We start from the raw sequence: 72,089 nt of genomic DNA on the forward strand, positions 1-72,089 counted from the left end.
ATCATTGGTTATTAATAATCATTTCTCTCACAGTCTTCTTTACTTATAAATACACACATAAATACACAGATACATGTATGTATATATGTATATATTTACATATATACATGCTAGACAGTTTAGGGAATAGAAGAAAAGACCCTAAAATGAGGAAAATCTAAGTGCAAATCTGGTCTCAGAACTTGTTAGTTATGTAACCCTGAGAAAGTCCCTTAAAAACTGTTTGCCTCAGGTTACCTATCTATAAAGTAGGGTTAGAAATAATACTTTCCTTTTAACGTTGTTCTGAGGATCAAATGAAAAAATAATGGCAAATTACTTAGCACAGTGCCTGGCTCATAGTAAACATTATGTAAATGTTAATTATTACTCTTTTCTCCTGAAATATGTGCAATTATTTCCTCTGTCACAGCACAAGCTCCTTGAGGAAAGAGACTTTTATTTGTGTCTCTATATTCCTTGTGCCTAGTACAGTATCTGGCAAATAATGCCACTTAATAAATGCTGATTAATTGATTAAGGAAATAAAATGGGAAAAGTAGGTAATGCTAGATTGTGACTGAGACCGAAGATTGTTTTCCAGTAATTTTCTGAAATTTTTCTGTGGGAAATACCAGTTTAAATTGATGGATTGTCTGTAATCAAATCATGGAACTGATAACTATCATGAAGATGGGTTATATCTCCCAAATGACTCTGTGCAATAATTTCAATGTCTTTTTGAATTTGATGGAAAAAATACAGATGAATGTACAAAACTTGTCATTTTCTGACTTAATCCTAGATTTGATGTCTTACAAAAGCAAACTTCTTGTTAGCTAAATATCATATCAATATGATCTTCATTATTTACATATATAGAAGAAATCTCTGCTGGGAAGAACATTTCATTTGTGATTAGCATTGCTGATTCTCTTTGGCTGTGAATTCAGTAAGACAAAAAGGTAATATATATTATTGGTCTCTGAGTAAGAATTTTGTCACTAAACATTAACAAACTGCATGGTTTCAACTTATAGTGGGGCAAATCTTTATTTACATTCCAGTTTTTATGAGATTTCCACACTGCTTCTCCTATGGCAAGCTGAGTGTAGGTCAATGTAAAGTGAGCACAGTCAGTACCAGGGAGCTTTCTGTGTTTCATTTATATGTTTGAGCTCGATGGATCACTATAACATTTAAACTGGTGTCACACATTTATATTGCCTAGTTAGGGATTTAATTTCATGGCATCACAAGCTACCAAAACAGTTATGTCATTTCAATTTAGCATGTATTTTGCTGATGTACAGTATATCTCAATAAAGTCTCATCTTTGTTACCTAATGTAACCTAGTTTTGAGTAAATCTCAAGCATAATGAACAAAAGTAAAATCACTGATGTGCAAATTCAAAGAAGTAGGTGATACTGACATGTACATGAACATGTCTATTGTTCTATAACTCACAAAGCAGCCAAAGATGCTATATTTTAGTGATATCTCATATAATATAACTAAATTAGTTTCAATTGTATTCAATGAACATTTATTTATTTATTTTAATTATGACTTTTTATATACAAAACATGCATGGGTAATTTTTCAACATTGACCCTTGTAAAACCTGTTCCAACTTTTCCCCTCCTTCCCCCTACCACCTTTCCTACATGGCAGGTAGTCCCATACATGTTAAATATGTTAAAGTATATGTTAAATACAATATATGTATATATATTTATAAAGTTATCTTGTTGCACAGGAAAGATTAGATTTAGAAAGAAGGTAAAAATAACCTGAGAAGAAAAAAACAAAAATGCAAGCAAACATTAATAGAAAGAGAGGAAATGTTATGTTGTGGTCCATACACATTTCTTAGTGTTCTTTCTCAGGGCGAAGCTGGTTCTTTTCATTACAGATCAATTGGGACTGATTTGGATCTTCTCATTGTTGAAAAGAGCCATGTCCATCAGAATTGATCATTACGTAGTATTGTTCTTGAAGTGTATAATGATCTCCTGGTTCTGCTCATTTCACTTAGTATCAGTTCATGTATGTCTTTCCAAGTCTCTCTGAATTCATCTTGCTGGTCATTTTTTATAGTACAATAATATTCCATAACATTCATATACCACAATTTATTCAGCCATTCTCCAATTGATGGGCATCCCTTCAATTTTCAGTTTCTAGCCACTACAAAAAGGCTGCCACAAACATTTTGGCACATACAGGTCCCTTTCCTTTCTTTAAGATCTCTTTGGGATATAAGCCCAGTAGTAACACTGCTGGATCAAAGAGTATGCACAATTTGATAACTTTTTGAGTATAGTTCCAAATTACTCTCCCAAATGGTTGGATCCCTTCACAACTCCAGCTGACTATCTGAATAGACTAAAAGATAACATGAGGAAATACTTTGTGTTTGACCCTGCTGAAGCAGGAGTAGAAGATACCTTGAAATTGCACTTTGTGACCAATGCATAGCCAGATATCAGTAGAATGTTACAGAAAGTAGAAGGATAGAATAAGAGAAGCCTTTTCAATCTATTGGAGGAGGCCACCAATAAATGACCTATTGTTAGGAGGGATGATGAGAAGCAAAAGCACAAAGCCAAAATCTTTTTCCAGAATGGCACAGGAAATAGCAAAGAATGCAGAAAAGCTGACAGAACAAAGTCCCGAGGAAAGAAGACAGAGATATTCAGGAAGGAACAGGAGGCTTGCTATTCCTGACACCAGAAAGCCTTTGAGATGTTGGAAATGTCAAAAAGTAGGGCATATGCAAAAAGACTGTCACCAGCAGAGGATGGAACAGCAGACATGTTCCCTTGTTGAGCTTGATGAAGATTACAGGAGTCAGGGATTCTAGAAAGACTCCCATCCAGAACCCTTGGCAAATTTAAGGATGGGACCTCTCCAGGAGACTCTTGTGTTCTTAGTAGACATCAGGGCATTGAGATCTTCAGTGACCTGTTTGCCTGAGGGGGCTTAAATTATCTAAGGAGACCTTGGTGATTTTTGGGTTAACGGAGAAAGTTTTCTTGTATCTATGACCATGCCCTGTAAAATTTATATGGGAGAAAGGGAAACATTGGGCAGATTTCTGCTCATCTCAGAAGCAGAAGTAAACTTACTAGGGAGAGATAATAACTAAACTAGAAATTGTGTTGATTCCACATGGACCCAGCATATACCCCAGAAGAATGGCACTAATGAATGAAGAAGAGCAGACTAAGATAAACTCTGAGGTTTAGGCAGGACCTGACAATCCAGGCAGAACAGACATAGTCCTGATATAAATCACATTGAAAGACCCTAGAGAGGTGGAAAGAGTCAAACAATACCCTATTTCACTAGAAGGAAGGAGAGATCTCCAGCCCTGATACAAAGCTTATTGAGAAATGGACTAATAGAATGCTGTATTTCACCTTTCTATCACCCATACTTCCCATCAAGAAAAAGGATGGGAAATACAGGTTAATTCAGGATCTAAGGGAGATTAACAAAATCATTTTAACTTCCCCCTGTGGTTCTGGACCCATATACCATTCTGGGCCAGATTCCTAGTTCTGCTAAATGGTTCAGTGTATTGGATCTGAAGGACATTCTGGAGATGTCCTTTAGAGGAGAATAGTAGAAACCTCTTTGCCTTCCAATGGGAAGATCCAGAGACTGGAAGGATGCAGCAAATGAGGTGGTACATCTTGCCCCAACAGTGTACTGAGTCCCCAAATTTGTGTGGTCAAATCCTTGAAAATTTCATGGATTGAAAATTTCCCCTATTTGGGAGGGCTTTTAAATTCAACCAGTAATGGGAACTTGGGTATTATAGTATGTAGATGATGTACTAGTAGTGGGGGATACAAGGGAAGACTCCAGTAAGTGTACCATTGATCTACTAAATTTGGGGTTTAGAGTATCAAAAGAGAAATTGTAGTTTTTGGAGTGGGAGGTAACATATTTAGGGCATTTTATTAGTAAAGGCAGCAAGAGATTAGACACTGCCAGAATTGAGGGAATATTACACATATCCAAGAAAGAGCTAAGCAAATATCTGGGGTTAGTAGGATATTGTCGGGCATAGATTCCTATGCTGCTATCACTAAATCCACATGGACTCAGCATATACCTCAGTAGAATGGCACTAATGAATATAAGGGCATTAAACCCTTGTATAAACACCTGCTGGAGAAAAGTACAAATTTTATCAGGTGGGATCAAGAGAGTGATCAGAAGTTTGAGGACTTAAGGCATTTGTTAATTTTGCCACCTATATTGGCTCTCCCCACTCTGAAAAAACCTTTCCACCTGTTTGTCAATGTTGAGGGAGGGGTGGCTCTGGGAGTTCTTGCTCAAATAAGAGGGGGGCAGAGAAGACCAGTGGTTTTCCTTTCTAAAGTATTAGATCCTATCGCCAAAGGATGGCCAAGCGGTGTATAAGCAATAACTGCTACCGCTCTATTGGTAGAAGAAAGAAGGAAGCTCACCTTCAGTGGTAGTCTTATAGTGAGTGTTCTACAACAAGAAAGGAGGATACGAAATCAGAAGAGGGCCGGGAGATGGCTCACAGATTTCAGAATTTTGAAATATGAGGCAATACTATTAGAAAAGGATGATCTAGTATTAAGATCATAATCTTAATCCTGCCTCCTTTTTGTCCCCTGGAACAGAACCACCCCTTGGAGAAGAACATTGTTGTCTAGAGTTAACTGAGTCTTCAAACAAAAGTAAAAGAGAATTTACAAAAATCTCCAATACCTGGGGGAGTAAATTAGTTTATAGATGACTCTTCTTGAATGATAGATGGGAAAAGGAAAATTGGATTTGCTATTGTAAATGGAGATAAAACTTACACTGTTATCAAGGGCAGTCTACCTGCCCATTGGTCAACTCAAACTTGTGAACTGTATACCTTAAATCAAGTGTTGAAGTTATTGAGGGGCCAATATGGGAATATATACACCAATTCGAAATATGCATTGGTGTGGTGCATATATTTGGAAAAATTTGGGAAGAAAAAGGATTTGTAAATAGTAAGGGTAAAGAACTGGTCATACACTAGTCAGAGAGGTACTGGAAAACATTCTGGCTCCTAAGAATACAGCAGTAATACACATAAAGGGACATCAGATGGAAAATTCTTTTGAGACAAGGGGAAATAGATTAGCAGATAAGGAGGTCAAGGGAGCTGGAGACCAGGACATTACTCATATAATGGCCTTGATACCTATATTTCCCCTAGTCTGCCCTCTCCCAGTTTTACCCAGAAGGAAGAAGAGAAAGCCTTAACTCTCAGAGAGATAAATATAAATTATTTCGATACCGATAATTTGAAGTTGGAACAAGCAGAAGATATTGATAAAGGTGAGGCTGGCAACGTGAAATCAAGCTGATGTTTTTAATTGAAGCATAGGCTTTGAGGAGATATTAAGCTCTGCTAATACTTAAGTATTATATTGGTTTCTCAAAGATGTTTAGAACTTCTCAAAGAAGTTGAAAACATGGTAAGACAATGGCTCTTACCTGATGGCAGAGAGGTACTGACCAAGCAAGTATGAGGCAGGTCCTTTAGCACTTGCACTAGGGCAGTCACTGGGATGTTCCTCCGGCTTATATACTATGGCCCAACGACTGGTGGACAACTACTTCATTTGTCAAGGCATTAAGAAGGCTGCTCAACGCCAGGTCCCGAAAGGGGGATGACCTCCAGGAGTCAAACCATTCCAAAGCATCCAGGTGGACTTCACTGAACTGCCACCAGTGGGTCATCTCAAATATTTGCTGGTCATAGTGAACCATCTGACCTCATAGGTGGAGGCATTCCCCTCAGCCTGAGCAACGGCCTCAACAGTAAGTAAGGTCTTATTAGAACAAATTATTCCCAGTGGAATACAAAACATGGAGTGGAAAAGATAGACTCGGATCAGGGAACACATTCTTCTGTTCCAAGTATTGAAGAATCTGATTAGGGCCTTAGAAATCACTTGGCATCTCCACACCCCTTGGCATCCTCCCTCTTCTGGAAAGTAGAAAGGCTGAATCAAGAAATAAAACAGCAATTGACTAAATTATCTTTAAAGACCTAACTACCTTGGACTAAATGCTTTCCTCTTGCTGAATCTGAACCAACTCATGTTGAGATATTGGGTTTTCACCTTATGAATTATTTTGTATGATCATTCTTTCCAGGCTTATTATATGGGAAACTGGGACCCTATTTTAAAGATAGAGAATTTATTTCTTAAGAGATATGTTAAATCATTGGTACGGCATTTACAAGAACTACAACAAAAAGGATTAATAGCTCAGACTCCTCTTCGAGGTTTTTCTGTTCATAGAATTCAGGTTGGAGACTGGGTGTTGATCCAATCCTAGGAGGATGAGAAGCTGAATCCCTGCTGTGACAGACCCTATCAGTGATACTGACCTCAGACACTGCAATTTGGACCCAGGAATGAGGCTGGATACACCATACCAGAACAAAAGGACCTGTGGCACCATCTTTATTGGAGTAGACAGCTGAAGATAAGGGAGGCCTCAACTTACATTTGAGGAGGGGGCCTCCACTGAATGGGAACACACTATTGAACCCAGTGCATTGTAACTGTCTATGTATGACTTTTCTTTTTTTACATTAATTACTTTGGGCCTCTTTGCCTGTTTGGAAGCTGACATATTTTCCCCTAGGAATTTCACCTTAACCTCACAGTGTAATAATAATTGAACCTCATGGGGCTTTCTCTGGGCTTCGGGTTTACCTATTACCTCATGATAGTCATAGAAACCAGACCTTTACCTTCCAGAGATGAGAACCAGTTCCTCCTGCTCATGCAGAATATGGGGAGAACTTTTAACTTATCAAATTGTTGGATCTGTGGTGGATCCTAACAATTGAGCCAATGGCCATGGGTACCTATCCCCTTAAGCCCAGCCTGGATCCTCAGTAACCGATTCCAAATTCATAATGGGACTTGTTTCTGGAACTTAGAAGATCAGTGGCCATTGACAGAAGATAGGAAAGAGAAATACTGCTTAAATCAGATGGGGCAAGGTTTGAAGCTGGGAAATAGTGTATGTGAATGGATTTCTCCAAGAACAGATATGAAGCCAAAGACAATTGATTGTACGGAAATGTCTAAGTATTAGTGAGACATGGGGAGGAATCCTCAATTGAAATGTGGGGAGGATTGGAAAAGTTGCACATTGGATGCTTTCCCAGAAACAGGAGGAGAACAAGGATATTGCTATTGACAATTTATGACCGCTGAGTGTAATGAAATAGAGTGGGATGTATTAAGTTGTATAAAGGACAATAAGAGGAAAGAGAACATATACAGTGGGAACAGTTATCAATGGGATTGATACAATGCCACCCCGGGGACACCTTGGAAACATAGGACTCTGTTTCCCACGTTTTGGAATACCTCCAACCTAACAGATCATTGGCCAGTTGCCAATTGTAGTTGGAAGAAGGAACAAGGTTTATGGAAATGTCAGCATGTCACCTTTGTGGGGGTACGGGGGGGACTTTCCTTAGGGATGAGAGACCAACAATATTACCCTTTTACAAGGAATAGTTCAGACATATTCTCAAGGGAACAACCTGTTCTAAAGGGCCACTGTTGGATCTGTAGCTTAACTGCCTACACTCACCTACTTCTTAATTGGACAGGCATCTATTATATTGACAAAAATTTGAAGAGATTTCAGTGAACAAATAAGAGGGGAGGATTGAATGAGATGAGGTGAGATCTTTCAAGACAGTTGTGAAATATCGAGTAAGGCTTCAGATACTTCAGAGTTTGAGTAGGCTTGAAGGTCTTTGAGCATTGACTCAAGGGCATACTTAAGTCACCTTCTTGCTATACTCCCATGACATCATTTTCTCCCTATTTCCATCAAATATGGGCAACTATGTATTTATTGATCAAGTTCAATTTCTTGGGTAGTTCCCGTGTTTAGATGTAAGACCCTCAGCCAATGAGGATGAGGGTCAATGGTGGAAGGGGTATTTGTGTTAGGGACTATTTAAAGTATCAGACCTGTCCCAATAGGTGCCCCCTCCTTTCCATTGCTTGCTAGATGGGAGGGACATGCAAGAAGATACAATAAACTTTTGCTTTGCTCCTAGAGATCTCTCCAGCATTTTATTAAATGGTGACCAGTCACCCTTCTGAGCCACACATCTTTGATTTGGGGATTTCAAAATTTGGCAATGATATTACTGTATATTTTCCTCAAAGAAACTCTTTGAGGTGGTGATTAGCAGTTTTTTCTATTTCTACTTTGCCTTTATGATCGATCACTCCAGGATACTTTTCTTGGATTATTTCTTGCCTTATTGTGTCAAGATTCTTTTTGTTTTGGTTGCACCTTTCAGGTAGTCCAATTATTCTGATTTTTCTCTTTTTAATTTGTTCTCTAGATCTGTCATTTTTCTTATAAGAGTTTCATGTTTTCCTCCATTTTTTCATTCTTTATAATCTTTTGTTATTTCTTAATCTCTCAGAGCTTCACTGATTTCTCCTTGCCCAATTCTAATATTCTTGTTCTTTCTTTCTTTCTTTCTTTTTTCTTTCTTTCTTTCTTTCTTTCTTTCTTTCTTTTTTCTTTCTTTCTTTCTTTCTTCTTTTCTTTCTTTCTTTTTTCTTTCTTTCTTTCTTTTTTCTTTCTTTCTTTCTTCTTTTCTTTCTTTCTTTCTTTTTTCTTTCTTTCTTTCTTTCTTTCTTCCTTCCTTCCTTCCTTCCTTCCTTCCTTCCTTCCTTCCTTCCTTTCTTTCTTTCTTTCTTTCTTTCTTTCTTTCTTTTTTCTTTCTTTCTTTCTTTCTTTTTCTTTCTTTCTTTCTTTTTTCTTTCTTTCTTTCTTCCTCTTCGAGACAATTGAAGTTGAGTGACTTGCCCAGGGTATTAAGTGGTAAGTGTCTGAGTCCAGGTTTGAACTTAAGTCCTACTGACTCCAAGGTTGGTGCTCTATTCACTGTACCTTCTAGCTTCCCCTCCAATTCCAATTTTCAAAGAATTATTTTCATCTTTGAGACTTTATGTCTTCTTTTCTTTATATCTTCTTATGGTTAACCTCTTTTTTCATAATCTTGTTTTTTCTTGGATGGTTTTTATTTTTATTTTTTTATTTTTTCCTCAGTGTTTCTCATTTGATTTTCAAATTCTTTTTTGAGTTCTATAAATTCTCTCTGCGCAGGGAGCCATTTCACATTACTCTTTAAGGTAGAAACTTTTTTTTTTTTTTTTTACTTTAGTCTCCTCCTCTGAAGATGAACCCTGGTCTTCCTTAGTTCCATAGTAAATGTCTATGATGGGGTTCTTTCTTCTGGGCCAGTTTATTTAAAAAAAAAAAAAAGATAAGGGCTTGATGTCTCAAGCTTCACTTGAGAGCCTTCAAGCTCTCTCCTCTGACCCGGAACCCCAAACCAATAGCTCCAAACTCCAGCAAATGCCTGCAGCCAGCAGCAATCCTGCCCCCTTGCCTCTGCACTCACCTTGTTTCCAAGCTCCTTTTCACCCAGGTTTGCATATCTGCAGCTCAGCTGAGCCTGGCCGTTCCTAATCAGTTGAAGGTTCCCTTAGTCTTCCCATACTCAGACCCCAAGTCTACAAACAGTCCGGAAAGTGAAAGTAGCCAAACCCAGCTACCCCCAAGACTCCCCACAGGGAGATCTAGAGCGGAGGTATTTGCATTTTTTACTGGTTAATCCCTGGCCTGAGGGGATCTTTTTGGGTTGTTCCAGGAGGATTTGTGTTGTGCCCCATATCTTCTTGATTTTTCACCAGTCTGTATTCGCCTTGAAGCACTTTGTTATATTTGTGAGAAAAATTTGGAGAGCTTAAAATTTATCAACCTACTATGCCATCTTCCCATAATCCTCCCCTTGCCTCACTTATTAACATTGTCTTGGGATAATTTTAAATGTTTACATGATTTTTTTTTTGATTAGTTCATTTTAGAATATATTCTTTTAGTGTCCATTGTGGATTAAATTTTTATCTTTTTCCTTTATTTGGTTTTCATTTTATCTTTGTTAGAGTTTATAAAATATATTTTAAACATTTCTGTTATCCTGTATTCTTAAAAAAAATCTCTAGATAAAATTAAAGGAAGGATTATATGAGCATAAAAAAATAGATATATTTCCTGAGATTCCTATTTAACATGTTCCATAGTTCTATCAAATACAATTTCCTCTCAGATCATATTTGGATCATGTTTCTTTTAGTGGTATGAAAGGGGGAGAGGTTTCTTTCTTCAGACCCACTAATTATCTATACAATTCTGGAACTATTTTGGGGCCATGGAAACATTCAAGATGGAAAATCTCTACTGGTAAGAGATTCATAATGACTGAAAAATGAAAATTATTGCTAAATAGGAACGACTAGAAATCTAAGCAGATCATATTCACTGAGATTTTCAGCCCCAAACTCTGGCTTTTGCCAGAAACTTTGCACAGATTTCCCCAAGACCTTCCCTATTTTCAGTGGACTATGAAACTAGAATTTCTGGAAATGGGGATTGTGGTTGCTTTCTATTGTTTTGTTCTTCTATGAATAAATGTTTTGTTTATTGTTTGTTTCAAGTGTCATTAGAAACTTGTTTGGCTAAAAAATGAGTCAAACAAATACAAGAAAAACTATCACAAGATATATTCCAGATTTTTAAAACCTGGTTGAAAGGCAAATAAACTGAAGCATCTATGAGAAATTCCATAACAATAATAGCTAACACTTTATATAGATTTAAGATTTACACACTACTTTGCATATGTAATCCCACCCAATCCTCATAACAACTCTATGAGTTAGGTGATATTATTATACCTATTTTATAATTCATGAAATCAAAATAAACATAGGCCAAATGATTTGCCAAAGGCTACATGACTAGTAATTGTCTGAGACACTTCAGCTAGATTCAGGTCTTCCTGACTCCCAGTACAAAACTCAATTCAATGAGCCACCTAACTGTCTGCTAATCCTATTTATTTGTCAAAGTTCAGTATTTGTCACCTGTGTTCACAAAAAAAGTGATCTTCACTACATTGCACTTGTTAATGCAAGAAAATATACTAACACACTGCTGTATAATGTTCTAATATATGTAATAATAATTTTAGAAATCTTCAATAATATAAGTTTCATCTAAGTGGTGTAGGTGGACAGTATGCTGGTCCTGGTGTCAGGAAGACTTGAGCTTCAATCTGGCCTTAGACACTTAATAGCTGTCTGACTGCATACTAAGTCACTTAACCCTGTTTGCCACAGTAGTCTCCCCTGTAAAATGAGCTGGAGAAGAAAATGGCAAACAACTTCAGTATCATTGACAAGGAAATCTCACAAGAAAGAGTTGGACACAAATGAAAATGACTGAAAAACAACAAAAAATATAATTAAAGCTTCAGGACGTAACCATAAATTATAAGATTTTACTCCACCTCAGAACAATAAGATAAGTCCTTAATCAATTTGAGAGGGTTTTTAAAGCATCATCTGTTAGATGATGAAAAGTGACATTTTGAGACTTCTGAAAGTATCAATCATGATGTATGCATAAGACATAATACATTCAACAGATGACTCTAGTACCTACCATATTTTCTGGAGGCAGACACTTATGCTAATGATAGAGGTCACAAAGAATGTTGGAAACTTTTTCTCTGCTCTTTTACTTCCCTATACCATAAAACTTGACATCAGAGCTATTGTATCAATAGGAGACAAAGCATCCAGCCAGGAACAGAAGCAAAAAAGCAAGGATAGACATGGAGTCAGAAGGATATGACTTGAGGGAGGAAGAAGCTACAAAGAGAAGATTTCACTCCTTGAAGCAGAAAAGAATGCTATTCTGGGAACACAGTTCTGTTAAAATGAAATATCTAAGGGAAGATTTGTGAAATTCTACAAAGAGAAAAAGAACTTCCAGGTTCTATTGTATGAAGAGTTATGAAATACTTTTTATTATACATAGTGATCTAGTATTGAAATATTTCTGTGTAGTAACTGTGTTGTGATCTCTCTATAGTAGGGCTAGATTTATTACATCTCCTGCTTCTGATCCAGGGTACTCCTCCCCCACCCCAAAGTTTGAAGTATTCTTCACTAATGCTACTATCTTGAATCACAATTCAAATGGGTTTCACCACTCTTAGAAGCTGGTAGGTAGTAAAGTGAATACTGGGCCTAGAGTAAAGAGCACAAAATGACTTAGAAATGTCACAGCCTTGAGCATCACTACCATACTTTGTCCACTATTTGTACAACCTGTAAATGATTTTTTTAGTCATTTTTACTTTTTAGTAAACTACATTTTAGTAGTTTTACTTTGGTAAGGGAATTATTTATATAGGGATGTTAAACATTCAACTAAAAACATGTTTTCTCAACTCTTTTTCATTAAATGGCAGTTTTAAAATCATTTTTATTCATTGTCAATGTTTTTGAACATAAAAGATACTATATGTATTAGTATAGATAGCTATACTAATTAACCCACTCAACAAAGAAACAATAGTTGAAGTAATTAGTAAGTTAATAAATCCATTAATATGTAACTTTAAAAGTATTAATGGGTGCTGATAGAAAACAGCTTTTTTGAAACTGGTCCATCTCTAATTAAATTTAAATTAATTTCTACCAAGCAAAATTACCAGTATCTGATTTTAGACTGTGTGATAAATCTTGCTGCTGAATGGACAATTTAAAGATAAAGATTAAAGATAAACTCATTGGAGAATAAATAATTTGAGGCAATTATTTTGACTTTAGTTGTTTTTCCACTAATGTATGCTTTCAAAATTGTTTTGTATTGTTTTAAAGAACACTGTTGATATTTTTTTAAATGTACTTTAAGTCAAGTCAACAAGCATTTAAGTAGCTATGGTGTGCCAGGAACTGTGCTGTGTTGGCACAATAATTAGAAATACAGCCAGAGTGATAGGATGCGCATAAAGATATCTGTTTTAGTTTTACAGGCATTTTATTAAATATAGTTTGGTTGTTTTGCAAGGCAGTTTTTTTCCCCTTTAAAGTTAGGTAAGTGACTTACACTAAGCTAGTAGCTCATATACTACCTAGGAGGGATTACTGAGAAACAACTAAGACAGATACAGTAGCTTCATACGCTTCTATTATAAAAGTCACAGAGATCCTGTAGAGGATGAAGGCCATAACTAGATGGATGTTAGGGATCATGCCTAGGTGAAAGGGAAGGTCAATTCTCTGAGAGCCTACACAGCTGTGGATCATAATATATGAAGGAGTTGAAAAGCAGCCTATACTGACACAGATGTTGCTTGTGGACTGGGAAGGAAATAAATTGGAGGCAGAAGGAAGAGGAGGGAGGTCAGACAATGCAACTACCTCTCAGGGGAGAGATCGGAGAATACAAGTGCCTCTCAGTCTCCTTGTATTATCCTCCTCCTCCTCCTCCTCTTACATAGACCTCCAGCAGCCATTGCCAGGTGGGTCCCTTATCACAACAGGTGGAGCTCTTTTGAATGACTATGGATTTCATCTCCCCAGTTATAAAGGAAAATAATTATTGATTTGGATTCTGTCTTAAACCTGTTTTACAAAAATGGCAAACATTTTTAGTAAAGAAAAAATTTTCACTGTCTTATGCCTGGCTTGATGTGATTGTAATTTATAGGGTCAAATAGCTTGGAAGAGAGCCTTTAAAATAATATTATCTAATTTTCTAGAATCTTCACTGTAGCAAGGCAATCCTTTATTTCTAAATGATTCTTGCCTCAACAGCTGTTAAAACCTTTTTTTCCCTCAAGTTTCACATAGTAGTTCCTCCTTCAACCCTCTCAACTGAAGACTTTGCCCCATATGTTACTAAGAAATTTGAAGCTAAATCACCAGGATTTCTCTCTTTTTGCTTTTTTATCTTACAATTCTTTGACATAATTTCATATTATCTTCTCTTTTAATATAGTCTTTGATGAAGAGAGTCAGCCCTTATTCTTAACAAGGAAACTCCCTTTACAAATAATTTCATTTCCATCCTCTCATTTCCTACCACAGATTTTATCACTTCTCTTTTATCATCTGTCCCCTCTCTCTAATAATAGTTCCTTTTCTATCTACTGGTTCCTTTCCCCTGCTGCCTATATATCTAGACATTGCCTCAACTGAAAGAAACAGCTTCATTATAGCCTACTGTGATCTCTATCTCTTGATTTTTCAGCCAAACTTTTTTTTCCCCTGAGGAAATTGGGAAGTGTCTTGACCAGGGTCATACCGCTAGGAATTGTTAAGTGTCTGAGGCCAGATTTGAACTCTGGTCATCCTGACTTCAGCACTAGTACTTTCAACCAAACTTCTGGATAAAGCTTCCTACATCATTGTGCCACTTCTTTTCCCTTTATTTAACTATAATTTGGCTTCCAATATCTGCATTCAACTAAAATTTCTCTCTTCAAGGTTAAATTTTAATTTTTTTTCAGTCTGCATATTTCTTGATTTCTTTTCAAAATATGACACTGTTGACCTTTTTCTCTTCCAGGATATTCTCTTCTTTCTTCCTTTTCAAGATTCTACTGTCTTACTTGTCTGAATTATACTTCTCATTCTTTTTTTTCTTTTTTTTGCTATATATTTATCTGAGTCATGCTTCCTAACTTTATGTATGGCAAGGCTCAGAATTGTCTTCTTTTTTCCCACCTCTCTCTATCTTCTCACTTGGTGATGTCAACAGTTCCCATTGATTCAATTATCACATCTAGTTAGATGATTTCCATATCTATACATCTAGACTTAGTTTCTCTCTTGAGCTACTCCCACATCATCAACCATCTGTTGGGAATTTTAAATAGAATGCCCCATAGGTATCTTAAATATAATAAATCTGAAACAGAACTAATTATCCTTCAGCTGGCCCTCAAACTCACTCCTCTTCTGAACTTTCTCCCCTCCCCCCCCCCTTTGGCATTTATTTATTTATTTTTGCTGTTCTTTTTTATTATTAAAGTTTTTTATTTTTCAAAACATGTATGTGGACAATTCTTCATCATTAGCCCTTGAAAAACTTTGTGTTCCAATTTTCCCTTCCTTCCCCCACACCCTCCCTAGATGGCAAGTAGTCAAATATATGTTAAACATGGTAGAAATATATGTTACATCTAATGTATGCATATATATTTATACAATTATTGTGCTGCACAAGAAAATCAAATCAAACCAGTAAAAAAAAGAAGCAGAATAAAATGCAAGCAAGCAACAATAAAAAGAGTGAAAATGCTATGTTGTGAACCACATTCAGTTCCCACAATCCTTTCTCTGGGTGTAGATGGCTCTCTTCATCACTGAACAATTGGAATTGGTCTGAAGTATTTCATTGTTGGAGAGCCACGTCCATCAGAATTGATCATCATATAATCTTGCTGTTGTGTATAATATTCTCCTGGTTCTGCTCATTTCATTTAGTATCAGTTCGCATAAGTCTCTCTAGGCCTCTCTGAAATCACCCTGCTGGTCATTTTTTACAGAACAATAATGTTCCATAACATTCATATACCCTAATTTATTCAGCCTTTATCCAATTAATGGCAATCCATTCAATTTCCAGTTTCTTGCCACTACAAAAAGAGCTGCCACAAACATTTTAGCACATGTGGGTCCCTTTCTCTTCTTTAAGATCTCTTTGGGATATAAGCCCAGTAGAAATATTGCTGGATCAAAGAGTATGCACAGTTTGCTAACTTTTTGAGCAAAAATATCAACTGAATCTGGACTTATATCTAGACTCAAAACAATCAGCAGAAAGGTCCTTTAAGCCTTCGACATTTTTGTTCTTCCCAACAGATTTAGGTAATTCCTAATCCACCCTGATTTGCCACCCTGATTTCTTTTATTAGAAAGTCACACCAACTTGTGTTGGCAATAGTGGCAAGGAGTGGCAAATAGTCATTTAAAGATGGTATACAGAAAGGTAGTAATTTCATCTCCTTTTTCCACAAACATCTATAACACCCAAGTTAATATTAGACACTAATAATCATAATATTTAATTACTTTCAAGTTTGTGAAGATTTTGATTGTCTTTATTAAAAGAAAAAAATTGTAAATATCATGACAATTTATTAAGTATGGCCAATTCACTATTTTATATGCTTATAAAAGTGATAAAAGATCAAAAATTTCTAATCTCTAAGTACCTCTGGTTTAATTAAAGATACAGATCTTAAGAAAGACTAAAAATATGAGACTATGATACTCTCATCTTGTCACTATATCTGCATTACTTCAGGCTAAGGACCTGTCTTTTCTGTAACACTTTCTATGTCTTTTATACTAATTTGTTTATTTAATATTTCAAAACATATACAAGGATAATTTTTCAACATTGATCCTTGAAAAACCTTGTGTTCCCATTTCCCCTCTTCTCCCACCCCTTCCTCTAGATGGCATGTAATATAAATATATGTGAAACATGTCATAGCAATTTATTACATATCTTACAAACAAATAAAGATACTATGTGGACAATTATTGAAGATTGAATTTTTTGAGGAAAAGAATATTTTTGCCAACACTTAAATAAAAATGAAAGTTTATGTATGTTTAGTGTCTAGGTTTGTCATAAAATCATTAATAATTATCTTTAATATATTTCTATTTTACTAATTATGATCTGGGTAAGTTTCACTCTTTCTCTTCTCATTTTTTAGCATTGTCATTGATAAATAATATCTATGAAGCTGCAGATTCTCTACTGGATTATATGTTAACTGACTATGTTATTGATTAGAGAGATTATCTTCTTTGTTTTTCCTAATAAACCCAGCCAAATTATCCTAGTGTTTCTGTTTGTATTGATCCAAGAGCAATGAATGAAATTATTTCCCTTGAATGCAATAATCCATGAAAAAGGAGCTAACTGCTTAATTCCACAGGTCTTATTTTTTGTAAACTGGTCCTTAAATAAGAATACTTAGAGATGCCTCTTGCTCCAGATGGTATCATTTAACTGCCTGTGTTACTCATGAGTAGTTTTTGGCTTCAGCTTTAAATAATACTTAACACAGTGATTCTCTTATCAAGAATTCTCTTCTCTCAAAATTGGAACAAAAACCTGCAATACTTCTTGAAGCTATAAAATAGTAAATTTCCATCAGTGCTAGTTAAAACACATCGGATGGTATAGAGTTGTGTGGGAAGAAGTTTGATAAATTTAAATATAATATTAAAAAACTACCTGAGATAATTTTTTAAATCAACTAGTTATTGAGATCTTAATATTTAGCTTCTGCAAGAGACAGTCTTTTAAAATAATAATCTACCATATTATTTAGAAATATATTTATGCCATGCTTTGTATTAGTTACTAATTGAGCAATTATTGAGTGCTTGCTGTGTCAAGTACATTAACCAAGCAGCTACATTTTTCATTCCAAGAGAATAATAGGATTCTGTCCAGCCAACGTGAATTGAGAAAATTAAAATATATCTTGCCTCCTTGAATTTATTTATGCTCTGTTGTTCTTATAGAATATTCTTCATGCCTTCCCTTTCTTCTTTTTATTCCCCCACCAACATATCTCTACCTGTCAAAATCCTTTAAATCCCAGCTCAAATAACATGAGTATGAGACTTTCCTGTCATACAAGGTACATACTAATGCTCTGTTGGTGGAGTTGTAAGCTGGATCAACCATTAGGCAAAACAATTTGAAACTACATCCTAAATGTCACTAAACTATGCATGATCTTTAATCTAGTGATACAACATATATATATGTACACATAGAAATGTGTATGTACATATATGTATATATATGTATATATTTCAAATAGGTAAAAAATTGAGGGAAAGGACATATATATAAAAGAAAATTTATAGCAGCATCTTTTGAAGTAGGACTAAACAAGTTGTAGCATGTGAATATTGTAGAATATTAATGTGCCATAAGAATTGATGAATATGATAGATTCAGAGTAACATGGAAACATTGGTACAAACTGATGTAGTATAAAATGAGCAGCTCTCTCTCTCTCTGTTTCTCTCTCTCTCTCTCTCTCTTTCTCCCCCCATTCATTTATGTTATGGTCATCTATATATGAGAAAAGGAAACCAGTTACATGGACTCCTGAAAAAACAAAGTATACTTAACAGTTCAAGTTTCAAACATGGAAAGTGAAAATAAAGAGTTTCAAAAAATAAAGAGTTCAAAAGAAAAGTCTCAATTTTTTATGTGTTTTGTTTTGATGATTAAGTCAAAACAAAAAAATTAAAATTAAAATTAAAAAGTCTCCCTGATTCTCTCAAACAGTTATTAGTTTTTTTTTTTCTTTTCTAAAGCCTAACATTCTAGTTGTATTTTTATTATGGTATTAATAATTGTTTTGTATTTTTGTTGTATACTTTTCAAAATGATTTAGTCTAGATTATAAGCACCTTAAGGATAGGGACTGTGTGTTTTTCTCTAGGCCTCCTAAAGAGCTTTCTGTAAATTTCTTGGACATAATTATCTTAATGATGATAATGATGATGAATTGCATTTAGATAATACTTTAAGATTTACAAAGTACTTTACTAAAAACAGAGTTTTGACAACCCTCTGGTATCACAATATAAGTGTAATGTACCTTTCTTATATATGCCCTTCCCATTACCCCATTCATGGAACATCAGGCCATTTTGGTTGCTTATGGAGAGTAGTGGCTTACAAGAAATGATATATGGAGTTGTTATTTTCAAGGTCACCACAAGAGAGATACCAAGGACATAAAAATGGTGAAATAGTTTCTTGTTGGATGGATTGTTGAGTCCACTTATCTTACTATTAATGTATTAGCCAATGCTTTGATACTTGTCAAAAGTCCCTGTCTGCCACCAATCATCCAAGTCCAGGGAAAATAACACCCTTATCAATTCCAGTTCACTTTGGACACTAAGTTTAATGCTTGGGAAAATATTGATTTCAGAACTTCTTCATCTGATGATCACCCTGTTGAAATTATGAGTTGATCTTCCCATGAAAAGAATGTTGTTTAAACTCCTTTGCCCAAAGGAGCATAATTATGGGGAATTAATGAGCCTTTATAAAAAAAAAAATTGGCTGAAAAAAATTGCCCCAGCTTTCTAATTCCTTTCTAATCTTGGTTGCACTGATTTTGTACAAAATCTTTTTAGTTTAATGGAATCAAAATTATCCATTTTCATTTCATAGTGTTCTTTAGATATTCTTTGGCCATAAAATTCTCCCTTCTTTACAGATCTGACACGTAGACTATCCCTTGCTCACTTAATTTGCTTATAGTTTCACCCTCTATGTCTAAATCATGAACTCATTTTGATCTTATTTTGATATAGTGTGTTAGATATTGGTTAGTATCTGGTTTCTGTCATACTGTTTTCCAGTTTTCTCAACAATTTTTGTCAACTGATATATTGTTGGTGGAATTGTGAATGCATCCAACCATTCTGGAGAGCAATTTGGAACTATGCTCAAAAAGTTATTAAACTGTGCATACCCTTTGATCCAGCAGTGTTACTACTGGGCTTGTATCCCAAAAAGATCTTAAAGACGGGAAAGGGACCTGTATATGCAAGAATGTTTGTGGCAGCCCTTTGTTGTAGTGGCTAGAAACTGGAAATTGAATGGAGCCCATTAATTGGGGAATGGCTGAATAAATTGTGGTATATGAATGTTATGGAATATTATTGTTCTATAAGAAATGACCAGCAGGATGAATACAGAGAAGCTTGGAGAGACATACATGAACTGATGCTAAGTGAAATGAGCAGGACTAGGAGATCATTATAAACTTGGAAACCAATACTATATGATGATCAGTTCTGATGGAAGTGGCTCTCTTCAACAGTGAGATGAAACAAATCAGTTCCAATAGAATACACCATCAAACTTCTAAAAGAAACCCCACTATGTAAATTGTGGTATATGAATGTTATGGAATATTACTGTTCTGAAAGAAATGACCAGCAGGATGACTTCAGAGAGGCCTGGAAAGACTTACATGAACTGATGTTGAATGAAATGAGCAGAATCAGCAAATCATTATACACTTCAAAAACAATACTATATGATGATCAATTTTGATGGAAGTGGCTCTCTTCAACAATGAGATAAACCAAATCAGTTCCAATTGTTCAATAATGAAAGGAACCAGCTACACCCAGCGAAAGAACTATGTGAAATGAGTGTGACCACAACATAGCATTTCCGCTCCTTCTGCTATTGTCCACTTGCATTTTTGTTTTCCTTCTTTCCTTATTTCTAAATCCGATTTTTCTTGTGCAGCAAGAGAACTGTATAAATATATTGCATTTAACATATACTTTAACATATTTAACATGTATTGGTCTACCTGCCATCTAGGGGAGGAGGTGGGGGGAAGGAGGGGAAAAGTTGGAACAGAAGGTTTTGCAAGGGTCACTGCTGAAAAATTACCCATGCATATATCTTGTAAATTTAAAACTATAATAAAATACTTAATTTTTTTTGTCAGTTCCTATCCCTAAAGATAGAGTTTTGGGGTTTATCACATAGTAGATTACCACAATCATTGACTATGGTGTCTTGTGTACCTAACCTATTCTACTGATCCACTATTTTATGTCTTAGCCAGTAACAAAAGATTTTGATAGCTGCTTTATAACAGAGTTTTAGGTCTGTTCCTGCTAGGCCCCACCTTTGAATTTATTTCATTAATTTCCTAGTTATTCTTGACCATTTTTTCATTCCAAATGAATCTTGCTATTATTTTTTCTAGTTCTATAATACTATGATCCATATTCAATCCCCATAGAGCAGATGGGAGCATATGACTTTCTTCATCACAAGACCATTGGAGCTGGCCTGAATCACCTCCTTGTTGAAAAGAGCCATGTCCATCAGAATTGATCATCATATAATCTTGATGTGCACAATGTTCTCTTGCTTTCACTTCACTTAGCATCAATTTATGGAAATTTCTCCAGGCCTCAATGAAATCATCTTGTTGATCATTTCATATAGAACAATAATATTCTATAACATTAACATACTATAACTTATTCAGCCATTCTGATGGGCATCCACTCATTTTCTAGTTTCTTGTCACTACAAAAAGGGCTTCTACAAACATTTTTCCTTTTCTCTTTTTCTTTGTGATCTTTTTGGGAGATAGGCCCAGTCCTGCTCACTCTTTAATTAAATTCTGTTTCATAACTTGCCTTCCTATTGCTTAACATCCCCTTGCCCAAGGATCCTTCCCTTGTTTTCTTCCCTCATCCTCCCCCCCCCCCATTCTCCCATCCCACCCCCTTTATTTCTTTGTATATTTTGGACAATGCTATTACCTTCATGGAATATGTAGTATTGCCTATATAATCCATTCTTGCTGTAATAGTTTTCAGAACTACAAGCTCTCTTCCCGTCTAATGTCTCTATGTCTATTCTTCTTCTGCACCTCATTTGTATAACATTACTATTTTTACCTTATTTCTGCCAATATTTCTTTTGAGCTACCCTGTTGTTGATGTGAATCTTAAACATATAACATGTATTTCCCTTATAAAAACAATATAAACAATGTGTTCATATTTACAGTTTGTCCATGTTTAGTTCTTTAAAACTGATCTTTGATATTTGCTCTCATCTGTTAAAATTTCTGTTAAATTTTGGTTTGGTTGGTAGAAAGTCCTGAAAATCTCCAAGTTCATTGAAGATCCATTTTTTCCTCATTCAAAATTATAGATAATTTTGTTGCAGACCTTGTTCTTTTGAATGTCAGTAGATAAGATTCCAGGACCTCTGATTTTATTAGTTCTCCTGGTTTTCTTTATTGTACCTTGAACAAATCTATTAAGTGCTTTGGGCCTTAGTTTCCATAACTATAAAATCAGCAAGTTGGATTAATTAACTTTGTGGTCCCATTCAAATCTGGTCTCAGACACTTACTATGTGGTCCTGGATAAGTCACTTAACCCTGTTTCCTGAGTTTGTTCTGTAAAATGATTTGGAGAAGGAAATGGCAAACCACTACAGTATTTTTGCCAAGAAAATCCCAAATAGAGTCATGATCAGACATAACTGAAATATTGCTGAAGAATAAATGATCCCACTGATACATTGTTGGTGGAATTGTGAATACATCCAGCCATTCTGGAGAGCAATTTGGAACTATGCTCAAAAAGTTTTTAAACTGTTCACACACTTTGATCCAGCAGTGTTGCTACTGGGCTTATATCCCAAAGAGATCTTAAAGAAGGGAAAGAAATCTGCATGTGCAAAAATGTTTGTGGCAGCCTTTTTGTAGTGGCTAGAAACTGGAAACCGAATGGCTGCCCATCAATTGGAGAATGGCTGAATAAATTGTGGCATATGAATATTATTGTTCTGTAAGAAATGACCAGCAGGAAGATTTCAGAAAGGCCTGGAGAGACTTATATGAACTGATGCTGAGTGAAATGAATAGGACCAGGAGATCATTATATACTTCAACAACAATACTATATGATGATCAGTTCTGATGAATATGGCTCTCTTCATCAATGAGATGAACCAAATCAGTTCCATTTATTCAATAATGAATAAAACCAGCTACAAACACCAAAAAACTCTGGGAAATGAGTATGAACCACTACATAGCATTTCCAATCCCTCTGTTTTTATTTGCTTGCATTTTTTATTTCCTTCTCAGGTTAATTTTACCTTATTTCAAAGTCTGATTCTTCTTGTGCAGCAAAATAACTATGGATATGTATACTTATATTGTATTTAACATATACTTTAACATATTTAACATGTATTGGTCAACCTGCCATCTGAGGGAAAGGGTGGGGGGAAGGAGGTGAAAAATTGGAACAGAAGGTTTTGCAAGGGTCAATGCTGAAAAATTACCCATGCATATATCTTGTAAATAAAAAGCTATTTAAAAAAAAAAATCATATCCCCAGCTTTAAGTCTCCTGGTGCAATATAACTCTATGAAAAGTAATATCAAAGGGATAAACTATTATCAGAAGTTCTCTACTAATAAAAGCTTTGGCTTAGCAAACAATTATGGTCTCTTCCCCACCCCCTCCACCCCCCCCCCAAAAAAAAAAGAATGAATGGTCCCTTACAGATATAAGATTTTTGATCCTAAGGGGATAACTTAAAAACAAAATATATTGAATGAAATAAGTATTATGTTAGAAGCCAAGGGAATAATAAATTTAAACAGGGAAGGAGTTGTCAACCATTTCAAAAATATCAATAATAGTTTAAGGATAATGATGACTCAATGAAGTGTACTGAATTTTCTTATAAAGAGAGAGGAAAGATACTAATGATTTTACAAAGGAAGACAATTTTTTCATATCATTTTTTCTTTTGTAAATACCAAGTTTCTTCCCTTTGTGAAGAGTTCATCCTATGCATTTCAAGAAGGACCATGAAGAAGTTCAAGAAAGAAAATGTCTCCTTGAGCAACAGACAACTTAAATCTGAGAAATATCCCACAGATGTTTAAACTGATAAAAACGGATTTTAACTTGAAAAAGAAGCTGCCATACATTGAAGACATTTATTTAAAAATCCAACTATCTCCTTGTTTGTTTTTGTAGGCAAAATCGGGTCATGATGTCTAAGATAGAAGATCTTTCCCCTTATCAAACATCCTGATGATTAAGAGGAGGTGTTGCAACCTGGGGACTGGGGCAGAATAACTGAGATAGGACAATTCAAAGAGACTGTGGCATAACATTCCACACTCTCTCTTCTGAATATTCAAATCATTGAATCAAATCTCTTGATATCTGGAAGGTCTTAGCACCATAATTTTGATGTGGAGCAAATAAACCAAAATAAAGCTAGAAAAATTCAAGGGCTTATGGCAACAAGTCTCTCCCTGATATTCCCGGAGTTAATCAGCAATACACAAAGGCTCCCTGTTGCTAGCATGTCAGGTTCTCTGCAATTCCAGAGCATCTTAGCCAGAGAATTGAGTTTGAGTTAAGTGGTCTGAAGTCATTTGTGCATTTAACTCAGCCTCTGCTTATAAAGCAGCAGAGTTCAAGGGCTCAAGGCCCCATTCAGAGGGGCAACTCACTCCAGGGGAGAAAGGTGAGGCTTGGAGTAGATCCATCTGTCCTTGCCCAAAGGGACAGACAGGGCTGCTACTAGGATACAGAAAGAATACCGATTTCTGAGCAAAGTTATCAGAGTATGCACAGTTAGATCATCAAGGCAGGTAAACACCCAAACTTTTAGAGGCCTGATACCAAATTGCAAGATCCATTGAGAATGCTAAAATACTATTTAATGAGGTATAGGAGTGGAAAAACAGATCAAAGAGACTGGAAGTCACAAGGTGCCTGTATCTTGGAGATTTCTAAAAATAGGCAATCAGAAAATAGTCCCCAAAAAGCTGAGTTTGCCAGGGCAATTCTAACAGAATAAGGGGTTCCAAAGATAAAGAATAACGAGCAGTTACATCCCGGTAAGTTTAAACAAGGAGTAAAAATGAAAATGACTGCTTAAAGGACTTCCAATTCAATCAGAACTAGTGAGATAAGGGATGGGGCAGAAGTGCCCAAAGCAAAGTGAATTAGGAACTAGGGGCTCCCATTCTTTCAGGTATTTTGAGAAAAATCCACTAATTTTCTCAATTTCCTATCTCTTCCTCCCTTTTTTCCTCACGGAAAGGAATTATCAAATAACCATTCTATATATAAATCCCAAGAGTGAATCAAAATTCCTATAAATAATAGACTAGTACAGTAGGGTTTCCTAAAAATCCCTCAGATGTAACAGCAATTTTAACAATTTCCATCCCAAATCTTAAACACACAGTAATAGATGACCCAGTCAGGGTTTAATAGTCATTTCTCAATCATTCCCAAATTCCCCCATATCAGACCAAAATACACTAGGAGTAGGGGTGATGGTCTCTCATTCAAAAACTGCTTCATGCTGAGGACAGGCAGAGACTCTCAGTCCAGGGAGGGGGATGGGTGTGGTATGGCCTGCTGACAATCAAGGCTGATCTAGGTCCCAGATATAGCTGTAAATTGACCAAAATCTAGAGAAAAAACCCAACAACATGATTCTAACAAATGAAGGTTAGAACAGTCTGACTTAGAAAGACTGATTCACAAGGACTGCTACAAGATGTGGGGAGGCCAAAACAGATTGGCCAGCAGCTTCCTATGTGAAGAGATGCTTGTCTCACAGGACAGGCAAACAGCTGTCAGTTATAGTCCCAATAAATTAAACAACAGTTAGGTTTCACAGATAACTGTTAAGTGTCCTCTCATTATTAGGAAACATTAAAAAAAATTGAATATACACACACACAATATCCAGTAACAGGATAGATTACCAAGCTAAATACTTATTTAACTATAAATATAGACTATAATGATTACATATAACCAGATTGGAAACAGCAAGGTATGTCATAATTGAATTGCATTAACAGTTCTTATTGACCATGTCTCTGTTCAGTCACAGGAGGAAAAAATGCAGATACATGACTATAACATAACATAAGCAGTTAAAATTCAACTTCAGCTCAAACAGGATAAAATAGCCTTAATCCAATTTTATTCCAATTAATTGTCCCACCAACTGTCAGAGGGTGGAGCTTTAAAACTCCCAAATAATATTAACTACAAGTTCAAGAAATTTTACCTCCAATAACAAATCCCATTAACCAAAGTTTCAGATAAATCCCAAACAGGTATTTACCATGACCTTATATTGATAACAGTAAGAAATTGCTCTTAGTAAGTTCACAACTTAGAACAATTATCTTTCATATCCAAGTAGATGTTTCATAAGTTGAATATTATCACATCAAAGAGTGTTCCAAATCATTATTGATCAGAGAAATGCAAATTAAGACAACTCTGAAATATCACTACACACCTGTCAGATTGGCTAAGATGACAGGAAATAATAATGATGAATGTTGGAGGGGATGCGGGAAAACGGGGACACTGATGCATTGTTGGTGGAGTTGTGAATGAATCCAGCCATTCTGGAGAGCAATCTGGAATTATACCCAAAAAGTTATCAAACTGTGCATACCCTTTGATCCAGCAGTGTTTCTATTGGGCTTATACCCCAAAGAGATACTAAAAAAGGGAAAGGGACCTGTATGTGCCAAAATGTTTGTAGCAGCCCTGTTTGTAGTGGCTAGAAACTGGAAAATGAATGGATGCCCATCAATTGGAGAATGGCTGGGTAAATTGTGGTATATGAATGTTATGGAATATTATTGCTCTGTAAGGAATGACCAGCAGGATGAATACAGAGAGGCTTGGAGAGACCTACATGGACTGATGCTAAGTGAGATGAGCAGAACCAGGAGATCATTATACACTTCGACAACGATATTGTATGAGGATGTATTCTGATGGAAGTGGATTTCTCTGACAAAGAGACTTAACTGAGTTTCATTGGATAAATGATGGACAGAAACAGCTACATCCAAAGAAGGAATACTGGGAAATGAATGTGAACTATTTGATTTTTGATTTTCTTCCCGAGTTATTTTTACCTTCTGAATCCAATTCTCCCTGTGCAGCGGGAGAACTGTTCGGTTCTGCAAATATGTATTGTATCTAGGATATACTGCAACATATTTAACATATATAGGACTGCTTGCCATCTTGGGGGGGGGGGGAAGAGGGAGGGAGGGGAAAAAAACAAAACATAAGTGATTGCAAGGGATAATGCTGTGTAAAAATTATCCTGGCATGGATTCTGTCAATACAAAGTTATTATTAAATAAAATTAAATTTAAAAAAAATAAGTTGAATATTATACAAATCATTTTGCTTTAAAATACTAACTACATAGAAAAAATTCCAAATAGCATATTTTCCATAACAGAAACATTTTCAAAAGGACAAAGAAAACACTATTATTTTCAGAGGCCCTTTAAATAACTTCAGGATGACCCAACACAATCAATTAAAACTTATACAGACTATCCTAATTCCATAAAAAAAATCCAAGAAGTTCTTAAAAATATTAAACTTTTAGAAATAACCCTACCAAATTAAAGATCACATTTATGACCATATTCCTTAACCAAGGAAACCATTATGTGTCTAAAGAAACAAATAGTCAATTAACTTAAAAGTGGATCTGTCTTGTAAAATCACTTGCCAGAGCCAAGCCTCTGTAGAAAGTGGCTGAAACACACTTAGTGAGAAGGGGAGGGGGGGATTCCATGTGGCTGCCCTTCTATATTAGGTTTAATTGGGGAAAGGGGATGTCACATGGCCTCCCTTCTGCCCTTCCCCTATTCCATGAGGCATTTCTCCTAACTCCTGACCCCTACTCAATATTTCTCCATCCTTCCATTAAAAACTTTCCTTTTTCTTTTCCTATTTAACTCATCTCTTTTCCTTAAAAACTTTTAAGATTCACAATACAGTGAATAGCTAAATGACTCCATAAAACAAATCAAATACAGCTTTTTAAAAAATTTTCTCTTCAATATCAAATGTTATAATATTCAACAAATTCTAAGATCTTATACTCAAGCTAACCACATCTAGCATTCACAGACAAAATAGTAAAACCATTTAAAAACTGCCCAAAAGGATATTTTTTTGTTTTGTTTTATTTTGTTTTCACTTAGGTTTAAACTAGTTCTCTAAAAACTTTCCCCAAGTTTCAAAACAATTAGCATGAGTTCCTTTGGGATCCAGAGGCCTTATCTGCCCAGCTCAGCCTAGGCCAGGCTTGAATTTTAAACTGCTTCAAGGAAAAACCCATCTGTCAGTTTTAAAATAGCCAAGATTTTCTGTTCCTTTTACTTACAGATCAGTGCAACAGGTTAAGGAGTTAGAAATCACAAGCAATTTTTATACATATATATAAGCACAATTGCAACATTGAAATAACCAATTCTTAATCATTATTCTTAAACCTTTAGCAGAGTTCTTTAACCAACAAAACAGACAGATAAGTCACACAGAACACAAATCATACAGACATAGGCTGCACAATTACAACATTAAATAAAACATTTAACACACATAACCAGATAGTGTCCAAAAGGTGCTCAGAATCAGATCAGACCAGATGATCTCTAATCTCTAATCCTGCTCTCATTTTCTAATATCTCAGTGGGACTTCCAAAAATGTAATGCCAGAGAAACTGAGGCAAGACAGAGATGAGACAGTGTTTAATAATTTATTTGAAAGGGAGAGATTGTGCTGGGGGCATGTTGCTCCCAGGGTTGATGTCCAAAGTATCCCACAGCTAATGTGTGTTTTACATGAAATATATATGCACATGGCTCTAAGCTAACAGGGGGTAGACTGAGTCAGGGGTGGAATCAGAGCACTGAGAGCAGAAACGGACTATTAATCCAGTTCTGACAAGATGGGGGGAGGCACCAGAGATTCTGATAAATTGGGATCAAGAACAATGACAGAATTGGGGGAGGAACCAGACATTTTAATAAGTTGGGAGAGTCTGGGATCATGATGTCTAAGACAGAAGCTCTTTCCCCTTATCAAACATCCTGATGATTAAGAGGGAAGGGAGGTGTTGTAACCTGGGGATTGGGGCAGAATAACTGAGGTAGGACAATTCAAGAAGACTGTGGCATAACAGTCCAACCCCCTCATTTTTCAGAGGCAATAGACTGTAGTGGGAAAGACTGCTACACTTAAAGTCAAGTGAAAATTTGACACTAACAATTCTGGACAGCTCATAAAAGTTTGAATTTCTATTTCTTTATCTGAAATTGGGATATTAATCCTGCCACTACATCTATCTAGGAGGAATGTCTTTAAAAAAATCACTTTGAATGCCATACATGTATTTTGTTATTCTTATGCAATTCCTTCACAATTCGTCTACCTTCCCATTGCTTTGCTATTGCTGTTGTTGTTGAGTCATTTCATTCATGTCCAACTTTCCATTATCCCATTTGGGGTTTTCTTGGCAAGGATTTTGGAAGAAATTAGGCAAAGTATTAAGTAACTTATCTAATATAACACAACTGGTAGTAGCTGAAGCAGGAATCAGAATAAGTCTTTCTTAATCAAGTCAACTTTTTCCATTGTGATTCTGCTTTCATTTATTTATTTACTTATTTTGTAAAGAGTATCTGGTTCTATGATTTTATTAGTATAGAGAACTCCTGGTGAAGAAATCCTCTCTATTACTATAATTTATAATTATTTTATAAGTAACAGTCTTATTATTAACAGAAGTTAAGTGATTGGCTCAGAGTCATGTAGTCATTATTTGTAGGGCAGGACTTTAATCCAACTTATGCACTAAATTACATGCAGATTCCCTATTGACAGTGGTAGATACCTTTAGCCAGTATGTCTCTCTAGTTCAATATTAATAGTCTTAGGGTCATTAAACAAAGTTTTCTTTTGTTACTTCTTTCAAGAAAATATATATCATTCCTTATTAGGAACTTTTAAAAGGCATTTTACTCTACTGAACCAAAAATTATAGTGGAATTATATTATTCTCTACATCTCTTAGTCAATTGTGTGACTCAAGATGTGATTTGTCATGGAGTACCATTTCTGAAATACTGACTGTTCTCTCCATGAAGAGTTTCCAGATCCAGATTCTATGTGCAAATTATTCACATAAGGCTGCTACTGGGAAATGGGCCTTGCTGCTGCACTGCCACAGCCACCATGCAGGAATTGAAATTTTAAGATGTCACTTCTTTGTTATCTGAAAGAAGATACTTTAAGATCAAAACAATACACGTGTATAACTAACTACACTGGTTTAACTGAAGACAGAGGGGATGACATTGTTTTGTTAAATATCTATCTATCTATCTATCTATCCCAGATGGTAATAGACGTTTAAAAAAAAAAAAAAAAGGAAGCTCAGCAGTCTTCCCAGACTTGATGGAATTAGCACAATGTCACTTACAAACAGGAACATCTAGAGGATTACACCATTCTTAGGGCATTCCTTTCCATTTGGACTCTGCTGAACATTCTCCATGACAGTGACAAATATCTTTGAACATCTATAAGAACAGTCACTTGGAAATTAAAACTGTTGTGAAAGTTCTTCAGCAGGAACTAAGAAGGATTATCCTACATCATGTTCAAATATTAGTGCAGAGACCAGAAAAATGACTTACCACTAAATAGGATGAGATTTGTGTATGAACACTGACCCTGATTCAGTTGTGATAAGTATTCTAGACATGTATTTACATTGGCAGATGGGGTCAGATTGGGACCTTCAGTCTTCTGCTTCATCTGTGAGTTTGCCTTCTGTTAAACAGGCACCCAAAATCATTTAGGTCATTTATATGTAGGAAGAAAAAGGACACCAAATGTAAATCAAGGGATCTCAGTGGTGAGATAGATGGAATTGCAAGTATTAAAAGTATGCCTTCTGGAATCCATACTGATAAGGACAGTTTTCCCTACATATACCTCCTCTGATAATATACAAGTATAAACAGCAAACAAAATAGAGAATTTATATAGTGTCCTTTGTGCCTTTTGTAACATTCTAAGGAAAGATTCCCTGATATCTTTTATCATACTTGTTATCATAGATTGCTTATAACTATCTGAAAATTGAAATTTCTGAAAGTAGAGTTAATATCAGAGGCCCAGATTGCACAGAACAATTTAATCCCCATGATATTCACTTGATATTATATTAATTGGTCATATCTTGATGGAAAAATATGAAGAATTTATATTTAGGTGGTGACTTGTTGCAGACCCTGACTGAAGGTGGTCTGCTCCAGACTATAGATATGTGTAATGACTGCGTATTTAAAATCAGCCGGAGTCAGGAATTCAGGTTAAGGGAAAAATCTTCAATCTTTATTGAAGAGATGAATAAGGATTGCAATAGCAATATGGGCAAGAAAGATTGTGATAGCAATATGGGCAGCTGCGACAGGAAGCCAGCTAACAGAGAGAGATCTGAGCTGAGAAAACTGTCGCAATGGCAATGGAAACAGTCTCTCCTTCCCCTTCCTTTTCCACTCCCCTGCTTCCACCCGCCAAAATTGTCATTTCCTATACAACACATCAGGACTTGCACAAAGAGTGGGCGGGGGCCATTCTTTCTCCAAGCTTATATATTAATAGAATATGGTCCAATTACTATTTAGACTCATGTACTTGGGACCTCAGTGCATCAACTCAAGCCTCAGCCCATTACAGATATGTTATGATGTCATTTGGCTGTGCTAGCTATCCAAAGTTGAAAACAAATATGGCCCTCAAACCAGGACCCATGATGCTGCCTAACAAAGAAAGCCCAGAACCTCCATCTGAGAACAACATGTTCTTCTTCCATTAGTCATAACCAAGAGTCTGGAGCAGCAACTGATGATATAAAACCAATGTCCATGATGTGCTGCTTAAATAATAAAGATAAATGATGGAAGTTACAATTACATAATATGTTTTCTGTGGTTGTGAATTTTGTTAGTTGCATATGAAGAGAAATCAGATTTACATTATTTAAACCCATTGGGATGTAATTTTTGGGAAAGAAGCCTTGGAGTCTTACAAAGAAAATATTATGGCAACTGGGAACACCAATTGGTGCTCCTATAGAAATTGCTTTAAAAACTGGCATTACTATTCCTGCAGTGATTATTGGAATCCCTCTGTATGTTGGATGAAAGATTTATAATAGATGTAAAAGCAATGATATTTCAAAACACAAACAGAATTTAGTCATAGCAGGTGGTGTAACATTGTCTATATTAGTATTTACAGTAGTAAATGCAGTAACTATAGGCATTGGTGTTCTATTATATTGGCTTACGTTTATGGAGGTGTTCTAATATCTCTCTGTCAAAGTGGAGATTGTGAAGTGTCAGCAGACAATGAAAAGGGAATCAGGACTGAATTTGATGATGAAAATGATATAAACATCAGTGGAACAAATATAGCAGTAACATAATTTAGTAGCAGAAGCATGCCACAATCCTAGCATAAGTAAAGGCAGTGTGATGGACTGACTATAATTTGAGTGAGTGAAACAGTTAATACTTATGGCACTAGACAGAGACTGGGAGTCTTTCAATGGTCAACTGTTTTAACTGGTGAGAAGTACAAACTGATGCACAAAAAAAAAAGAGTGGTACAGGTCTAAGTGGAGAATCTGGAACACTCAATTGTGGAACAGTTATTGATAATGCCAGTACAATAGCAGGATCCATCCTAAATTCCTAAATCCCATTGGAAAAAAGAAGGCAATAGCATGGAGGTACAAGTCAATATTGAATCAAAGTTAGTTAAATTCTGACACAATAGTGGAAGCAGCAAAGTGGAAGAGAATAGTAGGACTTTTGGCAGTGGTCATGCTGGTAGTTCATCTGGTGGTATGCCAGAAGGTAAATCCAGTGCCACCAAATGGTCCAAAGAAACAATAAGCAAAAACCCAAAGATAAAATGAAGGTAAAGAATACCATGATGATAAATGAAAGCAGAGAAGACATGGATGAACAGCTATTAGACCAAGAGAGCACAAACTCCAGCAAATTTGACTCTTCATACCTCAGTGACAGCATTCCATCAGTAACTGACTCCCACTCTAGTCATTTTTTTTTTCTGAATTCAGTAGCTCTGACTTGGAAAACATGAAAACTTCTTGTAATTTTGGCTCCAGTGATTATCACACACATTCTTGCTACTGTTGGCGTCTTCCTGAGATTGAAAATGCCCTCTTGGAAAACTCTTCTCATCCAAATGGCATTCCTCTGCTGACTAACACTGTTGAAGTTTCACCATTGAGTTATATTGCTGAAGAGTGTGGGAGCAGTGTGAGAAACAACCAATGTCTCTGTATTTTTTTGGGGGAGGACTAAAGGAAACAAATAACAATGGTTCACAATAGGTTATGAAATTAAATACTACAATTCAGACTGAAGTTTAGACTTGTAAATGCTGCAAAATATTTACCACTGAACAGCTCTTCCTGGAGTTGGTTGTACTACTTGTGACTACTATGAGTTTCAAGTATCAGCAGAAGCCAGGTTTCATAATAATGATGCAATTAGATTTTATATGAAAGACAGCAAAATGCTTCATGTGAATCTTAGTTACCAAACTCTGTGAAATGAAATGAAACTTTAAAAGTGCATTATAAAAGAACAATAAACTATAAGATCAAAGCTGAGGTTTTGTGAGTTTGACATCAAATTTTGCTTTAAAGTGCATACTTGTATTCAGATAGAAATTAGGCTTTATTTATAATGAATACATAAAATACTAATGTAGTTCTACAACATTCTCATGAAAACTTTAGACTTTCTAATAAATGGATAGTGGCAATTTATTGAAAACCACTAAGGGATTCTGTTTAAAAGAAACATGAATTTTTCAGAATCCTTACATGTTATTCTACAATAGCTGATGTCCTTTATAACATTTCTACTCATAATTTTTTTCCCTTCTGGGATAAATCATATACAATATGGATAGACAGAGTTTAATGCAGCCCATTTACTATGGTTTGGATACTTGTATATTTGAACAATATTATGGCAAATTTTGCACAACTTTGAACTAAAGAAACAAGGTACATGTATATCTTATATAGTGTTTATTTCACCTTGAGGAACAGTATAATGGTAATTAAATAAACAGAATTAAAATTGGTATGATATATGCAAAATGTAAAATAAGGTTCCATTGGTTATAAGCATTTTAAAGAAAGTTACTTTTTTTCATCAAGGGGAAGAATGTGCTTCCCTGATTCTTGTAGCCTTTGGCATAGACTTGGTTTTAAGCTCCTGGTAGAAGATTTTCCTGTGTTGTTTCCAGAACATCCACTTTGGACACTTTGGATTTTTTTTTTGTTGTTGTTGTTTTGTTTTGTTTTGTTTTTTCATTTATTTTATTTGAAAAAAAGAGTAAGAAAAAAAAGAAAAACAGAAAAATGTAGAGGGCTGAAAACTCTGAAAAGATGTGCTTGAATCAGAGTGCTTGAATCAGACAGCAGAGCACTTAAGGATAATTATCTACTGGATGTGAGATAATAATAAGTATATACTTAGATAATAATAAGCATATACTTAGATGATATGGTAATGTGATGACATTCTTGCTGAATGGGTGATAGCAAGGTAACCATAGGCAAGGTTTGGAGAGCTGAGGGAGAGAAGTCAGTTTCACTTGGCTAAGGAGGAGGAGGAGAGAGAAGCTGGAGAATCCAGACTCCAGGATCCAGGATACATATTTGGCAAGCTGCGTAGCAGCTTGCCTGACTCCTTTACTTCTCCTTCCAAAGTCCAAGAACTTTGATTTATCCTGATTCTGACTGATCCTGAGGTCCTCCAGGGAGCTAATCCAGATATTATAGAAAAGGAATACAAAACAAAATAAAGCAAAACAAAAAAGAACATTTTTATGTGCCCAACAGAGCATCAAGGAGTATTCAAATTATGTAACAAATTACCAAATCAAGTATAGATAGATTAGTAGAAGAAATTATATTCATGAATATCCATATTTTCTTTACTCCTTTGTAAATTGTTCTTTGGTTTTCTGTTGCTCAACTTATTTGCTTTATCCCCCCCCCCCCTTTTATCCCCACCACCATCCCCAAGCAAGCTACAGTTAAGAAAAGATATATTTATGAATAGATATGTGTATATATATACACACATACATACACACACTCACACCCACCCACCCATTCACACCCCATATACACACATGTATCTTTCCTATCCCTACTGCCTCTTTAATTAAATTCTATTCCATAACTTGCCTTGCTATTACTTCCTCTGTCCAAGAATTCCTCCTTTGTCTTTTTCCCTCACCTGATACTTTCTTATCTGCTCATCCCTCCCCCCTTATTTCTTTATAGATTTTGGAGTGTGCTATACCCTTCGTGGTATAGATGTAGTTTGCCTATTGAACCCATTTCCCATGTAAGTAGGTTTTCAGAACTATGAGCCCTCCTCTCCCCTCTAATGTCTTTGTGTCTATTCTTCCTCTGCACCTCGTTTATATAACCTGATTATCATTTGACTCTACCAATCTTTCTTTTGAGCTACTCTGTTGCTGAAGTGAATCTTAAGCATGCAGTATACATTTTTCCCATGTTTAAAAAAAATTTGTCCAAATTTAAACAGTTTGTCCATGTTAAGTAAGTTCCCTAAAATTGACCTTTCATATTGACTCTTATATGATAAATTTTCTGTTAATTTGGGTTTGATTGAAAGAAAGTCCTGAAAATCTGCAAGTTCATTAAATGTCTATTTTTCTCATTCAAAATGATAAATAATTTTGTTATGATATAATATTTTTGTCCACAGACCTAGTTCTTTGATTGTTGGTAGATATGATTCTAGGACCTATAGTCTTTTATTGTAGCTGTTGCTAATTCTTGTACAATTCTAATTGTTGCTACAATGTACTTGAATTGTTTTTCTTTTCTTGTTTCTTGCAAAATTTTCCCTTTGATCTGTGGGCTTTGAAATTTGGCAATAATATCCCTGTGTGTTTTCTAACAAAGTATCTCTTGCAGGTGGTGACTGGTGGATCTTTTCTATTTCTACTTTCCCCTCATGTTCTATCATGTCAGGACAATTTTCCTGGCTTATTTTCTGCATTATTGTGTCAAGGTCCTCTTTTTAGTCACAACTTTCTGGCAATCCAATTATTTTTATGTTTTCTCTTCTTGATCTGTTCTCCAGATCTGTCATTTTTCTTATAAGATGTTTCATATTCTGTTCTATTTTCTCATTCTTTATAATCTCTTTTATTATTTCTTGGTCTCTCATAGCTTCACTGGTTACCCCTTGACCATGTCTAATGTTCAAAGCATTATTTTCATCTTTGAGACTCTGTATTTCCTTTTCCAATTGGTTGATTTTCTTTTTAAGCTTTTTGTTTTACTTGTATTTTTTTTGGGGGGGGGTTGTTTGTTTTTTAGTTTTTCCTCAATGTTTCTCATGTGATTTTTTAAATTCTTTTTTGAATTCTTCTAAAAATTCTCTCTGAGCAGGGAGCCATTTCACATTACTCTTTGGGGTAGAAACTTTTTTTTCCCCTCCTCTGAAAATGACTCTCCCTACTTATCAAACTGTCTGGTTCCTCCCCCCATTCTGTCATTTTTTTTTTTTTTATATCCCAACTTATTAGAATGTCTGGTGCCTACCTCCACCCTATCAGAATTGGATTGATACTCCATTCCTGCTTTCAGTGCTCTGACTCTGCCCCTGCCTCAGTCTACCCCTTGGTAGCTTGGAATCAAGTGCATATATACTTCATGGGAAGCACAATTAGCTGTGGGATGCTTTGAAAGATCAGCCCTGAGAGCAATATGCCCCAGCAAATATCTCCCCTTGAAATAAATTATTAAAAACTCTCTAATCTCTATCTTGCCTCAGTTTCTGCAGCACCAGAGGACTTCATGATTTCTCAGCCTGGTTTTATTTTTCAATGATTCTCGCACAAAATATGTCTCTTAAACATTCTGATTTGAGGTTAGATGATAGAATAATAAACTTACTTTGAGAGAAGCTTATTATTCTATCAATAAACTTCTCTCAAAGTTTTCCTTTATAGAGGACAGCAACTGAACTTTCTAATTTACATCCTACTTTCCATCTGCAGTTTTGCTTGGTTTGAATTCCATGGAACAAGATGTTCCCTAGTGACCCCTTATCCTCATCTAGTTTTCCCAGCTTCCTTTTGTATGCTGTCTTTTCTAGATAAATTGTAATCTCCCTGATAGTAAGGACTGCCTTTTTTTGTATTTTCAGGACTTAAAATAGTGCCTGGCATATAGTAGACACTTAAAAATGTTTATAGTATTGTGTCGAATTGAAAATATGTGCATTTTTAATTTAGTCATTTGTTGATAAAATCCTGGCTTTTGCTCATTCAAAAATAACAAACAGATTATTTTTGGGCCAGAATTGGGATGAAATATTTTTGAAATATCAGGCCTTTGTATCCTTCAAATAAATATTCCATACAGGCATTAATGGTCTATGCTCTCTATACACAGGTTTGGTAGTATTGTCACAGGCATTTCAGTGGTGGGTGCACTTCCCATCATTTTTTCTTCTTTAATTTTAATAGCCTAGGATCTCTTCATCATTTTCCAACAATGATACTGCCTTATTAATATTAGTCAGTTTTGCTAATTTTCTTCTTGGTTGTAAACAAATAGTTTTAGCATATTCTCTGATGCCATCAATATGTCATCTATTTAATAATAAAAATGATCCTTTAATGACTTGAAGCAAATTCAGGTAATATTTCAAAAGCAATGAAATTTGGAAAGTTGGGAGGATTTAATTTTTTTTTTTTAGTATTTTTTGTTTTATAAATACATTGGTTAGCTTTAAGTATTTTTAAACATCCTCTCTTTATGTCGTATTATATGAGGCACTATTGACCAAGTTAAGGGAAGGGTAATTCCTTCCCTACAAAGAACTTGCCATCTAAGAAAGGGGATTTTGTTTTTTTTTATAGTATACTTCCTACTTTAAAAAAAAGAATGTTTATTTTAAATTTTTTGCATTTTAGGTACTCATTAAAAAGTAATTACCCTCAACTAATGAAATCACATTCATCATTATTTCTTAATTTCTAAGAGAATGTACTGTAAAACACTGAAATTGTAAATAATAAAAATGTTGAAAAGGTTTAATTTGTTGTTGTTGTTGTTGTTGTTGAGGCAGTTGGAATTATGTGAGTTGCCCAGGGTCAAATAGGTAAGGTTATATCTTTTTTGATCAATAATCCAATAAAAATAAATGGCTTAAAAAAAATGACATAGTATAGTGACCTAAAAGATAGCAAAGTTGATGCCATTACATTACATTACAACATTACATTTAAATAACATTTTCTTAAGTATAAAAAAAAGAAAATTTTGAAATATATGACTTATGGGGCAGCTAGATGGTGCAGTGGAAAAAGTCAGGAGGACTGGAGTTCAAATCAGGCCTCGGACACTTTAACATTATGTGACTCCTAAGTAAGTCACTTAATCCCAATTGCCTCAGCCAAAAAAAAAAAAAAAAGAAAGAAAGAAATACATGACTTGTAAAAATCTGGTAATTTTGAACTGTAGCATATCTGTGCATAAATTTATTAAAATATCACAAGAAACATAATCAGCATCTTATAGAAACTAGTAAAGACAATTTCTCTATTGAGTTTCTATCTGTGATCTGGAAACAATTTAAGGATTTTTAAAAATGAGTTTCATCAGTTTTTTTTTAATAAGCACAGATAAAGTGGAAATCAAGTATGCAATATGGTTCTTCCTTTTTCTCTTATATTCTGTTTTCATTGCATAAAAAAAAAACACCTAAAAAATTAAAATGACATTTGCAATAATACAATATGAACCAATATTCCAAAGCAGATTCAGCATGCCTGAACATGAATGTGCTGGAGAAAATGTTATTATAATTATAAAACTTACAACTATTAAGCTATTCATGCTGCATCTATTTGTTGCATCTTTTTTATAAAGCTTAAAGCTTAAATATGAAATGTAAGAAAATAATTTTCTGGGAAATGATTGAAATAACTAGTGATAAGAAATTAAAATATGACAGCATCTGTATGTTAACCCTAGATCCAATTCTGTTATTAAAATTACCTTTGCATAATATGCAGTATTTTTTTGCAAATGATTTGCATTATTTTTTTGACCTGTGACAATGGATAATATGTATGGTAATTAATGATTATTGATCTTTCCCCAAGAATAAGTCTAAGAAGAGACATTCATGAAGCTGGACATAATCACAAAAATTAATAAATATAAATATAAAATTTATTATATATTTTAATTTTTATTAATTAATTAAATTAATAATTAAATAAAATCATGAAAATAAAAATAAAAAAATGAAAATATAGTCCTGGCATAAAGCAAAATGAATCTTGTTGAACTAAAAACAGAAAAGATTCTAAAATTGGAAGTCAACAGGATATGTAGAACTGCATTTAAAAGATATTACTTTTGACAGTTAACATAAAATTGGTCTCATTATATTTCTGTAATTTTAAATTTCCTCTATAAAAGAATTCTAAAGAAAGAACCACTGTCACAGCTGAATTAATCTGAAATTCTTCTCCATCAAAAGTTCATTATAAGTGCCTTTGGCTCTCTGTTCTCATATTTTCCTATATCCCTGTATATCTCTTCCACATTACTTCAAAAGGAACTTTTTACACTAGAGATAGGAAGGGATGGAGAAGGGATGAGAATAGGACTAATTTTGTAAAAAGAAAGGCTTAATTAAGTACATATTTGAAAGGTACTTTTGGCAAGAAAAAGCAATAGTGAACTTTAATAATATTAACATATCTTTCTAAAACATGCAAAATGCTTAGTTCTAGGAACAGTGTCTTTTAGAGATTAAGGAAGGAATTCTTGCTGTCCTCTCCAAACACTTTTTGTTGGGGTTGTTGAATATCTTTCTAACATCATGAACCTGGCATTTCTTTCTAATATCTGATTGTGAGAATGGAGTGGAAAGGCACAATATGGAAAGGTTCTCTTTAAATCAATCCATAAGCATTTATTATTATTTAATAATATAATATAATACATATATTACTAGTATTATTATTATATGCCTATAATGTGACAATTGATTCTTTGTTCTAAGTACTGGGGAAATAAAAAGAGATCATATAGTTGAACTCGAGGAATTTTTAATTTAATGGAGGAGATAACATGTAAACAAATATATACTGGAAAAACAGGACTATTTAATGAAGGGAAGACACTAGAATTAAGAAGGAATGAGAAAACTTTCTTATAGACAGTGGGATTTTAGCTGGGACTTAAAAGAAGTCAGATCAATAGTAGGAGTGATTGAGGGAGAGCATTTCATGCACTAAAGACAGTGAGAATACTTGGAGCTGAGAGATGCAGTATTTTGTTTGTGGAATTTAGATAAGGGGCATATTTGAGAGATATTGCAAAGATGAAATCAGCAGGTCTAGGCAATAGCTTGAATATGAAGAGTGAGGAATAATGAAAAATCTAGGATGATTTCTAGTTTCCCAAATCTGAATAATATAATTGTGGATACTTTTAAATGTGCACAGGCATCAAGATGCAATGTTGAACTTGGAAGTCTGCTAGGCTTATGTTAAAATTTTGCACAACTTTGCCCACTTAAATCTAGTTTACAAGCAAGTCAAGATATCATCAGTGATATCATTGGTCCTCTTTAAAAACAAAAGATGAACAATAACATATAACAAACTATTAACTGTGAACAAATCACTTTATTTATTTGAATCTGATCTGCTTTATAGGATTGTTGGAAAGCTAATGGGTGATGACACTTCATGGTCCAGGGCCTTGGAACCATGCAAATATAAAGTAGTTTGCAAATCATAAAGTTTTGTATAAACGTGAAACATTATTATTATTATTATTATTAACTCAGAAAAAAGTTGAGAGAAGTAAATATGATACAAAAACCAAAGGAATCAGTGAAACAAAACTGGCACATATCATCTCTAGATCTATGACCTTATAAGTCTAAGAGAAAAAAGGAGAAATAGGTTCAAATATGGCTTAATATCTATTAGCTATATAATGCTGGCTGAATCACTTGATCTTTCAGAGTATCAATTTTCTTATCTGTAAAGTGAGAAGGATATTAATACCCATCTTGCAAAGTTCTTGGGAGGATAAAATGAAATAATTTGTGTATATAACTCTGCAAAGCTTAAAATGCTATATTATACACTACGATGGCAGAAATATGAAAAAGTCATTTAAGTTGTCATTATGCACCCTTTCCTGCTATGGCCAACTATATTTAGGCATACCAGTAAATCAGAGATCTGTGATATCATTTGCAGAGCAACTATATTTCTATAACTTAGGAAATAACATTATAAGAAGCATTATCTTAGCATCAGGACCACAGAGCTAGTAAATACTTTTACATGTTTAACATGTATGAGACTGCCTGCCATCTATGGGAGGGGGTGGAGGGAGAGAAGGGAAAAGTTGGAACAGAAATGAGTGCAAGGGACAATGTTGCAAAAAATTACTCATGCATACGTTCTGTCAATAAAAAGCTATAAAAAAGGCCAACCCCTTCCCCTCCCTATACTTTAACATATTTAACATGTATGGGACTACCTGCCATCCAGGGGAGGGAGTAGAAGGAAGGAGGGGAAAGTTGGAACAGAAGTTTTTACAAGAGTCAATATTAAAAAATTACCCATCCCATGCATATGTTTTGTCAATAAAAAGACATATATATATATATGGAAAAAGTCTTGTGGTGGTGGGTCCTACTGTTCTGTTGCTACTTTTGGTTTAAGTATCCAAAGGGTGGAGGGAATACCCTTGTGTACCCAGGAACTGACTAATGTCAAAAGAGACTTTTACTACATTATTGTTTGCTTTGTTATAATGTAGAAATAAGAAAATTGGCACATGTCTCTGGGACATTTTAAGTGGTGTCTGTCCATATGGTGAAAGGTGATACAGTGGCTAAAGAAGACTTAAGAATTGGGAAAAAAATTGATAGATCGAATAGTTTGGCAGCCTCTGACCAAGCACATGTTTCACTAGAATAACTTTAGAAAGCCCAATATGTGTTACTATGGCAAGAGCACCAGCTGCAGAGCCCATGAACTTGGATTCAAATCTTGTCTCATTTTACCTGAGTTTCCATGACGCTTCTTTAGCCTAGATGACCTTACAGCTCTATATCTATGACCTCTATGTCATTTTTCTAGTAATGATAATAGAAAATAATTTTTTTTATCTCATGTATGGTTTTAATAAATTTATCTTTATCTTTAGATAAATTGTAGCACTCTAATTAACATTATTCCACATTGTTCTACAAGCATTTATTAAGTGCTTACTATGTGCAAAGCAGAGTAGCTAGGTGGCACAGTGGATAGAGCACTGAGCTTGGAATCAGAAGACTCATTTCATGAGTTCAAATCAGAGACTAGTTGAGTGATTCTGAGCAAGTCACTTAGTCCTGTCTGCTTCAGTTTTCTCATCTATAAAATGATCTAGAGAAGGAAATGGCAAACTACTCTGATATCTTTGCCAAGAAAACTTCAAATGAAGTCATGAAGAGGTGGGCTTTCCTGAAAAACAACAAAATGTGCAAGGACCTTATAGAAAAATGTTCATAGTAAGATGACATAGTTCCTGTCAGCCAATCCAACAGGTGTGTAGTGGTATCTCAAAGTGATCTTAATTTGCTTTTCTCTGATCAATAGTGATTTGGAACACCTTTTCATATGACTACAAATAGTTTCAGTTTTTTCATCTGAAAATTGTCTATTCATATCCTTTGATCACTTATCAATTGGAGAATGGCCTGAACTATTATAAATTTGAGTCAATTTTCTATATATTTTAGAAATGAGGCCGTTATCAGATCCTTTGGATGTAAAAATGTTTTCCCTTCTAATCTTATCTGCATTAGTTTTGTTTGTACAAAAACTTTTTAACAATATAATCAAAATTATCTATTTTATGATCAATAATGATATCTTGTTTCATCCCTAATCTTACTAGTATTTCTTTGGTCACAAATTCCTTCCTCCTCTACACATCTGCGAGGCAAACTAACATATGTTCTTCTAATTTGTTTATAGTATCATTCTTTATGCCTAAATCATGAACCAATTTCGACCTTATTTGGTATACAATGTTAGGTGTGAGTCTATATGCCTGCTTTCTGCCATACTAGCTTCCAATTTTTTCCAGTAGTTTTTGTCAAATAGTGAATTCTTATCCCAAAAAGTGGGGCCTTTCAGTTTGTCAAATAGTAGATTGTTATAGTCATTGGTTATTTTGTTCTGTAAATCTAACCTATTCCACTGATCAACTATTCTATTTTATATGCTTTTCTCTTTATTAATTCCTTTGAAATTCTTGACCTTTTGTTCTTCTAGATGAATTTTATTGTTATTTTTTCTAGGTCAGTAAAAAAGATTCTTGGGAGTTTGATTGGTATAGTGCTAAATAAATAGATTAGTTTAGGGAGTATTGTCATCTTTATTATATTTACTTGACCTGTCCATCATCACTTGAAATTTTTCCAATTGCTTAGATCTGACTTTATTTGTGTAGAAAATATTTTGTAATTTTGCTTATATAGTTTCTGACTTTCCCTTGGCAGATAAATCCCCCAAATTTTATATTATCAACAGTTATTTTAAATGGAATTTCTCTTTGTATCTCTTGCTGCTGGATTTTGTTAGTGATGGTATATGTGGATTTATTTTGTATCCTGCAACTTTGCTAAAGTTGTGGATTATTTCTAATAGTTTTTTAGTTGATTCTCTAAGGTTCTCCAAGTATACATCATACCATCTGCAAGGAGTGATTATTTGGTTTCTTTATTACCTACTCCTTTAATCTCTTTTCTTTTCTTATGGCCAAAGCAAACATTTCTAATACAATATTGAATAATAATGGTAATAGTGGGCAACCTTGTTTCATCCCTGATCTTACTGGAAATGGTTCTAGTTTGTCCCCATTAGATATGATGCTTACTGATGATTTTAAATAGATGCTACTGACCATTTTAAAGTACATTTATTGCTATACTCTCTTTAATAGGAATGGGTGTTGCATTTTATCAAATGCTTTTTATGCACCTATTGAGATAATCATATGGTTTTTGTTAATTTGTTATTGATATAGTCAATTATGCTAATAGTTTTCCTAATATTGAATCAGCCCTGCATTCCTGATATAAATTCTTCTTAGTCATGGTGTATTTTCCTGGGGATAATTATTTGTAATTTTTTTGCTAATATTTTATTTAAAAATTTTGCCTCAATATTAATTAGGGAGAATGGTCTATAATTTTCTTTCTCTGTTTTCATGCTACCTGGTTTAGGTATCACTACCATATCTGTGTCATAAAAGGATTTTGGTAGGAGTCCTTCATTCCTTATTTTTTTCAAATAGTTTATATAATATTGGAATTAATTGTCCTTTAAATGTTTGGTAGAATTCTCATGTGAATTCATCTGGTCCTGGGCATTTTTTCTTAGAGAGTTCATTAATAGCTTGTTCTATTTCTTTTTCTAAAATGGGACTATTTAAATAATTTATTTCCTCTTCTTTTAATCTGGGTAATCTATATTTTTGTAGGTATTGCTCCATTTCACTTAGATTGTCAAATTTATTGGCATAAAGTTGGACACAATAACTCTTGATAATTGCTCTAGTTTTTTCTTCATTGGTGGATAGTTCTCCCTTTTGATTTTTGAGACTTAACAATTTGATTTCCCTCTTTCCTTTTTCTAATCAAATTAACTAAAGGTTTATCTATTTTGTTGATTTTTTCATAAAATCAACTCTTAGTTTTATTTATTAATTCAATAATTTTTTTAGCTTCAATTTTATTGATCTCTACTTTTTTTTAGAATTTCAAATTTTGTATTGACTGGGGGCTTTTAATTTGTTCTTTTTCTAGCTTTTTTATTTGCTATTATATCCTTATATATCCATATAATCCAATTTATTGATCTTCTCTTTCTCTATTTTATGCAAGTAAGCCTCTTAGAGATATAAATTTCCCCTTATTACCACTTGGGCTGCATCCCACAAATTTTGGTATATTTTCTCATTATTATCATTTTTTAAATGAAATTATTGATTGTGTTTGTGATTTGCTGTTTTACCCATTTATTTATCCATACATTAGAGATCATTTAGTTTTCAATTTCTTTTTGTCTCTTTATTGAATGTGATTTTTATTGCATTGTGATCTGAAAAAAATGCATTTACTATTTCTGCCTTTCTGCGTTTGATTTTAAGTATCCCTAATATATGGTCAATTTTTGTATAGGTTCTATGAACTACTAAGAAGAATGTATACTCCTTTCTGTCTTTATTCAAGAATTCTCATAATAGTTGTACTCTTTTTTTGTACTTACTAAATTCTATTTTTAAAATTTTATTTTTTATTATAGCTTTTTATATACAAAACATGTACATTGTTAAATTTTCAACACTGTCCCTTGCAAAACCTTCTGTTCTAAGTTTTGCCCTCCTTTCCCCCATCCCCTTCTCTAAATGGCACGTAGTCCTATACATGTTAAATATGTTAAATACAATATGTGTATGTATGTATATATATGTATATAATACACACACACACACATACACACATTTATACAGTTATCTTGTTGCACAGGAAAGATTGGATTTAGAAAGAAGGTAAAAATAACCTGAGAAGAAAAATCAAAAATGCAAGCAAACATTAACAGAAAGAGTGGAAATGTTATGTTGTAGTCTATACTCATTTCCCAGTGTTCTTTCTCTCGTGTAGCTGGTTCTGTTCATCACTAATCAATTGCAACTGATTTGGATCCTCTCATTGTTGAAGAAAGCCATGTCCATCAAAATTGATCATCATGTAGTATTGTTATTGAAGTGTATAATGATCTCCTGGTTCTGCTTATTTCACTTAGCATCAGTTCATATATGTCTCTCAAGCCTCTCTGTATTCATCCTGCTGGTCATTTCTTATAGAACAATAATATTCTATAACATTCATAGACCACAATTTATTCAGCCATTCTCCAATTAGTGGGTATCCCTTCAATTTCCAGTTTCTGGCCATTACAAAAAGGGCTGCCACAAACATTTTTGCACATACAGTCCCTTTCCCGTCTTTAATATCTCTTTAGGATATAAGCCCAGTAAAAACATTGCTGGATTAAAGGGTATGCACACAGTTTGATAATTTTTTGAGTATAGTTCCAAATTGCTCTCCAGAATGGCTGAATATGTTCACAACTCTACCAACAATGCACCAGTGTCCCAGTTTTCCCACATACCCTCCAACATTCATCATTATCTTTTCCTGTTATCTTAGCCAATCTGACAGGTGTGTAGGGTATCTCAGTGTTGTCTTAATTTGCATTTCTCTGATCAACAATGATTTGGAACACCTTTTCATATGAGTAGAAATAGTTTCAATTTCTTCATCTGAAAATTTTCTGTTCATATCCTTTGACCATTTATCAGTTGGAGAATGTCTTGATTTCCTATAAATTAAAGTCAATTCTCTATGTATTTTGTAGATGAGGCCTTTATTGAAATCTATAGCTGTAAAAATGTTTTTTCAGTTTATTGCTTCTTTTCTAATCCTGTCCACATTAGTTTTATTTGTACAAAAGCTTTTTTAACTTAATATAATTGAAATTTTCTATTTTGTGTTCAATAATGACCTCTAGTTCTTCCCTGGTCACAAACTCCTTCCTTCTACACAGGTCTGAGAGGTAAATGATCTTATGTTCTCCTAATTTATTTATAATCTTATTTTTTATGCCTAGATCATGAACCCATTTTGATCTTATCTTGGTGAAAGGTACAAAATATGGGTCAATGCCTAGTTTCTACCATACTAATTTCCAATCTAAATTCTATTTTGAATAATACTTTTTGTGTACATTGTGTCTTATTTTTCATATGAGATCTCAAGTTCCTTGAGGTTAAAAGATCTAGCCAATACATTCTACAGTGCATAATATCTAGCATATAGTAGAAGTTCAATATATTTTGTTGATTGATTGTTCTTAACTTGTTTATAAGAAAAGCATGTAATAAGTAATTTAGAATTAAAATCCTTATTACAGTCTATATGTAGTCTGCGTACTTCTTATGGGCCAGAACTCTGAAGTTGAAATACGGATTCTTACAAGGTGCTAACTTAGTGGAATTGATAGAGACAATGGATATTTAGCATGGTGCTTAACAGTTCTCTAGTTCAGTACATCTACTTAGTACTTAATATAGTTCCACAAGATTCAACACCTATGATAAGAGAGCATGTAAGCTCAGACAAACTCAGCCAGAATCAGAACTAGGGAAGATAGAGAAGTGGTGGCAGGCTTTCCTCCTTTGCTTCTCCACTGAAACCAAGATCTGGAAAGCCTCCAGAAAAATAGCAGAGCCCCAAGTGAAGGAGATAAGACTTTGAAGAAGACAATAAAGGATTTGGACTTTAACCCATGGCTGTACTCGTGTGGTGATTACTGAACTGAAACGAAGGCTACCTCCAAATACTCCAAGAAAACCTCAACAGAGAACTATATTTTAGAGAGAATATTACACCTACTATTTGCTTTAATTAATTCTAACATTTATTTATGTCTTTTGCAAATGACAAGTTATAGCAAGAACAAATATACAAGTATTTCCTTCCATCCTTCAACCCAAATAACTTAAGGGAGCATAATCTCCTTACAATACCACCTCTATTTCTTCAGAGGGGAGGAAAATTGTGGTTATAGTTTAACTTAATTCCAGTATAGGAACCTATATAGGGTAACAAATTTCAAGTCCAAAGCCTCCCTGGCTTGCTTCTTATCACCCAAGGTTCCCAAGAACTTCTTTCTACTAGAAAAGAAGTTTCTTTTTACTAGACTGGTAGCAACACTTAATTTGGATTTTAAACCCAAGATCACTATAATTTGTCTTTACCAACTCTATTGCACTGCTATTGGTGATCTATTTTAAAAAGTCTCAGTGTATAGAAACTCTGCATTTCAAAAGAGATTCACTATTGAATCCAACTACACCACAAATGATGCATCTAAATTTACAGATTCAGAGAGACAGAGGGAAGAGAAAGACTGAGAGAGAGACACAGAGAGAGACAAACAAACAGACAGACAAACAGAGAGAGCTTGGAACATATACAATCAAATAGCAGCATATTATTCAAAACATAGACAATAGGTACACAGGGGTTTTCATGGTGAGATTCACTTTTCAGAGGTAATAAAGTAATGCAGGGCATATTAAGTAAATGTCACTGTACTCTAGTCTACTTCTTAACATAAATAATTCCAGAAAAAAAAAGCACAAAAATCATAACATAATGGATCTGGAAACTTTAGAGATTATCATATCCAAAGTTCTCATTTTAGAAGGCCCCAAACTGCTAACTTCATTCCTATCTTGACTTGTTCAAATACCAGGTGAATCTTGTGTTAATATGAAGGTTTGTCAGAGCAAGGTACGGTTTAGTTACTATGTTTGATCATGCAATGTGCTGATGGCAGTTCAGAATTGATTTAAACTTTGAATTGGAAGTACTTTACACTTTGTCAAAGTACATTCTTGCTTTGGAGATGACATATGAAGATCAGGAGGAAGGAATATTTTAAGAGGATACTTGAGATATTAAATTAAATCAATAGACTTCCAATAAATCTCATTTATATCACTCTTTGGTGGTAGTAGTCTCTATAGCAGCTTAGAAATTCTCAAAAGTGTATTAAGAATACTAATCCAATTAAAAACTGTCATGAATACTCATTTTATATAAAATAATAAATTACTAAATAGTAATGCTGATTTGAAATTTTTTTAGAAATGGAAGAGAGATGAGAATTAGGATTATGTCTTTTGGGCCAAGAGATACTGCTGGCTAAATATATAAATAAATGAAGGATCTACGATTTCCTAATTGTGTAGAATACTTAGTATTAGAGGTCCTTCCATCATTCTTATACTTAAATAAATAAGATCCAGAAAATTACTTGAAGAACACAGAGGTTAAATGACTAGAGTAGGCATCTTACTAGAGGTAAATTTTAACCCAATTTTTCCAGTTTGTAAGTCTAGTACTCAGTTCAGTAAATCGCTCTTGCCTTTGATGAAACAGAGCCCAGGAGAGTAGAAGCCTATTCAAGAAATTATAAATGAAAGCAAATATATGTAACTGGACAGGATAAAACTATTATTTTGCAAAATATTTATTATGAAAGGGAGGGAGAGATTTCAAATGAAAATAGTATAAAAGAATTTGTAAAATTGATACAATGTTAAATAAATAAATTTCAAATCATAGCTAATGATTTTATCTGCTTCACTATAAATTTGCCTTGTGATTTTTACATAAGATGGTTAATCTTTCTATGTGATTTAGTTTCCCACTTCTAAAATGAATATCATAAATGCCCTTCTCCCAAAAGTTATTAAGAAGATATATCATTATGCTTATAAACCACTGTCATTAAAAATTATTCCATTAGAACAAGGTATAACAGTTAATGTTTAGAAGTGAGAGGGTGCATGATGTTAAGAGAAACATATGTGATTTTTATGTTCAGGTTCTAGAGAATAAATAGGAACTTTAGCAAAAATGGTAATCAACATTTTTACTCCTAAGATAGACCCCAGTAAAATTCCTCTTATAATGAAAAAAAAATGGATGGTGGTATACTTAAATCATCAAAAAGCAGAGAAAACTTAGATTTATGCATTCAGAAAATATTCCAATTATATTGTTGTGAAATTCATAAGATGAATTTTAAATCAGAACACCCAAATAATGTGCTTGAGGCAATTAGATCAATATGTAAATGCTTCTCTCTTTCTTTTCCCTTTCCCTCCACAAAGGCTTACTACTTTTGTTTTTGTTTATATACATATACATGTTAATATACAAATATACACTTGTACTTTTTTTTTTTTGCAAAAAAGCTTTTTAGCTTAATGCTGTTCTGGAAAACTTGAATCACCAACAAATTATGCAAGATTTACAAGATCATTTATTCTATTAATCAATAAAAAATGAGGTCATTATAGTAACTAGCACTTCTCAAACACTATTTTAAAATAACCTTTGAGTTTTGAGTTTTTTCATTTAGATTATTATGTCACCTATATTGATTTAAGATATTCTTAACTACTTTGGACTGGAGAGAAAAAAAAAAGTTTCATATTAACAACATATGCATTTCAGCCTGTTAGTTTACAGTGTAGATAGATTTTTTTATATTTAAAAAAAACTTAAACGCTGAAAGATGAACACCAACAACAACAACTAGAAACTAGGAGTTGGGAAACATACTATTTAAGTAATCATGGACTTTGATTCTTCTCAGAATGCTTTGAACTCAAGTGGACTGAGCTGTGTATTGGAAATCTGCCATATAAGTTACTCTGAGAAGCTATTCTATAAGAGAGACAACATTTTGATATTAAGGGCAAGTTCATTAGACAGAACTTTTTTTTATAAAGGGAAAAAAAGACTTTTAACATCCCAATGATTTCTACTATTCTACTATAAATTTTTGGAAACTTAGCAGACATTTATTAAGTATCAAATATATTGATCACTATACTAATTGTATAGTGCACTATACTATTACTATAGAGCACTATACTAATTAGTGGTAGTAATACAAAGTTTAGCAATGGTTCCTGTTCTAAAATAACTGATACTCTCACAATATAATAGAAATATATGACAATATACAAATATTCAAAATACAAAATAATTCATATGTAACCATGACATGTAAAATATCACATACAGCTCAAGAAGAGAAATGTCATTATTGATTGATATTACCAAAAGTGGTCTGAGAGCACTTAGCACTTGAGTTTTATTTCAAAGGTTAGTACAAATGTGACTAAAGTGAAATTTGGAATGTTTGATAAGATATGTGAGCAATGGAAGAGGAGTGAGAAAATTTGGGGCATTTCAATGGGATGTTTCAGTCCAAATTGGATGGAAAAGAGACTAAGTAGAGGATTATTATATGAAGTAAGGCTAGAAATGTAGGATGCCCCTCAATATGGAAGGCCTTGAATGCTATGTAGTATATGGAACAGCAGAGTAGGAGTCAATAGATTTGAGTTTTTTCCATGTTTTTATACTAATTTCCTTTTCCTTTACATGAGTTTTAATTGATTTTTAAAAATCTCTTCATAGTTATCTCCTGTATTCTTCTCCCTGTCCCTTCAAGAAAGTCTTCCCACATGACAAATAGCATTTTTTAAAGATTAAAAAAAAGAAGAGGGGAAAAAGTCAGCACACCTGATCAATGCACTGAAAATGTTTAAAAACATACAATGTTCAATACCTTTGGATTCTCAGTTTCACAAAGAAGTGACTGTCAGGTATACTCTTAAAATTTTTCATTGAAGTCATGTTTAATCCTTCTAATTTTGTTAATGCACTTTCGAATTTTTGTGTATGTGGTTGTTCTTTCCATTTATATTGTTATTGTCATTTGTGTTTTCTTCATTTTACTTCACTCTTCATCAGTTCATATGACTCTTTCCGTACTTCTTTATATTTATCAGACTCATAATTTCTTACAGCATTCTATTCCTGTTTCATAATTTTTTATTCATTTCCCAATTATTTGCATAATTTCAAATTATTTTTCAAAATAATCTTACCATTTCACAATTCCAGTAGCAATGAATTAGTGTATTTTTCATTTTGCAATCCTTCCAATATTGACTATTGAAAAATTTTTTTTCCCTTGTACATTAACTTTGTATGTGACTCTGGGCAAGTAACTTTATCTCTTAGAGTCTTAGTTTATTCATGTGAAATGTGAAGTTGGACTATCTGATTTCAATGACTTCTACTTGTTCTGAAATTCTAATGTAAATGAGGACTAGATGAGACCAGAGGAATGAGGAAATAGTACTCCAATATAGGAAATGATATAAAGGAAAGAGCAAACTATCTGGGAGTTTCTTTATATACCTCTTTATACTCGACTATCAGTATCAGTCAATTCAACACCCAAATCTGATATGCTTCACAGAAATGACCTCAACAATTCTAGAGGTTAGAAAGAGAACATACATTTGCAAAAGACCATAAACTATTGAAAAAAAGAATTTAAAAACTGGCTAATCCTTAGGTTTATCCCAACAGTTTTTTTGGATCATATCAACTTGTCAGTATAGATTTCTAAGCACTGGGGAAAAAAGGCAAAGAAAGAGTGATTTATTGGTATTTTGCCATTTAATGATCAACAAAAAAATTATATTCAAAGATAGTTTATATCCATTTTTTTCATTCATCAGATTAAGTTTTTTTTTTCCTGTTTTAGTAAGAACTGCAGGAATAATGATGTAATTTAATTTAAAATATATAGTAAAATACTATTAGATCCTTGGTAATGATCCTTTTTATATTGCCCATGAGTTATATATTGGAATGATATGTAACTTCTAATCCAACAAAAAATTATCATATAAGAGGGCCTAAAGTAGGGAAAGATAAGAATAGAGTTGGAGTTTGGAAGACAAGGATCCTAAAATTGATATAGAACATAGGAAAATGAGAAGTGTGTGTGTGTGTGTGTGTGTGTGTGTGTGTGTGTGTGTGTGTGTATGTTTGTGTGAATGTATATAAGTATGACTGTGAGAGGTCATAGTCACTTGTCTTTCAGTGAGAGTATAAGTCTATGTATATCTATCTATATATAGATATACATATATCTATTTTTATAATGCATAGATGTGTATATGTATATATATAGACATACACACATGTAAGTATGAATGTGTTTACTCACATTGGCACAAAAGCCAAGATCAAAAAAAGTAAAATTTTTTATTGTTTTCTGAAAGAGATTTTCCTCATTCATTCAAAAATAGTAATATTTTCTATTTTACGAATTAAATAGTACATAGAAATTGGTGACTATTCACAAAGTCATTTGCTGTTTTTATTACTTGATAAACCACCAGGGGGAAGTCAGACATTACTTTATAATGGATTTTTGAAAAATTCTTTCGGACTTTTCTTATAAAGAGCTATCTAGAAGAAACTTTTTCTAGAAAATAAATTATTTAAGATACAGTGTCTCTAGTTAGGCCTCACAAGTCCTCTAGTGTCTTTTTAAAAATAATATGGTCATACACTGGAATTCTTGCTTTATTTGGTTAAAAAACATGAAATGGTCTACTAATACTGGTAAAAAGTAAAGACTATGTTATTGATATTTCCTAATTCACAAGTTTTTTTGTGACATTAAGGACCTTAAAAGAATAGAATCTATTCCATAGCATTAATAATAGGGAAACTTCAGCTATTCATGGCATTCAACATTGATAACCATTTCTCCTAGCATTATTGTGTTTCTCTTCTGCTCTTTCATAGGCCTGAATATTAAAAGAGCAGAGACAGTAAATTTTGAAATTCTAAGGGAAAATCAAGAATGTCTCTTTCCCAAACACAAATAGTCTTCATTTTGGATGTACTATGATCATTATTTCTAAGAATATGAGATTTTTTTTTTGGCTTATTTTGCAAGTTTATTGAAGACAAACAACAATATAAAGATTATAAGGCTATAATAATGGAATCATCTGATTCAAGACATCATCCAGTTTGGAGAGGCACTAAAGGATAGCATCATTGTCAATTGACAATTAATTTATTCCCCTTCTCACCAAAAACTTGCAGTAATTTGAGAAATATTAAATAAATTAATGAACAATCTATTTGGTGAACTCACAGGAAGTATTAAAATTTATTTTATTGTTTTCTGAATTCAATAAAATACATTTTAAAATTAATTTCATGTCTTGATAACTTGAATAAAACTCCCCCCACTCCACTCTAAACCCTCTCTGTAGGCAGAGTCTCTCTGTTGTTTTTCAGATTCTTAAAGATTTTGAAAATGATTTGTATAGAGAAAATGGTTTCTGTATATCAGGTAGGTTGCTGGAGGTAAGAAGATGGTGATAAGGAGATAGAGAAAGACAGAAAGAGAGACAGATGGAGAGATACAGAATAGAATACACAGAGAGAGGAAAGACAGAAAAACAGAAACACTAATAAAAAGAAGAATTACAAAGAGATAGTGATGAAGATAGATTCTAAGAGAGAGATAGCAAAAGAGTCACAGAGGGCCAGAAAGAGAAGATGATTGCTAAAGCAAGTACTTGGAGAGTTCTGCCATTCCCTCAGGAGTAGTTGCTTTCTTCAGATAATGTAGGGGGTCCACACCCACAAGGTAAATCTGGGAATATTCAAAAGAACTTGGTAGGTGCCCTTAGAAACAATGATTGATTTATTGTTAATGGAGTCAATTTTCAAATAAGATCTATGAATTGCTTGAGATGTACAATTGAAAGAAAACTCCTCAACATAATGTAGGCCTATTGTTAAAGGTCTCCCAGACGTGGAGGGCTAGTTTTAAACAATGCATTAAGGTTTTCTATAAATTAACAATCATAATTACATTAAGTCAAATTTCCTCAATATCAAGTTACAGATCAAACTACTTACAATGAACTAATTCTTAGGATAACCAAGAAAACAAACATAAACCAAGATTTCAAGACTTAAAAATCAGAATATCAAAAGCTGAGGCTAGAAATAAATGACCCAAACAATACAATAATTATCACCAATATTAACAAACATCAAGTCTCCTTGTAAACATTGAAGTGTTTTCTTATACTTCTTTAAGATTCAGACCAAAATCCACATAAATCATCATTATTTTTATATTTTAAAAACAAAGTCCAACAGCAAGAGATAGAAAGAGAAAACCCATTTAAAATAAGTATAGTCAATATAAACTATTTGGGAGCCTACCTGCTAAGACAAAGCCAGAAACTATACAAACACAATTACAAAATAATTTTCACATAAAGTCAGATTTAAAAAATGGTAAAAATATTAATTGATCATGGCCAGGAAGAGCTAATATAATAAAAATGGCGTTCTATCTAAATTAGTCTACTTATTCAATGCCATACACATCAAAACAACCAAAAAATATTTTATAGAGCTAGAAAAGAAAAAGTCAAGAAATATCAAGGGAATTAATGAAAAAACATTCAAAGAAAGTGGCCAAATGGCAGTCATCAAAATTTTTTGGTAATGGCTAATAAGTAGGGTAATGGATAAGTGGAATATGTTAGATACACAAGGGACAATAGTCAATTATTATAGTAACCTATTATCTGATATACTCAGACTCCAGTTTCTGGGATAAAAACTCAATATTTGAAAAAAATTGCTAGAAAATTTGGAAAGCAGTATGGCAGAAATCAGGCATAGATCAATATCTCATACTCTATACTGAGATAAGGTTGAAATGAATTCATGATTTGGACATAAAGGGTGATACTATAAGCAAATTAGGAGAGCAAGAGATAGTCTACCTGCCAGATCTGTGGAGGAGAGGATTTTTATGAACAAAGAAGGATTATAGAGCATTAGAAATGTAAAGTAGATAATTTCAATTATATTAAAAAAGTTTTTGCACAAACAAAACCAATGCCAGCCAAGATTAAGGGAAGCAAAAAGCTGAGAAACAATTTTTTCAGCTAGTGTTTCTGATAAAGGCTTTGGGAAGAAAGCCGAATTTATAAGAATACAAGTCAATCCCCAATGATAAGTGGTCAAGGAAATGAAAAGACAATTTTCAGATGAATAAGTTCAATCATTTATAGTCACATGAAAAAATGCTTCAAATCACTATTGAATAGAGGAACGTAAATTAAAACAACTGTGAAGTACCATCTCAAACCAATCAGATTGACTCGGATGACAAGAAAACATCTTGGATAAAAGATTAATGTTGGAGGGGATGTGAGAAGACTGGGACACTAATGTATTATTGGTGAAGTTGTGAACTGATCTAGCCATTTTGGAGAATAATGTAGAACTATGTCCAAAGGATTATAAAACTATATGTATCTAGCAGTGTTTCTCCTAGTTTTATATCCCAAATAGATCATCAAAGAGAGGACAAAACCCACATAGCAAACTATTTTTGCTTCAATTCACTTTTTTAAAAAATTTTTTTAAAAAATCACTGTTTTGGTTTTGTTTACTTTTTCTTTTCTGTTTTTTTTTTTCCTTTTTGGTCTGATTTTTCTTTCACAACATGACCAGTATAGAACATGTTTAAAATGATTGTACAAGGATATCAGATTACATGCTGTCTTGGGGGGAGGGATGGAGAAAAATTTGGAATAAAAAATCTTACAAAAATTAATATTGAAAACTTTCTTTACTTGTAATTGTAAAAATATAATATAATTGAGGGGGAGAAAGAACTGTCTGTTGAATTGCATTTAGCTCCATTGCATTACAGTATTATAGTGTGTTACCCTTTTGCATTTTTAAAGTGTGCAGTTACTAGTGTCAGGATTCAAGACCATCTCTTTCTTTTTAGAGACTCTGTTTTCCAGAACTAAAGTCCAATATGAAAACTATGCTCTGAATTTGGCATAACAATCTTTTGCCCTCTGGATGAACTTTGTTACCACCAACTTGTCATCTCTGGTAACAAATGGCCAAAGAGTTACAGAGGTTTTGCAACAGCTATGAACTCCAAAAATATCACAGTTCACACAGCTCAAAAACAAAAAGCTTTCTTTATTCCGTTGGAAGTGAGAAATTAGACACATTTATCAGGGTCTTCTTGCAAGAAGACTTGAGTCAGTGAAGCTAAGTCTTGATTTGTATATTTGTGGCTAGATAAAGAAATAAACAATTGGTGAAGCTACAGCACTGAGTGAGCACCATAGCAACAGTGAGACACTGCAGCAATAATGAAGCAAGACTGTCTAGTGACAAAAATGTCCATTCATAATTGAGCTTCATATCTGGATTTGTTCTTGCGGGAGCTCAGAGAACATAAATGTAGCAAAGTTTATAGAGAGCACAAAAGATTGCTATCATGCTAGGCTCAGGGTACAGATTGTTTGTTGGGCCCCTTAGCTCTGGAAAGCAGCATACAAGAAGAGAGAAGTAGTCTTAGATTAATTAATGATAATTACTTTATTATTACTTGGTACTTTAAAGATAGATACAGAAGAGTAGAGCAGTAGCACAGTATTATAAAAATGTAGTGCAATGAAGCTAAATCCCAGCATTCAATTCAATACAAGGACATGTAGCAGGCATTAGATACAAGGTGCAGTGGATAGAATTCTGGGTCTGTGGTTAGGAAAACCGGAGTTAAATTTTGATCTGAAAGATTTATTTGCTATGTCAGCCTGGGCAAGTAATTTGACCTCTGTTTGACCAAGTTTCTTCATCTGTAAAATGGGGATAACAAACAAAGGTTTTCATGAGGATTAAGTGAAATTATAATTGTAAAGCATTTAGCACAGTGCCTGAAACATGGTAAGCACTATATAGGTATAATTACTAATATCTAACATCTAATCTAATAATTGCTAATATCTAAATACTAATATTATTACAAAGATAAAAACAAAAGTCCTTTCCCATAAGGAGCTTCCATTTGCTATCTCCTTGGGTAACAAAGATAATAGGGATTTTACAAAAGCTATTGTTGGAATTCAAGAAAGACCCCCAAAAGGTTGGGATTTCAGACTGAAATCACAAGGTATCTCAAAAGAATTTGCAGGCTTTGACCCATCTCCAAGTCAGGGAACAAAGTTTATTATAATTGTAGCACCAATTAAAATAGACTAAGTTCCAAAATAAGTTGATGAAGAACCAGGAGCAAGAAGATCAATTTATAGGATAAAACTGGAGAGACCAGGTGTTTCATATCACATATGCTAATTTTATGGCTTAGAGGCAGAGTTGAAGAATGGTTCTGACATTATGCACAGGCACAATACCCATAATTCTTTGGGCAGAGTTCATATGGGGAACCTTCTGGAGGTATGTTTTTTGGCCTGAAGTATTTCTAGGTCAAGTGGCGTACACTCAATTTTGATCTGTGCCTGCATCAGCTTTAAGCACCTCATTATTGTTGCTCATTAGTCTCAGAAACTCTTATCACTGACTAACAGGTTGTTATCTGACAGCCAGCAATATTTGTAGCCATAGATAGCATCCTGGTCATATAGAATAAATTGGGTAGGATAACCTAGGGTAAGAAACATTTCATTTCCAGCAAAATCACTTCCCAAATCAGGTGGCTTCAAAGTCACTGCTACATCTTCTTTAGGAGCTGTACCACATCAGCTATGTTGAGAACAAAGAAGGGATAGGGCTACTTAGCAAGATATGTGATGATGACAACAAATATAGTGAGAAGGCTAAATTACTCAGTTCTTATTTTTGACTTTTTTTCTTTTTTTGTTCAGTTCTTTTAATTGGGAATGATAAAACAAAAATATTTAGCTGAGGTATCAGGTAAGAAAAAAGATAAAGAGAAAATCTCGATAAATCTAACATTATTCAATGAGTTCCAGTCATCAAGCCCGAGAAACAGGTTTTTAGGAAAATGAAAACTTAAAAATCATTGAACTTTTGTTTGTGATTTTTGAGAGATCTTAAAAAAAAACAGAAGAGGTGACCCAGGGTCAAGAAAAGAGAGTGGAAAACTTCTTTCTTTCTTTCTTTTTTTTTTAAAACAAAACTGTAGACCACTTTATTAAAGATACAGTATGCAGATATTTAGAAGGGAAGAAACAATAATAATGATTACAAACATCCATAAATGGTCCAAGGTACTTCCCTAACAACAACGCAATGAGGTAGACATTGGAAAACATTATTCCCATTTTACAGAAGAGGAAACTGAGGTTCACAGAGGTTAAATGACAGTTCACAGTTACAGTAAATGATTTTATAATAAATTTTATAAACACAATTGGGGAAATACATTTAGACAACAATTTTTGATGAAAAAAAATCTATGAATTTTACTAGACCAAATGCTTAATACAGTACTGTTAATGTGACATGGCAGAATGAAAAGCAAATGATATCATAGATTTTGTCCAGAATAAGGAAGATAATAATTTGTTGGGTCAAACCACAATGAGAGTACTTTGTGCAAGTCTGAATGTTTCATTGTACAAGTCTATAAATAAACCGGACATACAGAAGAGGTTAATCAAGAATTGAATAACCTGGAAATTGTCCCCTATAGAGGTCAGTAGAAGGAAATGAAGATGTTTATCTGGGAATGGTGGAAACAACAACTGTCGAAATATTTGGAAGGCTGATCTGTAGAAGAGGGTTTACACTTGTTCAACTTGACCCTAGTATCTAGAGGCAATAGATAAAAATCTGTAGAGAGGCAGATGTAGGTTTGTTGTAAGGAAAATCTCCCTAGCAATTAATGGAAGGGACTCTCTCAGGAAGTAGTGGATTCCCCTTTCTCATAGCTCTTTGAACAAATATTAGATAATCATTTGTTGGAACTATTGCAGAGATAGGTTGGAGTAGTCATCTTTTAAGGTATCTTCTAGCTTTGAAGAGTAAAGATAATATAGACTGATAAATATTTGGCATTTGTTTTTTCAATGAATTTAATATGTAAATAAGCCCAATAGATAAAAATTCTCCATCTTAAAATAAAATTTTCTTTTTTTAAATGAATTTAACATATATGAACATTTAAGTATACAAAAACTGAAAATTAGAATTATAAAGCAAATTGTGACCTAAAACATATAGCTGCTTTTAAAAGTTCATATCTATGTAGACATATGGAAAAGATATATTTTTGTATGTGCATATATATGTGTGATATATATGCTATATATATAGCACATATATATATAGTACTATATACACATATTGGTTTATATATGTGCACACATACATTTATATATACTTTCCCAATTCCTCTTAATTCTAATGCCTTTTCTCTATTATTTCCTATTTATTCTATATATAACTTGCTTTGTATATATTTATTTACATACTGTCTCCCTTATATTACTAGCTTGTTGAGAGCTAGAACTGTATTTTGCCTCTTGTTGTATCCCTAGCACTTAGTATAGTGCCTGACACAGAGTAGGCATTTAATGTTTATTGATTCATTGATTGATATATACACATACACATATATATAGACACATAGCTCTTTTTAAAGGAAATCTGTTCAATTAATTGTTTCAATAGAAACATGGCATTAGGTAAAACAAGAGTACAAAGAACAATTCTATATAGTTATAAACAACAAATTTTTTGAGTAACTTGCTTAAGGTTTCTAAACTAAAAAAGTCCTCAAACTTTTTAAATAGGGGGCCAGTTCACTGTTCCCTCAGACTGTTGGAGGGCTGGACTATAGTAAAAACAAAAACTTTGTTTTGTGGGCCTTTAAATAAAGAAACTTCATAGCTCTGGGTGAGGGGGATAAATGTCCTCAGCTGCTATATCTGGCCCACGGGCTGCAGTTTGAGGACCTCTGATTCTAAAAGTTTTTGTTTTTTATAATCTTTACATATTTGGGCATAATTACTTCTGTACTTTCTTTGGATAATATCTAATAAAGCTAGTTGTTTTTAACCAAATTTTTGATGACAGTTTTTCTTCTGTAAATGTTATCAGCAAAGCTGGAATGTTTTAGTCATGTTTGTCATCAACTGAAATCCACAGGAATGGACTAATTAACTCCTCTGGGTAATTGAAAGAAAGGATGGAATTACTACTTTTCTTTTTTTTTGGTAATTTAGTAAAATAAATACCATGGATATTTTCTCTAGGTTATCCTTAAGTTAAGTTTAAGAAAGTTTCATTCTAAAAAGAATGGTGTCTAGTAATATAAAAGACTTATTAATTCAATCCACAAAGTAGAACAGTGAGATGTTATCTAAAGAGAATAGTTGAACTCATTACCGTGTTATTGTTCAATCATTTCAGTTATATCTTATTTCCCCCATTTAGAATTTTTCTTGACAAAGATAGTAGAGTGCTTTGCCCTTTCCTTCTCCAGATCATTTTATAGGTAAGAAAACGGAGACAAAGAGGGTTAAATAACTTGCTCAAGATCACATGGCTGGTAAATGTCTGAGACCAGATTTTGAACTCAGGTCTTCCTTATTCCACTGGGCTCAGTGTTCTATATACTGAGCCACTTAGCTGCCTTTCATATTATCATATTAGAGTTTTATTTTTCTCCCCACAAATATCCTGCTGCATGAAATAACAGCAGCTCCCATTTGTCTGTCAATGTATAGTTACAAAGAGCTTGTCTTACAATAACACAGTGAGTTAGTTAGGAGAAACTCTGTTGCATCCATTATATAATGTTCAGTGTCTACCACTGTGTCTGGCAAATAGCAAAAATTTAATAAATGCTTGTTGAAATCTGTTGAATATTTTTACCTTGAGATTCAGAGATGTTATTACTTTCCTAAAGTTACATAATAATTGAAAACACCAGAACTCAAACTCAAGTCTTCTAACTCAATCCCTTTCCAATTTGCATGTTACCACAGTGATTCTAATCTAGAATCTTGTCACTTTAAAGCTGGAAGGGATTTTGTTAATTGCCTACCACAAACCTTTCATTTTTCAGAGATTAATTAACCTTTCCTGAAGACAAATACATGGGACTAGAGCATCCTACTCCTTCAGATGAATTATACAACCCAAATATGGATTTAAATGGTTCACAGTTATTTGAAAGTTATCAAGTTTTCAAAACTTTTCCTTTTGAGATGTTATTTTTAATTTCCCTAAAGACTGAAGTTTGGATATGGCATGAATAGATCCTTTCCCAATTTTCAGATGATATAAGGAAGGATAGCTAATACCCTGGATGACTGAAATTTCAATATGTTAACTGTGTGATGTGGGAGTATTTGTGGAATCAAGATGGCAGAATGAAGTCAGAAAGCTGCTTGAGTTCTCCTAGTTTCCTTTGAAAATGACATGAAACCAAGCTTCTGAGCACAGTCTGATGGAATGAAACCACTCTCCAGTGCAAGACAGATTGATATGACTTCAAGAAAGGTCAGTCTCACTGGGATGAAAGGGGTGTTTAGTTCAGCTGAGACAGAGTCTGGGAAAGCCAATGAGATGCTCTTAATCACAGCACATCAGCAACTACTATTCTCTGTCCTGGCTTAATAGAGAAGCAGACCAGTGGGGCAACTTCCAATCTCATCTCAGAAGGCAAATTGTTGAAAACCAGGCTTTTCCTGGAAAAAGCTAGCAAAGCTACCCCTTGCTAGCACATGAAATCCCTGTGCTCAAAGCCAAGGCTCAGGGCTGCACAGGAAGCTTGGAACAGTGCGCCATTTTACCCTACGAGCAGACTGCAACCATAAAAACAAAAAAAAAAGGAAATACAAAAAAGAAGAGAAAATGAGCAAGAAACAGAAAAGAACCTTGACCATAGAAAGCTACTATAGTGACAGGGAAAATCAAAACACTAACTCAGATGAGGATAAAATGTTCACAGAGGAAATCTTGAGGAATGATATGAATTGGTCTCAAGCCCAAAGAGGCTTCTTGGAAGTGCTCATAAAAGCCATTAAAAGGCAAATATCAGAGGTAGAAGGAAAAATGAAAAAAGAGGTATGCAAAAGACAATCAGCATCTTGGAATAGAAAGGCAATACCTTAAAATATACAACTGGCCAAATGTAAAAGTAGAATTAATCAAATGAAGAAAGACATGCAAAAGCTAACTGAAGAAAATCACAAATACTAGAATGGGGCAAATGGAAGCTAATGACTCCATGAGACAGCAAGAATCAGTCAAATAAATTAAAAAGAATGAAAAAATAGAAGAAAATTTATAATACATCACTGGAAAAATAGTCGACCTGGAAAATAGATCCAGAAGAAAGAGTTTAAAAATTACTGGTCTAACTGAAGGCCATGACCAGGAAAAAAAACCTGGATAGCATTCTTCAAAAGATCATCAAGGAAAATTGATATCTAGAAACAGAGAGGGAAATACTCATTGAAAGAATACATCAATCATCTTTGAAAAGAGATCCCACTAGGAAAACCCCAAGGAACATTTCTTACAAAACTCCAGAACTATAATCTTAAGTAAAAAAAAAAAAATACTGTAAGCTACCAGGCAAAAACAATTCAAGTATCAAGGAGCAACATATCTGGCAGGGTCTGGCAGTGTCTACCATAAAGAATTGGAAAGCCTGGAAGACTTATATTCTGGGAAGGCAAAAGACCTGGGGTTAAAACCAAGGATTAACTATCTAGCCAGACTGAGCATCATCTGAAAGGAAAAAGATGAATTTTTACTGAAGTAAGAGACTTTCAATCATTTATACTGAAAAAAAAACTGGAACAAAACAGAAAATTTGATCTTCAAACACAAGACTCAAAAGAAGCATAGACAGGGAAATGGAAAAATATGTATGTACATATATAATATGAATATTAAACTGCTTATATCCCTAGATGGAAAAATGATTTCTGTAACTCTTAAGAACTTTATCTGTGGCTTCTGGCCAAGATGGCAGAGAGGACACTTGTATCTATCTAAGTTATTTCTTGCCATTAGACTATATATTTTCCATGATATGGCCTTGGAATTAGTGCTTGATTGAAAAAACCTACAAATACATTATCAACAGAAGACATCCTCGAAATTTGCCAGAAAAGGTCTGTTTTTGCTCCTGTGTAGGGACATTTAAACCACTCACAGACTGCAGGCAAGCAGCAAGAGCACAGAAAGCAGCTCACACTGAGCAGACTGGAGAGGGGCGGGGTAGAGTTGTAGCCATTGGAAAATTTGCAGGGAGAACTTTACTCAGTGTGAGCTTCTTTGCCCTGGCAGCAAGCCAGTAGATCAGAAGAGAAGCTACAAACACAGGGGTTAAAGACTTCAACCCCAAAACACTAGGGTCTCTTGGGACCTAACCATGCCCACCCAACACCCATGATTCAGCATGCTCTCAGAGAGAGAGAGGCCACTGTGCAGGCAGCGCAGCCATTGCTGTTTCACTGATTCTTCATTGCTATCTCAGGTAGTCCGTAGAGGAAATTTGGTAATACCATACGGCCAAAAAAGCAGACCACATTTGCTTTTTTTTGGTTTTTTTTTTTTTATTTGTTTTTGTCAAAATGAGCAAAAAATTAAAGCGAACTCTAACTATAGATAGCTTCTATAGGGATAGAAAAGAGACTTCAAACTCTGAGGAGACAAAAAACAGAGTGTCTCCAGATGAATCCCCAAAGGGGGATATGATCTGGTCCCCACCACACAAGACTCTCATAGAAGAAATTTAAAAGCCTCTTACAAGAGAGCTAGAAGAAAAATGGGAAAAGGAAAGGGAAGCTTAGCAAGAGGGTCTGATAAGTCATCCCACTCATTTAGAGATAGAGTGGATAAAGAAATCAAATCTCTGAAAAACAGAATTAGCAAATTGGAAAAAGAAAATAGCCTCTAAAGAATAAAATTAATGAAATGGAAAAAGATTCCATAGAACAGAACAATTCATTAAAAAACTTAATTAAACAATTACAAAAAGAAATAAAAAAGTAAATGAGGAAATAATTCATTAAAAATAAGAATTGAACAAATGGAGATGAATGACTTGAGGAGACACCAAGAATAAGTCAAGTAAAGCCAAAAAAATGAAACAATGGGAAAAAAAATGAAAAATATCTTTTTGGGACAACAACAGACCTGGAAAATAGACCTAGGAGAGATAATCTCAAAATTGGACTTCCTGAAAATTATGATGAAAAAAAGAGCCTTGACACTATTTTCCAGGAAGTTATCAAAGAGAACTGCCCAGATGTTATAGGAACAGAGGATAAAATAGACATTGAAAGAATTTATCAATCACCTACTGAAAGAGATCCCAAAATCAAAATTCCAAGAAATATTGTGGCTAAATTCCTGAACTAAGGAAAAATACTACAAGCAGCTAGGAAAAAAAATTCAAAAATAGAGGAGTCACAATAAGGATTACTCAGGATCTAGCAGCATCCACATTAAAGGATCAAAGGGCCTGGAATCTGATATTCCGAAAGGCTAAGGAATTTGGTATGCAGCCAAAATGAACATTTCTTTCCAAGGAAGAAGATGTACATTCAATGAAATAGGTGAATTTCATCTATTTCTGATGAAAAAAGCCATAACTAAACAAAAAGTTTGGTCTCCAAATATGGCACTCAAGAAAAGCATAAAAAGATAAAAAGAAATCTTGGGAACTATATTTCTGTTATGAATATAGATAAAGAACACATGTATAATTTAGTTTTACAGTTATAATATAAATATAAAAAAGAAACTAAAAGTGGAAAGGAAATTATACCAGAAAAAGGTAAAGTAAAGGTACTTCATCTCACAAAGAGGTAAAGAAAACCTATTATATCTGAGGGAAAGAAGGGAGGGGGATGAACACTCTCATCAGAATTGGCTTAAAGAGAAAAATATTAGACATATTCTATTTACAAAGAAACTTCTCCCCTATCATTGAAAAGTGGGAGGGGGACAGTGAAAAGGGAAGGAGTAAACAAAGTGGAAGTAAATACAGAAATTGTGGGTAAGAAAAGGGGAGGAACTCTAAGGTGTGAGGATGGATCTTAAAAAGAGAGGGATGTGAGATGGAAGGGGTGCTCGGGGAAAGGAAAGGAGAAAAGCATAAGCAGGGGTTAACAAGATAGCAAGTAATACAGAACTGGTAATTTTAACCATAAATGTGAATGGGGTAAACTCTCCCAAAAAGAGAAAGCAGATAGCAGACTGATTAAAAGCCATAATCCTACAATGTGTTTTTTACAGGAAACACACTTGAAACAAGGTGATACATGCAGAATAAAGATAAACGGCTGGAGCAGGATCTACTATGCTTCAGGTAAAGTAAAAAAAAAAAAGAAGCAGGGGTAACCATCCTGATCTCAGAGTATATTTTCACATAGCTAGAAATAGTTTCAATTTCTTCATCTGAGAATTGTCTGTTCATAGCTTCTGACTATTTATCAATTGGAGAATGGCTTGATTTCTTATAAATTAGAGTCAATTTTCTATGTATTTTGGAAATGAGGCCTTTATCAGACCCTTTGACTGTAAAAATGTTTTCCCAGTTTATTGTTTCCCTTCTAATCTTCTCTACATTAGTTTTGTTTGTACAAAACCTTTTCAATTTGATATAATCAAAATTTTCTATTTTGTAGTCAATAGTGGTCTCTAGTTCTTCTTTGGTCATAAATTCCTTCCTCTTCCACAGGTCTGAGAGGTAAACTATCCTATGCTCTTCCACCTTATTTATAATCTCATTCTTTATGTCTAGGTCATGAACACATTTTGACCTTATCTTGGTGTACGATGTTAAGTGTGGGTCAATGCCTAGTTTCTGCTGTACTAATTTCCAATTTTCCCAGCAATTTTTGTCAAATAATGCATTTTTATTCCAAAAACTGGGGTCTTTGGGTTTGTCAAACACTAGATTATTAAAGTTATTGGCTGTTTTTCCTTTGAACCTAACTTATTCCACTGATCAACTAGTCTATTTCTTAGCCAATATCAGATGGTTTTAGTAACAGCTGCTTTATAATATAATTTTAGATCTGGTACAGCTAGGCCACCTTCATTTGATTTTTTTTTCATTAATTCCCTTGAAAGTCTTGACCTTTTGTTTTTCCATATGAACTTTGTTGTTATTTTTTCTAGGTCATCAAAATAAAGTTTTGGGAGTCTTATTGGTATAGCGCTAAATAAATAGATTAGTTTAGGTAGTATTGTCATCTTTATTATATTTGCTCGACCTATCCAAGAGCATTTAATTTTTTTCTAGTTGGTTAGATCAGACTTAATTTGTGTGGCAAGTGTTTCGTAGCGTTGCTCATAAAGTTTCTGATTTTCCCTTGGCAGATAGATTCCTAAATATTTTATACAATCAGTAGTTACTTTAAATGGAATTTCTTTTTGTAATTCTAACTGTTGGGTTTTGTTAGTGATATATAAAAATGCTGATGACTTTTGTGGGTTTATTTTGTATCCTGAAACTTAAGCAATATCAATATTAAACATATATGCACCAAATGGTATAGTATCTAAATTTTTAAAAGAGAAATCAAGAGAGCTGCAAGAAGAAATAGACAGCAAAACTATAATAGTGGGAAATCTCTACCTTGCATTCTCAGAATTAGATGAATCAAATCACAAATTAAATAAGAAAGTCGTCAGAGGTAAATAGAATACTAGAAAAGTTAGGTATGATAGATCTTTGGAGAAAACTAAAGGGAGACATAAGGAGTACACTTTCTTCTCAGCAGTTTATGGAACCTGTACAAAAATTGACCAAAAATCCTCAAATTCAAATGCAGAAAGGGAGAAATAGTAAATACATCCTTTTCAGATCATGATGCAATGAACATTACATTCAGTAAAAAGCCAGGGGAAAATAGACCAAAAAAAAATTGGAAACTAAATAATCTCATCCTAAAGAATGATTGGATGAAACAGCAAATCATAGACACAATTAATAATTTCACCCAAGAAAAAGACAATAATGAGACACCATACCAAAATATGTGTGAGGCAGCCAAAATAGTAATAAGGGGAAATTTTATATTTCTACAAGCCTTCTTGCATAAAATAGACAAAGAGAAGGTCTATGAATTGGGCTTGCAACTAAAAAAGCTAGAAAAGGAACAAATTAAAAATTCCCAGTCAAACACTAAACTTGAAATTCTAAAAATAAAAGGAGAGCTTAATAAAATTGAAAGTAAAAAAAAAAAAACTACTAAATTAATAAATAAAATTAAGTTGGTTTTATGAAAAAAACAACAACATAGATAAACCCTTAGTAAATTTGATTTAAAAAGGAAAGAGAAAAATCAAATTTTTAGTCTTAAAAATGAAAAGGGAGAACTTGCAACTAAAGAAGAGGAAATAAGAGCAATAATTAGGAGTTACTTTGCCCAACTTTATGCCAATTAATTCGATAACTTAAATGAAATGGAAGAATACCTTCAAAAATATAGCTTGCTCAGATTAACAGAGGAAGAAGTAAATAGTCTAAATAGTCCCATTTTAGAAAAAGAAATAGAACAAGCTATTATTCAAGTACCTCAGAAAAAATCCCCAGGACCAAATAGATTTACATGTAAACATTTAAAGAACAGTTAACTCCAGTGCTATATAAACTATTTGAAAAAATAGGAAATGAAGGAGTCCTACCAAATTCCTTTTATGACACAGACATGACACTGATACCTAAACCAGGTAGGCTGAAAACAAAGAAAGAAAATTATAGACCAATCTCCCTAATGAATATTGATGCTAAAATCTCAAATAAATACACCATGACCAAGTAGGATTTATACGAGGAATGATAACCAACAAAAACTATATGATCATCTCAATAGACACAGAAAAAGCATTTGATAAAATTTAACATTAATCCCTAATAAAAACACTTGAGAGTATAGGAATAAATGGACTTTTCCTTAAAATAGTCAGGAACATATATTTAAAACCGCCAGTAAGCATTATATGTAATGGGGATAAATTGGAACCATTCCCAGTAAGATCAGGACTGAAACAAGGTTGCCCACTATCACCATTACTATTCAATATTGTATTAGAAATGCTAGCTTCAGCAATGAGAGTTGAGAAATAAATTAAAGGAATTAGAGTAGGTAATGAGGAAAACAAATTATCACTCTTTGCAGATGATATGATGGTATACTTAGAGAACCCAAGAGATTCTACTAAAAAGCTATTAGAAATAATCTACACCTTTAGCAACATTGCAGGATATAAAATAAATCCACATAAATCCTCAGCATTTTTATACATCACCATCAAAAATCCAACAGCAAGATATACAAAGAGAAATTCCATCCAAAATAACTGTCAATAGCATAAACTATTTGGCAATCTATCTGCTAAGGAAAATCATAAATTATATGAGCAAAACTATAAAACACTTTCCAAACAAATAAAATCACATTCAAACAATTAAAAAAATGTTAAGTGCTTTTGGATAGGCTGAGTGAATATAATAAAAATGACAATACTCCCTAAACTAATGTATTTATTTACTTCTATACCAATCAGACTCCCAAGAAACTATTTTAATGACCTAGAAAAATAACAACAAATTTTATAAGGAAGAACAAAAGATCAAGAATTTCAAGGTAACTAATGAAAAAAAAATCAAATGAAGGTGGCCTAGCTCTGTACCTGATCTAAAACTATATTATAAAACATCAGTCACCAAAACCATTTGATATTGGCTAAGAAATAGACTAGTTGATCTGTGGAATAGCTTAGGTTCATAGGACAAAATACTCCTATGACTTTTGGGATAAACTTTTGGGATAAAAATTCAGTATTTGAGAAAAACTTCTGGGAAAATGGAAATTAATATGGCAGAAACTAGGCATGGACCCACACTTAACACCATACACCAAGATAAGATCAAAATGGGTTCATGATTTAGGCACAAAGAATGAGATTATAAATAAATTAAAGGAATATTGCCTCTCAGACTTGTGGAGGAGGTAGGGATTTGTGACCAAAGAAGAACTAGAGATCATTATTGATCACAAAATAGAAAGTTTTGATTGTATCAAATTAAAAAAGGTTTTGTACAAACAAAACTAATGCAAATAAGATTAGAAGGGAAGCAATAAACTGGGAAACCATTTTTGCAATTAAAGGTTTTGATAAAGGCCTCATTTCCAAAATATATAGAAAATTGACTCTAATTTATAATAAATCAAGCCATTCTCCAATTGATAAATGGTCAAAGGATATGAACAGACAATTTTCAGATGATGAAATTGAACCTATTTTTACTCATAATAAAGAGTGTTCCGAATCACTATTGATCAGAGAAATGCAAGTTAAAACAACTCTGAGATACCACTACACACCTGTCAGATTGGCAAAGATGACAGGAAAAAATAATGATGAATGTTGGAGAGGATGCGGGAAAACTGGGACGCTGGTTCATTGATGGTGGAGTTGTGAATGGATCCAGCCATTTGGTATTATGCTCAAAAAATTATCAAACTGTGCATACCCTTTGATCTAGCAGTGTTACTACTAGGGTTATATCCTAAAAAGATCTTAAAGAAGGGAAAGGAACCTGTATATGCCAAAAGGTTTGTGGCAGCCCTTGGGCAATCATTGTTTAAATTGTGCTATATGAATGTTATGGAATATTATTGTTTTGTGAGAAATGACCAGCAGGATGAATACACAGAGGCTTGGAGAGATTTACATGAACTGATGCTAAGTGAAATGAGCAGAACTAGGAGATCATTATACACTTCAACAACAATATTGTGTGAGGATGTATTCTTATGGAAGTGGATATCTTCGACAAACTGAAGATCCAATTCAGTTCTGTGAGGGATGTAGGAGATCCTTACCCAAAATGACTACTCAAAGATCACTCAGTAGAAAGCAGAACAGGTATTTATTACAAGCTCTGGAGGATGAGCTGTCCTATCATGAGATAAGAAAGAGAAAGCTTGTGACAAGAGGGCTAAAGAAGTAATAAAGATACACAGCTTTTATATAATAGTTTAAATCAGAAGTAAGAGAGCATTGAGAAGGGGAGCAGTAGGCATCTAATTGGTTGTTGCTATCTGGAGAGATTGGAATGGAAGGTCTCTGTTTCCCTGAAATCACCTGATTTCTAGGAAACAGAAATTCAGGCCTTCAGGCTTAATCAAGCAGATAGTAGTCAAGCTAACAGATTAAATATTGATAAATGTTAAATACTAATAAATGTCATCAGCTCAGGTTAAATAAATATGTTTATAGCTGGCCAAGGCTCAAGTAAATATGGGCCTGCACATATTATACAGGTCATAGGGGAAACACAGAAATAATGAAAATAAAATACAGAAAAAGAATTCATTCCTGTAAGTTCTTCATCTTATCTCTCTATTCCAATTGATCAATGATTGACAGAATCAGCTACACCCAGAGAAGGAACATTGGAAAATGAGTGTGGATTACTTGCATTTTTGTTTTTCTTCCCAAGTTATTTTTACCTTGTGAATTCAATTTTTCTTGTGCAACAATAGAACTGTACAGATCTGCACACATATATTTTATCTAAGATATACTTTAACATGTTTAACATGTATGAGACTGTCTGCCATCTGGGGGAGGGTGTAGAGAGAGGGAAGGGAAAAGTTGGAACAGAAGTGAGGGCAAGGGATAATGTTGCAAAAATTACCCATGCATATGTTCTGTCCATAAAAAGCTACAATAAAAAAAAAAAGTGATATCTGTTATTGAGGCAGTTAGAAGTAAGCATCACATGATGGAGGATATACTTTCAATGGACTTTGATGTGATGATATCAAAGAAAAAGACACTGAGGGGTAGAAAAATGACTGTAGTGGGAAAAGAGGAAAGAGGGGTACGATAGGACAAATTAGATCTCAAGAAGAGGCACAAAAGACCTATTACAATAGAGGGAAGAAAATGAGGATTGTCTGAAGCTTGATCTCATCAGTTTTGTTTCAAAGAGGGAATAATTTAATCATTTAGTTGGGTATAGATATTTATCTCACCCTATAAAGAAGTAGAAGGTTAAAGAGGAAAGTAAAGGAAGGGGCTGGATAGAAGGGGAGCAGAAACCTTAGGAGAATGGGGTAAGAGAGAGTGGAGGGATGGTAGAAGAGAGGGCAGGTCACTTGGGGAGTTAAAAATAAAACATTACTAAGAAGGGACAGGGTGGAAAGAGAGAACAAAAGTACATAGAAGGGAGACAATAAAAAGGGGGAGAAATGCAGAGCTGGTAATCCTAAATATGAATGTGAATGGGATGATCTTTCCTTAAAACAGTGTGATGTGGCTCCAAAAAAGTATATATATATATATAAAATCTTGGGCTACATTACAGGTACATACACATATATAATTAATTTAAAAGAAGGTGATAGTTTGCTTTACTTTGTTCTGGTGAGATCCCACCTGATGCATTGTGTTCAGTTTTTGGTAACATATTCTAGAAAGAAAATTGATGACACTGAGAATAGCCAGAGAAGAGTGACCAGAATGGTGAAGAACCTCAAAATCATGACACATGAGGATCAATAGAAAAAATTGGGCATATTTAAGTAAGTAATGTAAGAAGTAAAAAGGGAGAAAGAGATGTTTTGAAATACTTAAAGTCTGGCATGCTCAAAAAAGATCAGACTTATTTTATAAGGTTTCAAAAGGCAGTACTACAATTTAGAAAGTGATAAATTCAAGCTTGATGTAAGGACCCATTACCAAATTTGTAATTGAACTTAAACTTATCAACCTCAAAGATTAATGGGAGAAAGTGTTTTGTAAAATTGGAAGTGCCATATATTTTTGAGCATTCTCATTTGGTTCTCTAACCCTTCAAATAAAGTCCTGAGTCATTAATGAAAAATTAGTGAGCTAAATAAAAATCAAAATAGTCAAACATTGGAAAGCCACAAAAAATATGAAGTCAATGAAGTCCAGGTGGGTATATGAAAATCAAGGTCAAATTCAGAAGAAATTGAACTCATTACATATTAGGAATTGCTAGTCTGTCTTTAACTGATTTTAATTGCATACTCCTATTCCTTATGCTGTTATGGAACATGAGCTTCTAACTTAGTATGGGAGTTGTGCATAGAATTTTGGAAAATCTATAGAGTCAGAAAATATTTATTATTTGCTACATCACAGGCACTGTCTTAAGTGCTGGGAATACAAGAAAGACATACACAATGTCATTC

The 72,089-nt window shown here is 33.9% G+C and overlaps 1 pseudogene; it reads left to right on the plus strand.

Annotated features, from left to right (window-relative positions):
* Positions 1–9,347: 9,347 nt before the first annotated feature.
* LOC127557102 (E3 ubiquitin-protein ligase RNF19A-like) lies at positions 9,348–30,716 on the plus strand (annotated as a pseudogene).
* The last annotated feature ends 41,373 nt before the right edge of the window (positions 30,717–72,089 follow it).

The sequence above is a fragment of the Antechinus flavipes genome, chromosome 3, assembly GCF_016432865.1.
Source record: "Antechinus flavipes isolate AdamAnt ecotype Samford, QLD, Australia chromosome 3, AdamAnt_v2, whole genome shotgun sequence".
Classification (NCBI taxonomy): domain Eukaryota; kingdom Metazoa; phylum Chordata; class Mammalia; order Dasyuromorphia; family Dasyuridae; genus Antechinus; species Antechinus flavipes.